We start from the raw sequence: 72,089 nt of genomic DNA, 5'->3' as shown, positions 1-72,089 counted from the left end.
CAAATTCTGCCCAGGACAGTGGGTTAAGAGGTCACAATACTTGCAGAAGTCAAGTGGCAAAGAGATAATGAGAGCTCATAGCACTGGCAGCAGGTTTTATATTTTAGAGTTTTGTTAGCTACAGAGAAATCTTTACAGGGTTAAAAATAAAAAAAAAAAAAAGGAAAAAACATAAACATCGAAAATGAAAGAAAAGATGTAAAAATTAAAAAGAAAAAAGGTAAAAAGAAAACAGAAAAAAAAAACAGTAAAAAAAAAGGAAACTAAAAAAGAAAGAAGAATATTTCAGTGGAAGAGTATGGTTGTTGTCTTGCACAGAGTTTGTAGAAATATGTGCATATAACATTACCACCATATCACTGTCCCATACAGAGGAAAACCAAATCTTCTATTAAAATAACAAAGAATAAATTTTTTTAATTGAAAAAAACCCTCTTCCTTGACAACATCAATGCCAAAATATTCCAACCTAAACATCTGTGGAGGTCACTGGCTCCAGCAGGTCTACAGACAGAAACAAGAGTAGGACTGATCATTCAGAAGAAAGATGATTGCAAAGTGTCCAAGAAGCCCAGATCTGCTAGAAATACAAAAGCTCTGTAAGCACCAATCTTTCTCCCTGGGAGATACTGCTACGTACATGAAAGAACTTACTTACAAATTCCCTTCAGTGTAGGACTGAGCGCTTCAGTGAATTACAGTTACTATGGAGAACACTCTCTTTGTTCAGGTTAGAGATAATTTTGTATTGACAAATTGTGCTGCTTTTGGCTGGGATAGAGTTAATTTTTTCCATATTAGCTTGCATGGGGCTGTGTTTTGATTTGGGCCGAAAACAGTGTTGATAACACCCTGGGATGTTTTCATTATTTTTGAGCAGGGCACAAGGAGCTGGAAGGGGACACAGCCAGGACAGCTGACCCCAGCTGACCAAAGGAACATTCCATTCCCTATGGCATCACGCTCAGCACATAAAGCTTGGAAAGAAGAAGGAAGCAGGAGTCTTCACAGTAATGGCGTTTGTCTTCCCAAGTCATCATTACCAGTGATGGGGCCCTGCTTTCCTGGGAAAGGCTGAACACCTGCCTGCCCATGGGAAGTGGGGAATGAACTCCTTGTTTTGCTTTGCTTGTATGTGCAGTTTTTGATTTACCTACTAAAGGTCTTTAACTCAACACATAAGTTTTCTCACTTCTACCCTTCCAATTCTTGATTTTAAATTTACTGTCTCAAACTAATGTGACAGAAGGACGAGTGATGCAGTCTCCCTGAACAGGGAGCTATGATCTTACATAAAAAAACTGAAAATAACTTTCAGGAGTTTTTACTTGGTGAAGACAGCACATGTGCAAGAAGAAACAGGACCAGGACAATGAATTCTTTTCTCGCTTCTGTCTCACACAGAACAGGAGGGAACCAAAAGAGTCTCTGTGATAACTTATGTGCTTGAAATACTTTTAGCCACAGGGGACCAGGTCGATTTTGCCTGAAATTTTCTCTGCTCATTTGGAAGCATTTCCTGTCATGGATGTGAGTATGTGATGGTGCATGAGAACAAAAACGGCTCCTGATTTCAGTCGACTCTCCATCCTCCTCCTTCCTGTTTAGCTGCCTATACCTCCATATCACTGTCTAGGAGTTACCATAACCTCCATGTCACAGGTCAAGAGCATGAAATGGTTTAACGAGAAAATAATTTTTGCTTTTTTGTCTTTTCTACTCAAGCAAGCTTTCTGTACTGTATAATTAGTACTTACCATCAAAATACCATGATAGAACCTTAACCCAGCCCTTCATAATGTTATTGCTGCAAGGCAGTGTTTCAGTCACTTCAATGCATAAGACATTAAAATAAATGCAATTGAATTTTTTATTTTCTCCCTTTCAGCCTGATCCAAAATGGGTTAAACTGATAGAAGAATGCCATGAATGATGCAATGGCTCAAGTTCAGTACATTGCATCTACAACCATAGCTCAGCTGAACTGCACCACAGCTGCACCACCACAGGAGAGTACACGAAGAAGCAGCCATCCTTTCTGCACATATTCAAGGCACAGATACTTGGGGGAACACAGGGCTGGAAAACTAGTATCTGATTAGAATCTGAAAAACTGCAAGTGAAATACTCTATGTGTACAACTCAACAGGACGTAGAACTCTGAATTCATTTTGCACCTCTGCCTCACACTTGAACTTAAGCTTTAGTTTCTCTTCCCATGAACTGGAATTCAACACCCAGGATGTGAAATTAATCATCATTCTGCTGTCAGCAGTAGAATCCAAAAGAGATGTTATTAAAAATGTTAGAAATATCTAGACAAGAGTCAAAAAACCAGCTCTCAAGTCTGTTGGATGTCAGCATACTGCTTCAGAGTCCAAAGCAGCATTACAAACATCCAACCCTGAACTTAGGGATGTCACTTTTAATACGTTAATTAAAGAAATAATAAAATTCCTATTCATAAAATCTTCCTTCTTCCAGAACGGACATTGATTAATGTTCTCAATAAATAAAAGATCAACTTTTATTCTATGATAAATCTTTCAGTTGACATGTGTTTGTACTTTCCTCTTCTACCCACTGCATCTCCTCCAGCTGCTATGAGCTATTACTAATATTTCCAGAATGAAAACATGGAACTGTTTCTGTTTCTTCCCAAATGCCAGAATTGACAAAAATGAAACAGAAAGTGACAATTCCAACAGTTTTTACCTGACCCATTATCTTTGCTGTGTCCAAATAATAATGCAAGGCATAACTATTCCTATTTGATTTATCCTAAATTTTCCTTTGACTGAAATGGGAGGAGATTCTTCATATGCTAGTCCACAATCCCTATCCAGAGCCAGTGTCTCTGTACTTCTCTTTTCTCATCTGTAGCTTCACTTGGGAGGGGGTCATGGGGGTGAGGAGGTGTGCGTGTATGGGATGGTGACATTACCAAAAAAAAAACCACCAAAAAAAAAAAAACAAACAAACAAACAAACAAACAAAGAATAGGTCATGAAACAAATGAAACAAACAAATCAAACAAACAAAAGTCCTGATCCGTACACCATAGTTTAGTGAATATCTGGCTATGATGAGCAGTGTACAGTTGTTCACAGGACCATATTAAAGAGCAGAAAGTTTAAGTTTGTTATTTCCACATAGCCACATGCGCACCATGTAAGTTGAGGCTGGCCATGATTCTCCCATGCAAAATGCTTGTGAAGCAGTAGTCTATCTTACCAAAACATTTGATTTTTCAAAATATTCTTCATCATTGTAGCCAGAGATTACTAAACTAAACAGCTTTACAGTCCTTCAGGAGAACCCAGTTAGACTAAGACAAAACCAAAGAAGCAGTGGTAAGTATAAATGTGATAAGGTAAAGCATTGATTTTCAGTCTGCTACATTGCTCCTTTCAAAGGCATAAACCTCCTTGCATTGGCTTCACAGGGAGGTTAAGTTCCAATGTTTTCCTTGCCTAAAAAGAGCTGATGCAGAAGTTATCTGTTCAGAGTTCCTTTTCTCCAACACACCCATCTTACCATAGTACTGATAAGAAGTCCTACCCAAAGTAGATTGCCTTAAATAGTTCATAATTAATTTCCTTTCCTATTTAACATACAACACATTTTGTGCTAGCAAAGCTTTAAGAGCTCGCTGGACTTTCATATTTCTGTCCCTGCAGTAAGGTTTCTGAGAATCCAGTCAAGACCTCGCCCCAGTAGAACCACAGTAATAGCAATGTATATATTATAACGTTATACAATGAATGACACGGTAATCTGCTTTAAACTCTTGTTTAAGGATAATTCTGACCATGCTGACATTTCCTATCGACAACTCCTTTACGCAAAGATGAGAAGGAGATACAAATGTGCATGTGGAGAGAGATGATGAACAGAGAAAGCTCCTTTCCCATTCATGAAACAATTGAAACAAGTAAACAGTATACCATCAGTAAGCAAACTCTGACAGCTTTCCCCCTAAAATCTTACTAACACAAAAACACGGAGGCAAGTAGGTTGTGAGGCCTAAGATGAATACAGCCAGTAAAGATCTCTTTGATCCATCAGTGGTGTCTCATCCAAACCAAATGGAGAGAAATGGGAACACGCTCCTCAGAAAATGAAAAGGAGATAGATATACTAATACGAATGGTATTAGTTATATTCTACTTACCTGTTCTATTGGTGTTTTCCCCCAAATTTAGGGCCATTCCCCTTCAAAGATCCCACTGTTTGAATGCAGCCTCTGAACACTCCAACTGGAAAGGTTGCCCCTTATATATTCCTAGACAGCCCAAAAGCACAGGCATTTCATTTTCCCTTGGTGAGAGAACAAGCTTAACAAGAGGGAACTCCCAACTACAGATGTAATCATTGTGACTTCCAACACCGTGTGACAGAAAGGTAAGAGAAGACAGCCTTATGCTGACCTCTGCAAAACAGGGTAAGACAAAGACATTGCAAAACGTGACTTCATGTTCTAACAAAAGTTTGCACCAGTTCAGTAGTTACCTTCATTTTGCAATGGGCTTAAAACCTTTGTTGCCATATGCCACCACTTTAGCATATCAGTTGAGATAGATGAAAAAAAAAAAAAATATTGGCTTTATAAGGCTGTGGTGAGGATGGACTCCACTCTACACAAGGTAGGAGCTGCCCCTCGATACACCACTATGCTTCTTGGTTGATTCCTTTGCCTCAGTCCCCTGAGAATCAGCAGGCACCTCCTGTATTTAAGACTGAAAGCATCATACAGTTTTCAGAATAAAACTACTGAAATAATTCATAAGCCAACAGAGGCAGTTTGAAACATTCAGCACTGCAGCCAGTGTGCCAAGCCTGACTACAGTCTACAAGGAGAAAGGCACATTTGAGAGACAGCACATAATTACGATACTACTGAGTTTTCATAAAGCCTTTTCAGTATTTAATCTCACTCTACATAGCTCCCTTTCAGGGGAATTTTTTAAATCTCAGCTCCTTCAGTGAGCTAAATTTTGATTATCAAAACAGGAGATTTGCTCATGGTCTGAGTTACATGAGATATAAAATCCACAAGCTAGGAGAAACTAAATTCAGTTTCAAAACTACATGAACTTTAACACTACTGAAATTAAGGCAGTAATTTCAGGTTCTGAACAACAGAGCACGGGTTAATGACTATTATGCAGGGAAGACTTCTATATGGGAACATTAGGAATATTTGGTTGCCGTTTATACCGCTCCAATAAAAACCAAAACATCACATATACATGTGATCTCTGCCACTTATGCTGAAAGCCTTACAATTTCCGCTGCAATTAGTGCATTTTTAATATATCCAGTGGTACTTCACAGAATAAGTTGGCACTGCACAGTAGTACTTAAACCTTCACATGTTATCCATCAAAGTTTTAGCAGCACTAGATCTTCAGTTATTGCTGCTCCTTCTGAAGCTTCAGAGGAACAGGGGGAAAAGGACTGAGTAAAACCTGAGTTTAATGTTTCTAGGAAAGAAGAGGTTGGAAATTGTAAGATGAAAGTGAGTAAAGGGCAGCATAAACAATTGCAGCTTGCAACTTACAATGAGTTTTCAGAATTCCAGACAAAAGAGAGAGTGCCCTTGGGAGTGCAACTTCCACCTCCACTTGCATTGCTGTCCAGCCCTGATATCTTACACATATCAAATAATACCACATGCTTTGAAATCTAAGCATATTCCTCTTTTTCCCCTCAAACAATCGAGTTATGCTCTGGCCTTTTTTTGTTTAATTTTATTGTACTGTTTAACCATTTCCTTGTCTCTCTTCTGCCACCCCCACTCCCCCTGCCCCCAGCTTAGCTACTGGGAATCATATTAATTTTATTGCTTCAAATAACAGGAATTTCAGGGCAAAACTTTCCTAGATTTACAAGAGGACATTTCAGAGGCTCAAAAGTTGTTTACTGCCTGTTCTTCCAGGTTAGCTTAAAGATGTTACCTCTGGAAGAGAATATCTGTGTTGAGGTGAATACATGTTGTGATTAAAAGCTTCATCTTCTCTGCTTCTTTCTTGTCCTGATATTACTAAGATATTACTAAGTATCTTTAACATAGATGGCTGAACTTGTAGTGCAAAAAAACCCAAAAAACCAGATGCACAGAAATATGTAAAAGATGTACTATAAAACTACTACTATGACACGAACAAGAAACTGTAGAGGATGCAAACTCAATTTTCTTCTCTTTGCAGTTCACTTTTAGTCATCTTACAGTCAGCCCATCACTTCTCCAAGCAACTGGTATTTGTTATTTGGTGCAGTTCCTGCCATAGGTTAGTGTGCCTTCCTCCAAGGAATTCATCATTACCACTTCAACTAGTTAAGCTTCCCTATTTGAAGTGACATCATCACACTAAAACTTGTAATCACAACCATCATAGACTTGTCAATAACAGGTCAAGCACTTTTTATAGACATTAGTTTACAAGACTAGAAATTGCTCATGAACATGGAAACAAAAAAAAGAGAAATATGAACTGATCAGCTTGGGAAGGGCCTGCAGCCCCTTCAGAACAGTAATGAACAGATATAACCAAACAACTGGGAGCCCAGAGGAGCATGTTCTGGCAGCAGATGCACTTGCTTTATAAAGAGGGTCAGAAAAAGAGAAGTCTTGGTTGAAAGGAATTTCTATATAGCTGATCCCAGAAAAGCTACAGGCTCCACATGGGACTGGAACAAAGAAACTTACAGACTCTCCTTCAGGAGATGATCATAAGTGTACTGCTTAACCCTAGACTAACCAACTTCCTACTTGTGTGCTGACAGCCACCACCTGGAAGTTGGGTAACAGTCCAGTTAGTGTACCTCACAAATAGAGTAAGACGTAATTGTTAACATTTGCAAAGCATAAAGTTCAGATGAAAAGGTTCACTACCACTCAGTACACACAGGAGGGAAGAGATAACACATTAACTGTATTTGTTGAGGTGGTGCAATATAATTCAATTCTACAAAGACAAGCAAGTATGGCTGTGCACACGTGCAGGCACACACATTCTCCTTCAGCCCATTTGCTACGAGCTGTATGTGTAACACAAAGATGTGATCTTGGAAACCCTGCTGCACTCACAGCTCAATTCCATCTTTGCAGCATCCATGAACATGGGCAGTGTGTCTTGTAAACATCTTAAAATACAGTGGGGAAAAAAGACTTAGATTCTGCATATTTTTCCCTTCTATTGCAATAAAGGCAGCATATAGAAGGCAGGATAAGCAAAAATATCTGTATGCGTGTATAAGGAAAACAAAGAACAGCTTTATGCTTAATACATCCTTTATATCTTTTTGTTTTATGCTAATGTATCAGCAGTTGCTCCCAGTGTTGTGTCACCGAATGGCACGAGCACAGTTCTCACCATGAAGTGCTGTGTTGCCATCTATGACATTTAGCAGAAGTGGCAGGGTCCCCTTCAGAAAAAAACCTGTAGCAGAAGATCAAAAATACTCATAGAAGCCCAGTCACGCTGAAGGCAGTCACAGCTGATGAATCAGGATGACTGGAGAGAGCTGAGCAGGAGCAGGAGCGAGTAGCTTGTATTCCCTGTGCAGCTTTCATGACCTCTTCACCTCCTGTATAGGGAGAGCAGTCAGGCTCATGGAGCAGGTACAGCTGCTGTGCTTAAAGCAAAGGGCACCTGGCACCCTCCCAATCACATAACCTATAGGACAGGTAACTATTTCCTTGTAGTCAGGGTTCAGTGCCTGACAAAAATACGTGACATATTCCTGCAGAATTACAGAACAGTGAAATGACTAGATGAAGAAGAAAGACTCATCTTTAATGGCATTTCAATCCGAGGAGACAGAGATCTGTAAACAGTTTTACTGTTGTGAGAAATTAGTTGAGAACCCAGACACAGGAGTTGCATTCTCCTTATCTTCCTGAATAAACTTCTAAAGAATATGGAAAGGGGTGGGGTAGGCAGGGGGAAAGAGAAGAAATCTTAAAAGTATTGAGAATGACATAAAAAACTTTTGGGTCCACATTCTCTGCTTACCTTCTAATTTGAAAATGATAAATGAAAATTATGATTTTTTTTTTTTTTAATTAGGAGAAGGGAGAGAACTGACTCAGCTTTCTCCCAGCTGTACATTATTACTTGAGAGAACATGCAGTGGATTTGTTTCAGTCTGCTCTAAGGTAAACTTGCCTTCTTTTTGTTTGTTTGTTTGCTTGCTTATCTGGTTCTCATGCATGCTATATCCTTTATGCAAATGAAATCAGAAAAAAGAACCACCCAGCAAAACATATGCAGGCTTTTAACAGTTTTACTCCCTTCATTATCTGAAAAGTTTATGCGTGATTTGGAAGAACTGACCCCAAACATTAGAAGAATGTATTTTAAAGCAATTCTAAAACTCAGGATCAAGGAGAGTGTGATTATCTGTTCCAAATCATCCCTTAAGTCAGACCTCGTGAACTTTCTGGATCAGTTTCTTCTCAAAAAAATGCAGTTGAATGAGAACATTGTTATCCCACTGTGAAATTATTAATCCTACAGAGGGTCCTGGTTTTGACTGGGTAATTCCAGTTAAAAGCATCCTCCAAGAAGAGCTACCCAAAGAAAATGCACTTGCACAAAGCCTCATGCTTTTGACAAACTCATGCTGCTCCTGTGAGAAGAGGAACCAAAGAATTCTTCTTCCTTGGAAAGGCTGAGACATACAAATTCAGGCACCTTCATGTGGTCTGAATGGAGCTGGAGAAGACCCATCCAAGGCAGGCACCAGAGGCTGGAGAGAACTCCACCGGGCAGTCCTCAGAAACCCACTCCAGGATCTTCACACTTTCTTGACTCAACTGCCGACCCCTTTATTGTCTGTGACAGCAGTCTAGTCACGTAACTCCTACCCCAAGGCCTGGTTTCAGGTTTCAGGCCCTAACTGACACATCACATCCCATTGGAACAGAAGACTGCTGGCATTTCAGTCACTCGAATCACAGGAAACACAATATGGTTTAAGCAACACTTTGATAAACTTGAGTACACTCTTCAAGCCTGACCTACGGAACAGAGCTTCAACTCTTATCAGTTTAATATATTAGTATTAGTTCCTGCCAAGCCTTATCTGAAGCCATTCCAAGTTTGTTCAATTTCTTTTCTCATTTTATTCAAGTGCTAAGAGAGAAACAAGGGGGAAAAAGGCCATGCTAAAGAAACAGCATTCTATATGAGAAATAAAAGCAAAACAAAAGGGGAGAACGAGAATAAAAGAGGAAAAGGAGGAAAGGGTGAATAAAAAAGGGAGGAAAGGAAGGAAAAGGGGGAAAGAAAGCAGAATTGCTGCTGGAACAATAAAGATAGCTCACCTCATCTTCATCTCCAGAAGATTCTTGTTTCTTTACATCCAACTCCCTTCCTCCAGAAAAGGCCTTCAAAGCTTCTGGTGCTGAAGCACTAGTGTAACATATGTCCATGTAGGTCTTATCCATCTGAAAGATGCTACAAAATTGTTTTGTTGGTTTTTTTTTGGTGCCATGACATACACCATAGTTCAGGAAACAGTTTCCTGAAAAGCAAAAACTTTCTAGGTAGAGGTTGTGTCAGATACAACATTCTCATCCAAGAAAAATCTCTACAAACAAACATTAGGGGAACTCCCTGAACTCAAAGAATACCTTTGCTGCACCATTGCTAAAAGCCTTTTTGTACATATATTGTATGTGTGTGAACTTGTTGGCCTTCTACAATTAATAAGGTCTTTCTCAAGGCTAGACACCTACAATACTACAAATACAGTCTCTTCCCTCTTGGCACTTATGAGGTCTGCCACAGCTAGATTCTTGACAGGAAGGATTTGCTTTTTGGATGCCTTAACATGTCACTTGACCAGGCTCCAGAACATCAGATGTTAAAGACAGAAAAACTTTCCCTTTGGTTTAACTAGCAGACTCTTTGGTGGAGTTTTACAAACTTTCCTTAGAGTAAAATTCATGGAATCTATTTTGAAATCTTTCAATACTTTAACTGACTAGTTCCTGTTACTGGAAAGGAACATTCTCTGATGACATCATGCAAGTCAAGGCTTAAGGGTTTAAGTTACTTTATTCCAGTGTAAATCTTTTACCTTTATATTTAGAGTAAGATGTAAGAATCCAGTGTTCTATTCTGACTTGCATGGTCTTTATAATAGAGCTAGCAATTCTTTGGGTAAGGAAGAGTTCAGATTGCAAAGGGGCTGCAAAATGTGATTGCAATAGCAGAACAGTCAATGAACTTCTTTCAACTTTGGAAGTTGAGCACTTTCAAAAGAGCTCAGAGTCTTTCTCTGTATTATTCACAAAAAAAAAGGAGGGATGGGAGGATGTGGGGACACAGATGGACACCAAAATCATTCAAAGTCCAAAGGATTTTAAAGAAGCTCAGTTCCTCAACTTGACTATTTTAGCAGAGCCTTTGTGCACGCTTTCATTTTAGAATATGTAGCGAAAAGGTCCTGTTGCCACCTGTAAATTACACTAATTACAGGGGGCAGGGAATGGGGAATTCAGTTAAAAACATATGGTAGGAAGGTATCATCAAGATTTATACAAGTTAAATTAAGAAACTTAGTAATTTTTTTGGCAATGCTCTTCTGTGAAAGATTGTATAATCAGTCCTTATATGGAGATTCCATTCAACGATACTGTACTGTCAGATTATTCACTAAAAAACAACCTCTCTTCTTGAGGAACAAAAGCAGTTAAGGCTCTATAATTGACTGAAGTTTCCTACTTTACCTACATTTTCATTTCAATATACAATGGGGAAAAGTTATACATTCCTCAAATGCCTGACACGACTATAATAGCACGTGCTGGAAGCACTGCAGTGCTATTAGAATTTTAGATGTACTGTTTTCTCCATTTTAATGTGAAAACATTTGCAAGTTTTACTTATCCTTCCATTTTTTTAAGAAGTGACTGAGACTGGGGGTAATGAACAATGAAGAAAAGAAAAAATGTTTACTGTTGCTCAAGAAACCTGTTTTGAGGGTTGGTTGGTTTGAGATATAACAAATATTTCACTAGAATCCTTTTGATAACATTGCATTTCTTACACTGTTTAGCCATAATACATCTCCTTGAAATTATATATCCATATGCTAAATATTGTTTTTTACTGCAAACTCTTGAGGTGTTGCTTTACATTTGTTAGAACCTGGGAATTCTACCCTGTTTTGGTGCAAGTTAAAGGAATTAATAAGCCCAGAAACAACAGGACGTTATTAGAGCTGAGTGAACAAAGATGTAATTCATGTTTAGCATTATGAGAAAGGTCACAAACGGGCACCTGAGCTAGAAAACGCCAGTCTTCTGTGTCACAGTTTAGCCTTAACTTGAAGCTATTCTACCACAACAGTTTAAAAACAATCTCAGCTCAAGAAGAGTGGCACACTGATCATTCCTCATTTTTGTTTTAGGAGTATTAATTATAAGTGATGATGCCTAAACAGACTGTGACAATAAACCCAGAACTTAAAGCAGTCAAGTTCCTTGGCAAAGTGAAAACATCAATCCTCTTACAATATCAGGAGAATGAGATTTTAAACAGCATATTTTGAAAAGGAAAAACCCCACAAATTAGGAACTTTACAGTAATTTTACATTTGATAACAAATTGGGTTCACACCTGGAAAGGTCCACTTCTTTTACAGCTATTTCTCACAGTACATAAGCTTTCTTTTAAATCAGAAGTATAGTTTCAGCAGGCCCTAAGGCTCTGCAGTGCACCAAGTAAAGCCCTTAATGCAAGCAGTGTCATCAGTAGAGTGCATGAATCATCAGTAGAATTTAAAACAGAATTAAAAGTTACGTCTTTCTTTGCCTGTGTAGCTTCAAAATGCCTACAGTTCTTGTTTCATACAGAAAAGAAGTACTTTTAGATCACTCTGCAGTTACCTAAACCATTGGTTATATATAAACAGCACATAGAAGTGTATTAACTTTGTGTAAATCAAGATTTTATGGTTTATTGCATTTGTTTACAATTTTTGTGGGGAATTTTTTTGGTGTAGCTTGACCTGAAATCATTAAGACATATCTACATAGGTTTTTTCAAGATTCTTTTATCACACAGTGATCAATTCTCTACATTCATTTTCTATAGCTCTCTCAATTCCAGTTTTCCAGAGTTTGCAAGTACTAACACTACTGAGAAAGTACAAGTTCAAACACACCTACACAAACAAGACAAACTAGACAAAATACTGCAGATAAGGCTAATTTTTTTTTTACTTTTTTTTTTCAATATACAAATTTGTTTCAATCAGGCACAGAGAACTTTGGAACACACTATTGAAAGCCATCTGTGATAATCTTTGAAGGTTAGGTGTTTGCAAATTCCCCAGTCAAAGCAGTCATCTCTATAGCTTTAATAATGCATGCTCAGATCTTTTATTTCCTTCAGCATTTCAAGTGAGTTGTTCCTCAAACACAGCAGTTCTAAAACTGCACCATATTTACCAGAACAAGACTACAGATGGGCTAATTAAGTGCCATCACCACGTTCTATACAACTGTGTGCTTTACTTCATGACAGAGCTCACTGCTCAAAGGCTGATCTCACAACAGTGGAAAACATACTTCAGTTGAGCCAGGAGCAGGCAAAGGGCGGGCACTTGGGAACAGCCTGGGGCACAACAGTGAAATGTACCGGCCACAGCAATCAGAGAACCAGTACTGGCACATGGAACTTAAGGAAAACTGTATCATCAAACTGTACCTTTACACAAAGTTCAAGCACAAGCTTTTTTCCGATATTCCCAATTGTCCAGAAAGCTCTAAAGGACATATTACTCCCCAAACTCTTCAAGTGTTTAATTCTGCACATTCGATTCCACATTAAATCACAAAATAAGCACTCACTTTCCAGCCACCTGTAAATTTAACAAAAAACCCTTACAATTTAAGATTAGCAAATGCATTCATAATCTACAGCTTCATGTAACATTACTAATAGTATGTCTTGTTAAAGAAATTCTCTCAAAACATACATACAATAGATACTGTGGGTAAAGGGCACAGTGAACACATTATTTCATTCTCTCTAACAAATACCTAGTGATTATGGGCAGTGTTTTAATGCTGATGTTAAAAGTTTCATGATTCTTATTCTTCCAGTCCATTTTACTTGTAACAAGAATTACAACTTCAAAAGTGCACATATAACTGTGAAGGCTGTGCAAGGGAGGACTTTGAAGAGTATGGATTAGTGCTTGTTCCACATAGGTGCAGCTATAGGTCCCTGTGGAGCCCTTTCAACAGTCACAAATTCATCAGGGTTGTCAAAAGCTTCATAGTGGATTAATAAATCTTGAATTGCGCACTCCTCAATCTGGAAGGAAAAAAAGAACACGTATGTCAGTGTCAGATCTACACTGGCATGGTTATGAACTGGCTTTACTGGTCCTGAATGCACGCCTGTTACAGACCTCCTAATCAGGAAGCAGTAGTAGGTGAGACATTCTTCAGACAACTTGAAGAAACCTCATGTTTTCAGGCCCTGCTCCTCATGGGAAACTCAACCACCATAGTATCTGCTGTAAAGGCAACACAGCAGGGCACAAGCAGTTCAGGACATTTGCATTGGTGAAAACCTCTGAGCACAGATGATCAAGCTGCTGATCAAGGGAGACACTCCACTGGATCTCACACTTACAAAAAAAAAGACCGGTCACGGATAAGAAGGTGGAGGACAGCCTTGGTTACAATGACAATGAGATGCTGGAGTTTGGGATCTTGAATGTTGGGAACAAGACAACTGGCAAATGACAACCTGGGATGTCAGAAGAGAAGACTATGATCTGAAGGGGTCTGCTCGGAAGAAATTCCAGAGTTATGGTCTCAGAAAGAAGAGGGGTCCAGGGCAGCTGGTTGATTTTAAGGATCAACTCCAAGCTCAGAAATGGTCCATGCCAATGAGCTTCTTAGCCAAGCAAGAGTGGCAGAAGAACCACATGGATGTAAAAAGAGCTCCTGACAAAACTCAAACAAAAAGGAAGCATACAAGAGGTGGAAGTGGAGAAAGGTGACACAAAAGGAAAACAGAGACACTGTAAGCACACAGGAACAGAATTAAGAAAGTCAATGCCCATCTGTAGCAGAATCTGTCGAAGGGCAACAAAAAAGGCTTCTACAGCACCAAAAAAAGATAACATGGGTCCACTGCTGAATGACAAAGGCATGGAAAAGGCTGGGGACCCAACTGTCATCTTAATCTTGGTCTTTAGTGGTAAGATCAGTCTTCAGTAATCCCAAGCACCTGAGATAAGAGCTGGCCAATATATCTGCAAGCCCTACCCTCAAAAACAAATCTTTCAAAGAGTGGTTCCTGAGAACTTGAAGGAATCAAATGTCATTCCTACATTCAAGAAGCGCAAGAGGGTGACTACTTATGAGTAATCCTCATCTTGATCCCTAGGAAATTGTTACAGCTTAAGTATGGGCTAAGATCTGAAGTGGACAAGCCTAAGAACAGACCAAGTAAATGGCATGTGAGAGACTGAAAACTGGCTGAACTTATGATCTCAAAGAGTTGTGACCAGTGGCACAAAGTCCAGCTAGATGCTAGGTACTAGCACCAATACTGAGACTGAGACTGTTTAACATCTTTATCAGTAACCCACATGACAGAACACAGAGCACCCTCATCAAGGCTGCAAGGCATGGTTGATATACCAGATGGCTGTGCTGCCACTCAGAGACCCAGACACACTGGAGAAATGAGTTGCAAGGAACCTCATGAAGTTCAAGAAAGGGAAACACCAAGTCCAACTCCTGGAAAGAATAATCCCAGGCACCAGTACACACTGGGAGTCGACAAGCTGGTAAGCAGCCTAGGATAAAAAGAACTGGGGTTCTCATGGACAAAGCTGACTTTTAGCCAGCACTGTGTGCATATTGCAAAGAAGTGTGACAGTACCTTCTGTGCTCTGTGAGGGACAGCACTGCCATCAAAATCAGATAGATGACCCTTCCCCTCTACTCAGCAGTGGCGAGACACATTTGGAGTGCTGGGTCCACTGCTCAGTACAAGAGACACACGGATATACAAGAGGCAAAAAATGATTAAGAGCCTAAGGAGATGCTGAGCACACTGCAGTTGTTAGCATGAAGAAAAGAAGACTTTGGGAGACCTTATCAAAGTGTATAAAAATCTGATAGGCAAGAATAAATACAACTGAGCCACGCTCTTCTCAGTGGTGACCAAGGACAGGAGAAGAGGCAAAGGGCACAGATTGAAAAACAGAAAATTGCATTTAAAAGTCTTTTATTGTGAGAGTGGTCCCTGGAATAGGTTTCCCAGAGAGGCTATTAGTCTCAATCCTTGCAGATATTCAAAAGCTGCCTGGATATGGCAGCTTTGAGAAACCTGATTTGACTGACCCTGCTTTGAGCAGGGGTTTGGACTAGACATTTCCAGAGGTTCCTTTCAACTTCAACCATTCTCTGATGCTGTGAATACATTTATCATGGACTCAGCAGTCAATCTGACTTTAATACAGGCCTACCTTATCAAAGAGCAATGTAAAGTTATTATTAAATGATAACATTATCATATAAATGGCATGTACTAATACATAATTAATAATAATAACTGATCTCTGAAACAGCCATTGGTAACTCCTTGTGTTACTTTACAGCAGCAGTAACGTAGCACTTTACCTGGATCAAAGCCAAAGGTTTTTCTCTGCTCCTAATAAGAGCAGCCTCTTGCTGGAGCTCTTCCTCTACAATAGCTGAAAACATGACAGGTGCCATCACAGGAGAGCTTGTTGGTGATGCTGCTGACCAAGGACTGCAAAAAACCCAAACAACATTAAGAGGCAACATCAAGAACAAGGTCAGCACAACGCATAGAAAACAAGCTCCAGAATCTAAGCCACTGTGAAACTTACTTATGATTCTCCAGCTGTGGAGAATCCACAACATGGTCTTCCAGACCTGGGCTACTTCTACTGGTGCACCTGGAAAAAGGTAGGAAAGGAGACTGAAAGTCACAAACAAAGTATTCTCCTACATCACATTATGAAGTACAAACTTCCAGTAGGCAATTTCAACAAATGTGTATGGTTTTTCCAGGAGAAAGGCATTACAATGCAATGGTGAATATGTTTTAAAGTGTGATACTGTGACTAAAGGAGACACTGATGCTCATTTCTAACTACCAGAACTTAATGGAATTTCAGTTTGGGCATTAATTCTGGCATTTCCTAATATTTGAGCATTGGAACAAAAGTGTGTCATTTTTGGTTTCGGTTGTTTATTAAGGAAAAAAAAGGCTTTTTTCCTTTTTTACATGTGAATTAGCCAACTGAGTTATGCACTAACAGCACTAACTATAAAAGTTTGCAATTAATATGAAAAGAATATGGCTTCAAGATAAAAAATTTAAACAACTGTTCTGCATTCAAATTAAGCATTTCATATAAAAGAACCAGTGCTACAACAGCACTAGAGGAAATTACTTCCTCAAGTGTAAATCCAAAAATTATGGACTTTCAGTACTTTTCCTGTAACCACCTCCCACATTCATAACAATAGCATAAAACTAGAATTACAGAATAGAAAAAAAAAATCTTGAAATTATATTTATAGAGTTCCCAACAGGAAGATATTTTATGCAGTTGCAAAATGTTAACCTCTCAGTAAAATAAGTCACATTTGGTATATTGCATTCCTTAAGAGACCAGTATATTTGTAAGAAAAATCCTACACCGCTAGCAAGAGAGGGCCCTATTCTCATGATTTAATACCTCTCTTTGACAACTTCTGCAATTTCCAGAACTCTAAAAAAGTGTTACAGCACACTATGAAACGCTGGCAGACTCTTTTGAATTATTCTGTGGCATTGCAAATAACTCTAAGGGTGTTGCTATTACAATAAATCAGTCTCAATTTTCTTTAAGGCTTTGGTTATCCTTTGTAAGTGACCACAAACTCTTGAAAACGACACAAAAAAACCCCTATAGAATGCTAAGAGAATTCCAGTAACGACTAAGTTCTCTGTATGGAATATTTTCCCCAGAACACAGTTCCAAAGACAACAAAACCCCTGATTCCTACCACTAAGCAATGAGGGCAAGATTTCAAAAAATCTGGAATTCAACATCCATCATCAAAAATGACATTTAAATGAACTGTGTTGACCTCTTTGTCACAAAATATAATTTGCCCACCAAACAAACAATGCACACTGCCAGGACATGTATCCTTGTACTCAGTCTGAAAAATATGGACTGAGTAAATGGACTACAAGATGGGTGTAAAATAGGCTGGAAATGGATTAGCTGTACAAAGTCCAAATGGACACCAAGTACTCGTGGTGGTCCTCAAGGACTGATACTGGAACCAACCCTTTCAAGTGTCTTTGGTAGAAGAGAACACACCCTCAGCAGGCCACAGATGGATGGGGAAAGGATGTGGACAGTGCACACTCTAGATGCCACAGTGCCACTCAGAAGTCCTCAAGAGGCCGGAGAAATGTGCAGCTGAGAACAAATGAATTTCAACAGCAAGTGCAAAGTCTGTATTTGGAAGAGAACAGCCCCACAAAGCAGTACAGGCCAGGGGCTGACTCGCTAGAAAGCAGCTCTGCAGAAAGAAAGCAGAACCTGCAGAGTCCTGGCTGGCAAGAAGTCAAAGATGTAATCAACCTGTGCCTTTGCAGCAAAGGTAGCCAACTGCATCCTGGGCTATAATACAAAGAACATAGCAAGGCAGGCAGAGGAACTGATTCTTCCCCTTTACCCTGTATCTGTTAGTCTACAAACAGAGTATCATTCTCACTTTTGTGCTCCTCAATACAAGAAGGATGCTGTCAGGTTGGAGCATGTCCAGTGGAGGGCCATCAAGATTAGGGGCTGGAGCATGACAGGAAGAACTGTGTTTTGTTAATCCCAAAGGAAGTCAGCAAAGGGGAGATCTCACTGCTGTCTTCAACAACCTCACTGGAGGATAGAGAAAAGATGCAGCAAGAATCTCCTTAGAGGGGCACAATGACAGAATAAGAAGTAACATATGCAAGAGGCCAAACAGGAAAATCCCATATATATATATAAGGAAAAATAAAAGTGCCATATGCAGATGATTATATATAGAAACATGCTGCCCAAAAAGTTTGGGGTATCTTCACACTTGGAAGTAGTCACAACTCAACCAGACCAGGTTCTGAGCAAACTGATCTAGTTTGACTTGAGTGGGAGGCTGAACTACAGAATCTAAATTATTCTATGATTTCAATAGTAGGGCACTACTTTTTATCTGCATCCAGTTCTGGGGTCCTCAGCACAAAAAAATATGGACCTAGGAGCAAGTCCAGAGAAGGTATACTAAGATGATCAGAGGAATGGAACACCTCTTGTACGAGGACAGGCTGAGAGAATTTGGTTTGTTCAGCCTGGAAAAGAGAAGGCTTCAGGGTGACCAAACTGCAGCCTTCCAGTACCTGAAGGAAGCGTACAGGAAAGACAGATAGAGACATTTTACAAGAGCATGTGTTACAGCAAACTATGAAACTCTGGTAGACTTTTTTGAATTATTCTGTGGCATTGCAAATAACTCTAAGGGTGTTACATATGGGTAAATGGTTTCAAGCTAAAAGACAGTAGGTTTAGATTAGATATTAAGAGGAACTTCTTTCCTGTGAGGGTGGTGAGGCACCGGAACAGGTTGCCCAGAGAAGCTGTGGATGCCCTATCCCAGGATATGTTCAAGGACAGGCTGGATGGAGCCCTAAGCAACCTCATCTAGGAAAAGGTATCCCTGCATATGCCAGAGGAGATGAAACCAGATGATCTTTAAGGTCCCTTCCAACCCAAACTGTTCTATGATTCTATAATAAATCAGCTTCCAGCTTCTACTGCACTTTCAGATAACAACATATTAAAAGTAGGAAAGAACCAAAGCAGGGAAGAAGAAGAGGAGATGAAGACAGCTTTTTGCGCCTTTATACTGGTGTTATCTCTCAACTTTATCTCTTTTTCCACCTGCTCTAATAATACTCACCTTCCTGCACGTTTGACAGGAACAAATTTGACAGCTACACTCTGCTTCCCACTCCCAAACCAAAGAACTCACAGTACTACTATAAATGACCCCAAGCAGAATGTTATACTTGACAAAGTCGTCTCAGTACAGACTAAAAGTTCTTTGCAGAGTAAGATTTCTGTACAAACAAACACCAACCAAAAAAACCACCTCAACAGGAATTTCCAAAAACTGGAATTACTAGTTCCAGCATCATAGCATACTCTAGTGATCAGTTAAAAGACCAGTAAATACCTGTGTCATCTCCCTCAATTTAAACGTGGCTTTAAAATGTAGGAAGCAGTCGAGGTATTTTGAAGCTGTTTGTGCATATGTACATCTGTGTTTCTTGCTAGCAAGACATTCAGTCCAGATATTAAATCAACTGCAGATATTTCAACATGCTAGATTAATTCCTCAGCTGGCATCAAAATAACTAGGAGAAATGAACAGACAGGAAACATGAAGCTAGCATATACAGGAAAATGGAAAAAAAGCGCCTCAAAAATACAGAACTTGGAAACCTGGAAGTCTTGGAAATTAAAGACTGATGCAAACATATAAGTGGTTCTGCATGGAAACAAACCAGCCAAATATCATCAGTACTGAACCAACTTGATTAACTCAGTTGGCTGAACTTGCCATGATTCCTGCACAGCCACCAAAATGTCCCAGCACTCAGCTCCCCAGTGTTCCTGGAGGATTTGTTCATTTGAAGCCAGGTCAGGTCCAGTGCCTCCCTGATCTAATAACTGCTCTCAGAAAAAGAACACAAAGCCTGGTCTCCTGCAGAACCTCTAGGGTTTTGCTGTACCATTTGAGTCATGTACTACTTATTAGCTCATTATTAGCCATGACAGAACTAGGCCGTTCCCACACGAAGCCACAAATACTTGTTTCCACTAAGACTCTTCACTGCTCCCTGGAGTAACACAGTGAAGACAACTCAGGCTGCCACAACAAAGTTAAGTCACGCCAGGCCTGTGTTTTTAGCTTGGACTATGAGCTACACAAGCACAGCTGCACAGCATAACTCCCAAGGCTGAGGTGCCCCTGGAAACAATGCAGCCACATCCACACACCCCAGCTTTTGGGATGATCTGCATCTGGACTAAATTCAGTCCACATCACCACAATAAATGACGTGGTTTACCTACAGAAAATTTCTGAGTTGCACAAATTGGAAGGTGGCATGGAAAGCGTTTATGCAACCATCCAAAATACCCTCATCCACAGACTTAACAAAACTGTCAGTTTAATTACCACACATTTTATCCAAAGAAAAAAGTAAAAGCAGGAACATTAGTCATGCAAGTATCCTCAGTGTTCCATCAGCAAATCTGACAACAGGTGAGGATTACTTATGCTCCACACATGTGTAATTTCCTTCCCTTATAAAGGAAGAGGTAAGGATATGGATAATTGATCTTCACAGAAATAGTCCCTGAATGCCACAGGCAAAAGTCAGAGCCTACTGTGACAGGAAAAGTCTGTAGAATCAAAGAAGAAAATTACCTCAAACTAGAAACTCAACTCATAAGTTTCAGATGGAGGAACAAGTCACTGAGGCTCTTTATACCTAATAGAGAGAAATAAGTATCTTAAGGCACAATTCAAAACCATCCTGAAATAGCTCTGGAAGTACCTTCTTTTCAAACTGATGACAGTCAATTTAGCCATCTACTAGGTTTCCACTGGCTTAATGTAACATTTTCAGACAGTTAACGTATTAGACCTGGATTCAGCTCAAATAATCCACTTTAAGAGCATGCAGACTGGCCAGACTACACAGACTAGACAGAGCAATGTGAAAGGAAAAGAAATGACTTTATGAAGATTACACAGCTGTTGTGACAAAGCTAATAATAGCATCCAGTGCACCAGCCCTTGCCATCTCCTATATGATGAAAAGTTTTATTATTGTGCTAGCGACAAAATGAATATCTGTTTTTGTGTGGATTTGTGTTTCATGTCCCTACATCTCCACTCACTACAGTTAACTTCAGCTTTATCCCTCTGTTCCTGAAGAATTTCTACTCATCACACACACTCTCCAAATCTCTCCTACATCTCTGCTCAGACACCATCCCATAGACAATGTTCTGATATTTCTATCCTCATTTTGTTCTTTATCTACCAACAAGACATGTACTACTTCTGTTCTAAGGAAACACCAGTTTCTATACAAGCTGAGCAAACAAAAATGAGGCCCCTTTTCCTTACAGAGGAGTCAGTTATTGGAGGAGAATGGAACAGGCGTTCATAAGAAAAACTAGGAGATAATGAGTGTCAGGGCTCTCTATGCACCATTGGGGTCTGCAAACTCTTCTACCTCATTGCAGTTGTATAAACTTGAGTCAGGCTGCTGTGAAGAGAGTTGGGTTGTTAAGGAAGAGTTGAAGGATTATAGAGGTTCCCGCTCTTTACACACAGGAGCTGCATTTAAACTCAGTCCTCTCAGTCTGAGGCCTTTCTTGAGCTGTGCTGCAGCTATTCCCAAGCCCAACCTTGCTGTTGCTGAGCATGACATGACTTGCAGGTTTGACCTCAACCCTGCATCATCACAATGGAATTCTCGTGGTTCATCCTGGTTTCTGTCATGGAGCCTGCCCTGCTCACCTCACTCTGGCACACTGGGGATGTGCCCTTGCCATGAAGGCCACCACCTAGCCAGTCTGTTGTCACCTCAGCTTCTGCACTACTGTGGGCCAGCTGACCTGCATTGCTTCCAGATAGGAGGTGGGAAACTCTAAGATTTTCAGGCTCTCTGTCTTGCGACTATATCTGAAATGCCTCGCATTGAAAGTTATTGATGATAGGGGGAAGAGATGTAGGTGGGTGGGCAGCTCAGAAGTACCTTAGAACTGTAGTCCTGTAGTAATTATAATACACAGACATAACCAATGCATCAATATTTCTGTAAGCCCTCCTAATCCGTGAAAAACTACTCCTAAATTAAGTCAGTTTATAAGAAAACTCAGATTAGGAAATGCCAGAACTGTGCTTGAATAAACTGATTTTATCCAGTCAGTGGCTACACAGAAATACTCCTAAGCAAACTGTTTCATGCATGCCAATCTGAATGCTAACTAATCCATAATTTCTACAGAAGTTAGAAAATATAGGATTATAATTTTATACATACATACATATACAAACAAACACATACACACGTATTTTGTTTGGAGGCTGAAGTGCTTGTGTGTATATATATAAATACATATATATATATGTATTCATCTATACAGACAGAAGCGCTTTGAACCTGAAACAAAGTATCAGTAGTGGCATTAAACTGCTTTAGTCTTTGTGCTTCCTATTCATAAGAGCATTGCATTCATAAAATCCTATTAATAGAATCATTAGAAGAAGGTTTACGGGATTCTTTTTTTAAATTACAATTTTATTATTTCTTTTTTCAACAGAATCTAAACAAGGTCCCTGTGATTCTTGCATGACTGATCAATTAGAAAATACTACATTCTTACCTTATGGTGTTTTGGACCGATGAATCCTCAGATCCTTTATTTCCACATCTTCTGACAGCAGTACCAGATGAACTATTCACACTCATACTTTTTTCTTCTTCCATTACAAGATCACGGAATGACTTGGGCAAGGTAGAATGTAATGAAGATGACCTTTTTAAAAAACAAAAACCAAACAAAACCAATTCACTTTATATTTGCACTTTCCAAAACCCCTGGGTCAAATATGTAAAGAACAGGAAAAAAAAATCTATGAGAACAGAAAAAGCCAGTAGTTTTGAAATTTCATTAGAATTAAAAATTAAAAAAATCAAACCAAAAACCCACCCTTCCTTCTATTCCCCCAACACATCCTCCTAAAAAGCAATTTTTTTTTGTCTTGTCTAAGACAAGCTGTCTAACAGTACTAGTCCATGAAAAGCATTTTCACAAATCACACAATGCCCTAGTACTGTAGACCTCATACTGGCAGTTTACCACCATGAAAGTCAAGTATAGCTGATCTTTTTTCCCTGAGGTGTTGAACGAGTTACTCATACCTTTTAGATGCTCTAAAAATCACTTAACCCACGGTAAAGCTCATCAAAACTGATATCCTTGATTTTCTTTAACTTGACCAAGCATAAGTTACTTAAATTAATAAGCATAAGTTACTAGAGCCTGTATATTATCTTTCAAAAATAAACCATTATGAAAATATAGCAATTTAACATCTTGGGTATTATGAACTCTTTCTGATTCCAAAGCCTTTTTGCTTACAGAATTCAAGGCAGTTACCATGAGTCCTTCCCTTACCCATCAAGGCCTTGGAATTAATTCTTCATACACTTGCTTAAGATTTAACTTTATTAATCATGGCAGTCCCATTCATTGTTAAATATACCAAAAACATTCTGGAAGAACAGCTCTGCTCATTATCTACTCAAAGAAAGAAGAGACTAACTATAAACACTACTGAAGTAAAAAACAAGTTCTTTATACAATGCCAATTGTTTGTGCAGCTGCCACAAGAAGGGAAGCATCTGAAGTCAAAGACTTTCAAACTACACCTAAGTGGTATTCCATTTAAGATAAGAAATACAAAGCAATTAAAACATTGCAACATTGTATCTGAAATCTTACAACAAAGGCATCTGAAAGCTATATATGATGTCTGATGTTAGACCACCCTTGCTTAAGTTTGGATCTTTTTCTTTTTTCTAGGTTTTTCTTTTTCTTTAAGTTAAATACTAGATGAGCAGCTCAGAAGACATAGAAATCAGAATGGGAACCTCCAGGGGCTCAGAGTCATTTGGCACATCCTCCATTCCTACCACTTGACGGCACACAGAGGTCAAGGCAAGTGTTTGAACTTCCCCATACCTATTACACCAAGTAGGCAGATGGTCCATATGATCTGCTGCCATAGAAGCTTCTTCTGCTACTAACATTTTAAGTAGCCTACCCATTTTCACGAAAATTCTGCACTGCAATCAAAAATGTATTGCAACAGAGAAAAAAAACCAAACAACACCCAAAACAACCTCCCCCCCAGAAAATCAACTGTGTCATTCCCAGTTTGTGAACGTACCCAAAACAATTACTCTTGGCTTAAAATCATTTGTCTTAAACTGGTACAAAATTTTTCAAACAGTAACAACTCCAAATTTCAGCCTGTCCTGTCTGATTCATTGTCATTTTGATCTAATTTGTAAAATTAGAAAAACTAATTTATGCAATTTTTTTTTAAAAAGTGGAATATGACTAAGTTTCCCTAAACTGTAAGTGCAAAACTTCAAAGCATTAAGTTCCAAAACAGCTGTTGATGTTTCGGTATAAGCTGGAATATTGTCAAACTGACAACCTAGACATTAAAATATACAATGGTTAATTCTCAAAAGAGACTTCAATTTTCTTTATGCCTCCAGTCTTGAAAAGCAAGAGGTTCTCCTGATCTTAAAAAAGCCCCAAAACAAAAAAGTAATACCCCGCCTCCCTCAATCAAAGTAGGTTTGGAGAACTAATAAAGTCAACACCTAGTTAACTTTGGAGATTCTTTCAAAGTATTTATTTTTTTTTTCCCTTCTAATTTTCACTTTTCTTCAAGGGAGGAAACATAGGTTCAGTTTCCACAAAAACTATGAAGCTGGAGGGTTTTTTTGTTGGAAAAGGTAGGCATTGTGTATGACAGATTCTGACTTTCAGTCAACCAAAAAAGAGCCAGAAGGTCCCCCACCCTTCTGGCAAGTGCACTCACTGCACATCCAAGATTATCTGATTTCACTGGAACACAGGTTCTATGGCTCTGACTATACTGCATGTGTAGAAAGCTCAGTCTATTGACAGATGCACTCTAATAGTCCACTGTGAATTTACAGGCTATAACTTGGCAAATATAATATTAGAGCAGATGAGTAACACATCATTCTACCTTACATACAAAAATACTTAAGAGAAACTATCAGGGGCAATCAAATACTTTACTGCTTGCCTAAAGCAGCTTAAAGTTTATTCCAGCAGCTAGAGCTAATTTTAAATATTCATCCAGCTCCCACTGTTCTTTGCTTGAACTCTTGAGCTATCAGCATTTTCCAGAACAGCAGCCAGAGCAACACAGGAGAAGAACGTACAGAATCATGCATGGAGACCACATGAGCATTAGATTGGATTCCATCCTCCCGAAATATACCCTAGCCTTTCCACTTAACATGGTTTGTGTAACACAGTAGAGCCCAGCTCTTCTCAAAAACTCTTTAATCAGAACCTTAAGAGCACAATATATTTTTTGGACACAGTTTTCTAAAGGTATTCCAAAATCAGTCCATATTTGCTTTTTAAATGCAAGGAACAGTTTATAGGCAGTTGGTAGTTTAAAATTAAATAACATAAAATATGTAAAGAATTATCTGTCAGAGAGTAGATGAGCAGAATGAATAAAGAGAAACTATTCAGGCAGGACCTGCCCTTCATTAACCAGGATGATCTGCTCCATGACCTTCCCTGGAGATGAACTCAGGCCGACAGGCCTGTAGTTTCCCACCTTCTCCTTCTGATTGTTCTTGTAGATGGGCGTCACACTGGCTAATCTCCAGTTGTCTGGGACCTCCCCGGTTAGCCAGGGTTGCTGGTAAACGATGGGAAGTGGCTCAGTGATCACCTCCACCAGCTCACTCAGTACCCCTGGGTGGATCCCATCCAGCCCCACGGACCCGTGTGTGTCTAAGTGGTGTTGCACGTCACTGACCATTTACCCTTGGGTTATGGGGGCTTCTTTCTGCTCCCCCCATGCCCATCTTCCAGCTCAAGGGGCTGGGCACATGGAGAATGACTGGTCTTACTATTAAAGAGTGAGGCAAAGAAGGCATTAAGTATCTCAGGCTCTTCTTCATCCTTTGCCACTGTGTTCCCATCCGCATCCGAGAAAGGATGGAGATTCTCCTTTGCTCTCCTTTTATTTCTAGAAACAATTTTACTGTATTTATTTTTTAGAACTTTTATATTTCATTGCCTTTATACATAATTACATTAGTAACAAGATTGAAAATGTAGATGGAGTATTACTTTTTTAATATAATAAAGGACTGAATAAGTCAGTGTTCCCTGTGCTCATCAAGATGTGATTCAATTGTCAGCCTCTCCAAGCACATTTTAAGCCTCAGAGCTGTAACTGCCCTGTGACACCTCCATTAGCTAAGGCAAATAACTAGGGTGCTGCTTGATCTGCGGAATCACTAGTGTAAAGCAGGCAGTATGTTCTTCAGAGCATTTGAGAGAACTAGTTTTAAGGACTAAAATTCCTCTGGCTCAATAGACTTCAGAAGACAAATCTTGCAAATCTCCTACTGTGAAGGTCTTCAATTACTGTTCAGAGGTCAGGAAGAGTCTGAATCATTACATGCAAAGCAACTCATTCTCTTTCTACTTTAAGACAAATTTGTGGGTTTTCACCAATATTATATCAGAATAACTTTTGGGGACTGAGGGAGCAAATGAGACCTTAAATTTTAAGTATTAGGCGTTCATGGATGAAAATAAATTGATAAGAGACAGATATCTAAGTCTTGCTTGTAAAAATCATAGAATCACAGAATCAACCAGGTTGAAAAAGACCTCTGAGATCATCAAGTCCAGTCCCTGATCCAACACTGCTGTGGTTACTAGACCATGGCACTCAGTGCCACGTTCAGTCTCATCTTAAAAACCTTCAGGGACGGTGAATCCACCACCTCCCTGGGCAGCCCATTCCAAAGTCTGATTATTCTCTCCGTAAAAAATTTCTTCCTAATATCCAACCTAAACTTCCCCTGGTACAGCTTAAGATTGTGCCCTCTTGTCCTACTGCTGCTTGCCTGGGAGAAATCAAAATAATTGAATTCAACCTTTTCCTAGAATCACTTGAAATATTGAGTGCAAGGTATTTTAAAACCAGGTCATCTTAGGCAATTTATTTTTGTAAATAGCTACTGTAGTAACATCCCTCTATAGCTTGTAAGCTGGACACTAGAAAAACATGGATGTAACTATTTTTTTTTAGTAATAATCAATCCATGAGATACAAATGCCTAGAGAAGACTCCTCATCCCTGTTTTCACTGACTCTTGGAGGAATCCCAGTCATCACTATCAGAATCACTACCTGAAGGACACATCATGCCACACTACCTTGAATTTACCAAACAGCTGTCCATTTCAGATCAGACTGACATGATCCTTGACAGACCCCATAAGATACTAAAGCCTTTTAACCGTAAGGCTGAATGTCCAGTAGAGAAGCAAATCTTGTTCTGGTGTCATAACTAGAACCATATTTTTCCCATACATTACTGACAAATATATTGAACACCAGTTCTATATTACCATTGTTGTGTTCCAGGATATTACTGTTATTACTATGGTCTTAAGATAATAGCATACCAACAAACCTCTGTGGAATCTCAAATAAATCTAAAGACACTTCAAACTCAAGGTGCTGATCAGATTAGCATCCATCCAAAATAGAGAAATGAGGTAACAGATACATGAAATCAAGCAGAGAAGCAAGCAGTTCTAGATATTGCCCTAAACTTTTTGACACAGAACACCTTTCAAGAAGGGATTATCACCAAGAAGCAGCCCACCTTTTCCTCAGCCAGCTAGCCATGTGATTTTTTTTTCCTCTTCATACTCTTCATCCTCTTCATTAAACAGCTAACAAGTTACTTGTCTGTTTTGAACTTGCAGGAGCATAGCAGAAAGGCAAAGATTCCAGCAGATGCTTACTACTGTTATTTCTAAAGGAGCACCCAATTCATATAAATGATCAAAGGAAAGAGAGCCAAAAGACACAAGAGGGAGATGACTGTGGAAACTAAACATACCCTTTGAAAGACAGAAAGCTATTTTACTTTGAAATCCATCCAACACAAAAGGCAAACTACTCCAATAGCATTTAAAACAGCTAAATTGTATAACAAAAAGGCTTCATTTAAAATAGTGACTGTGGTGGGTATGCAGCTACCTTTGTTCCCACTGAGGTACAAACAAGTAAGCTATAAAGAGAGGGGAATAACAGTTCTTCCAGAGTAACAGAAGTAACTTGCAATGAAAGTCTAGAGCTTCTTGAACAGGGAAAACTGGAGAACTGCCCAACATTTACTTCAAGCTAAGCGTGTGCAAATAGGTATTTTTCCTTTAAGAATTAAACACACTAAATTTACATACCTTGCAACTTTTATATTTTGCATTTATGCTTTTATCCAATAGCAACGAAGAACAAAACATGAGTTGGGCTAGCATCTCATCAGTTATAAACCTTGTTCATTGAACAGATGAAAAACTATTTTTCTATTCTTGATATTCCATGATATTAACTTGAACACTTTAATTGTGTGTAATCAACAAAAGTCACTTTAAACCCATTATGCATCCTTCCACCATAAAGATTTTTAGAAGCATCCAACACTCCCTCCAGCTGTAAGACACCTAGATAACTTTGTTATCTCTAATTTCAGTCCATTTTGCTCTACTTCAAAGTCACTGCAGACCTTTCCCCCAGGAAGGGTTAACATTTTTCTTCATGTTTTTGACAGAAAAAAACCCACCATTCATAATGTTTTTCAGTAAATCCTTCCTTCCTAAGTTTCAGAGTTTGTGCTCAGCCTTCTATGCTTTACTTGGATACCATCTGCAAATACCAAATCATACACAGGAAAGCACCAGATGGGATGCAGTCTTCTGACTCATATAGAAATATTTCAAAGAACTGTTAAACTGCAACCACTGCATTTCTCTATCCACTTAGAATTTCTAGATTACTACCAAATGTAGACACAAACAGTTCAGTCTGCTTTTAAGAGGCTATTTCAACATCAAAACCCTCCAAGGAAAAATAATTGATATTTGATTTATAACATACCATGCATTCCCTAGTTTTGCAACTTTTGTAGGTGGGGGTGGTGTAGTTACTAGAGTGGTAGGCTCCATGCTGCTACTGATTGATCCATTATCTTTTGCTGCCAGGGCAATCATTTTCCTTTGCTTCTGAGAAAGCTTGGTTCCATGGGACACCATTCTGCTGTGAATGGATATTGCAAGGAGAGAAGATGTAAGATCAAAGTCCTTTGAAATGACTCACCTTTAATCCTGTAAATTAAACTGAGAACTACTTCTTTCCTGGATCAAAATACTTTGTTTAGAGTGCCGAAAAGGCAAGGAAGGGAGGGCTCAGAAGGCTGGGAAGCAGAAAGAGGATCAATTAATATCAAGAGTGACAGAAAGAAAAGCATCATAAAACTACTCTTCACGTAGATGTCTGTAAATGAAAACATGCAGAGTAGGAATCAGGTCTCCAAAGAGATAGACTACCACTAGATGAAAACTATCATTTTCTAATTTTATGATTTTTTTAGAGACTGTTGTCTTAGCTCCCTTAAACAAAAAATATTCATGGATTAAAAAAAGGTATATAACAGCATATAGCCATTTCTCCTATTTGCAATAATTTTCTTTTCTAAGTTATTTGGATTCTTCAGCCTCGGCTGTTTTGTTTGCAGCTTCTGAATCCATTTAGCACACAACCCTTTATCAGGCTACTCCATTACTACTGTCCTAACTCTCCTTTACAAGAATGCCACATCTCAAAAGGACCCAAGAGTCATCTCCAGTTCTCTTCCATATGTTGCCAGTTAAAAACCACTAGGTTTAATACACTGCCTTGTGAAAAAAAAAAAAAAGTACATTTATCTCCCTGTGTCTTTGGGGATGCTTCTCCAAGCAGGAACTACCACTGTTTCTGCCTGAGGAAGAACTGTCAATATCAAGACATGAGCGCTGGAGGAGGTCACCAGATGCAAGACAAGAATTAACAATTATAGTACTCATCCACAAGTAATTTCCGAAGTCCTAGGGAGAAGAATTAATTCTTTTTGGTTAGAAATAGAAAGACTCAGCAGAGCAGGCCACTTATTTAAGATACTAGTTAATTAGCTCTTTTGCAGCAGCTGACAAAACAAGACTAGAGTAAAATAAAGGGATAAATTTCGCATGCCCACAGAAAAACAGTATAATGAACTGAAGTAAACAAAGCTGTTTAAAACCAAATAGGACAGCTTTTCTCCTGCTTTTTTTAAACTCTGAACTGCCTAAACCACTAAGTAAATTCATAATAACCCAGCCTATCACACTTTTTTTTTTATAGATTTTGGTTTTTTACCAACCCTGAATTTGCCTTTGGCATGGTTCCACATTTCTGCATACTTTCTTCAATTTCCATGATGGTTCTCAGATCCATAGCAGGAGGGCTGGCAGGGCTAAATGAAAAATAAAAAGTTACCTTACAAGGCACTGATTTTTACTTACATTCCACAGTTCCAACCTTCACTGAAATCCTCTAAATCATACATAAGACTGGTAACCAGTTGTATAATTTATGTCTGTTTCCTCAATTATGGCAAACCTCAAATAAAATGTTTCTGACAAAACTTTTATAAATATATACATATTTAAGAACACACTATAAAAATACTTTCAAGACTCATTATACTATGAAACAAAAAGATGTGAACTATGATTACTCTAAAAAAATTAGATGCCTAAATCCAAGATACTTATTTAGTAGTCAAATGCTCATGCTAAGTAATAGAGGGGCACTGGTCACAGCTCTTTCATGAAGGTTGAATTAGATCTTTCTTTGAAGAACAGGATTGAAACTATTTCACATGATAAACAGAACAGTCTTTGCAGTCAGAGCTCTGTACAAACATCAGTGACATTCTCAAACTTGAGGAATCAGTCTTTCTTTCATAAATGACCTAATTTTAAACTTCCAAAGGAATGAGTATGAATTAAACCTAGACATTTTCATGTTTTACATAAAACTATAAATTAAGACCTGTGTACTTAAAAGCATCTGTAAACTAAGATGTGTTACAACCACATCCAAGGACCTGCTTTGAAATGAAATATAAGCAGCAGTTCCTCCATCTCTCCCTACATAACCCAACTGCCACAGACTAACTCGTGAATTAACCCCTGTTACTTGCTTACTTGAAATACTGCTTCTCCACAGTATTTTAACAAAATACACTATAGCATGAACCCTTTAAACAATATACACAGCAGTGCTGCCTGCTTTTCTCTTGACATCATGCCAGCAATATTGGAAAAAGTTAAGAAATAGTACAAGAGAAATACATAAAGGCACAGTGACATTACAACAAAGTCTTATGGTTTGTTCCCCTTCCGTACAACCCTCTAGAAAATGATCACAAAGAACCCCAAGATAGAAGATGAGGGTCAAGCTTCTTCCAGTTAGTCTAAAGACCAAAGACTTGGTTGAGGGATGTGTTTTCCTCTCTGCATAGAGTAGAAATAGTGAGACAAACATAGATTCACTCTGCTCATGATACACTTCAGAGTTGCAACTTTAATTTCTACAGCTTTATCATCTGTATTAACAAAGCCCATCAGCCACAAACCCACGAAGCCTGGGAAAAGTGTCGGAAATTCGCATTTTAGGAAAGTAGCACTGCTTTTCTCAAATAATAATTAAAAAGTGTACCACTTTTATTAAACTACCAAAATCTTGAGTTCACATGTCAAGTAACATATGATTGCTTTGAAGAGCAGACAGCTTTTCAGTCTGAAGAGAATACTATTAGCATTCACTACCAAGTGTAGAACAGTGATTGTAAGTATTACTCCACCTGAAACTGGTTGCTACCCAATGGGGAGAGCCTGCAGAGTTGTGTCTGGCACTGGGAATGGACTGTGGAACAGACTGTTTCAATGCTGATGCTCCCTTGTATGACTTCATCTCCTTATTAGGTTGAGAGGGTTTCATTCCCTGAGCACATGCTTTGTCTTTCATCTAAAAACCAAGCAGAAAATTGTTGAATAAATGCTACAAACACTAATTTTTATTTGCTTAATCAAACAAACTACTTAAAGTTGTCTACTCCACTTTAAGTACAACAACTTTGCAGAAAGACTCCAAAATGCAAACTCTGGCTTTGATGAACTAGATAAACACAAACAAATACATTGCTAATCCAACCTCAGTCCTCTCTGGATGAAATCCTCTCATGAAGTCAGGCGACTGCAAGTCTCTGGGACTACCCACTCCTGCATAACTACCTTCAGAGTCAGATGTTAGGAGTTCTGGAAGCGATTCTACAGAGTTAGTTTTATCCAGTTTTACTGAGCCTAGAAATAAGAAAAGATAGTAGAATTACTAAGTCATAAGAGCCAGACTAAACAATGGTTAAAAAAACCCCAAAAATTATTCACTCTATATGATGAACACAAAATAACCAGAAGTTTACCTAGTCCAGAATACTAGGCTGTAATAAGTAGAAGTAAATTTTAGACTACCTTAAGTATTTTTTTCAGAATAATATTAGTCCCAGTTTTTTCTCTGTCTCACAATATACAGTTTTAAGAAGTAACATTGACACTTTTTCTTTGAAAATGAAGTTTTTACCATCTTTTCAATAAAAAGTGACTAATTTATCTTTTATATTCCAGAAAAAAACAAACAACCCACAACACACTAGTAGAAATGTTCCACTTACTAAAACCACATAAGGAAAAGTGTTCATCATCTTTATTTGATAAAATACGTGCTTGTATTTGAACTTTGGTACAAGATTAAAATGACAAATGTCCTTTCAAAAAACCCTTAATCTTAAGAATTCACTATTCACATTCAAGTATGTTGTTCACTACAATAGAAATAATCGAAGATTTCCTTACTAAAGTACAGAAATTGCACTGCATATTATACTTTATGTTCTGTTTTTATACCTGAAACGAATCTCTTTCCCACTGACCTGTAGAGGCTGGACTCTGAATAATATCTGAGAGATTATATCCTCCAGAGCTGTCAGATCGTTTTCGTGGCTTCTTTTTTGCCTTATTTTTTGCTTTTTTGAAAAGAGCTTCCCTATTAAAAACAAACAAACAAACAACCCCAAATGCGTTAAGCCACAGACACTGAGGCTCAGAACTACCTGTGTCAGTGTCAAGTTTTTCAGTCACCAACAGCCATTATACTTCAAGCAGTAGTACCCGGTCCCACCAGCTGGCAATAGCCCCTTGTTCCTGCTCTGCTTATGCACTGGCACAACTATTTCATAAATTATTTGGGGAGAGAAAAAGAATCCATGAGGAAAAGAAAAAATTCTTTTCAATCTAGATCTAGTCTCCGGACTATTACACTGTGCAAAGACTTCTGCTTGAGACAGTGGAAGATACAGCTGCTGCACAGACTGGCACTGCCACCTAGGTCAGATTAAACCTGCACAGCAATGGACATAAAGCAAATTACATACAAGTCTCCACTTTTTTCTCTCTTGATTTCTCCTGAATTAGTGAAGTTCAGTAAACTCCACAGTTGGTCTCATTTTTCGCCAACACAAACATTGCCAGCACAATAGTACTGATTTTACAATAAAGCAGGTATAGGGTCATGTTACCTAAATGTCATGTGTTCCATATATGCTATTAGGAAGAGTGGAATAAAACAAGAGTTATATGAATCACAGCTACAGTACGCTATTTCAAAAAGTTTATTTAAGAAGCTTTTTGTGGAACAACTGTACAGCTACTTATTCAATTCTGCATCACTAACTTCCAATGCCTGGGTTTGTTATTTTTCAGCTCTTGGACTGCCCAATTCCCTAAAGGCCATCTATCACCTAGCCCTTAAAAATCCTGAATGGCTTGAAGTTTAATACAAAATAGCCTCTCAGTTCCCTTGATCTACTAGTTCTATCTAATTCATTTAGCACAGTTTTTCCTGACACAAGTGCTCAGAACCATACGCAGTAATGTAGGTGAGGTTTCATCTGCACAGGTTGACATTGTATCTCACTATTTGGAAGCCTGCTACCAAGCAATCCTATCGCCTACAAAACTTCATATTTCACTTAACAATTCTGTAAATATTAAGAAACGCAGATTATCGCAAATTTCCAAAGAGATCTATACATTATGTTAAAGTCTGGTTTTTTCTCTTTTGATTTCTCCTAATTCAGTGAAGTTCAACAAACTCCAGATTTGGTCTCACACATACACAGATACTTTCCTCACATGTACAACTCCCAAACATTATTGTGAATGCTTGTTTTACAACCTTTACTCATACGCAACTTATAAATTGAAAGAAGTGCTCTGCTGCAGGTTTATTATATTTTTAAATACTGAAGGATTTTCTTTGAAATCTCCATTTCTTAATATTTCAATTCTGAACCTAAAGGGAGTCAGGCACCATGAAAATAGGTATTTAATACACACAGTTCATCTAGTTAAAAATACTGATGAAAAACAGATACTTACTGAGAATTTTGTTCTGTATTCATTTCTTCCCTCAAAAAGACAAAATTCTCTCCATCTTCAGGCTCAAAAGAACTTATGTCAGGCCCATCTGGATATGGGGTAATTACTCTCCTGACCATTGCCGGAATCTGTAGTTGTAAAAGCCATTACATTAAGTTTCTCTTAAGTTATATGCTGCCAAAATATATGATCTCTTGTAAAAAGACCAAAACTGACTGTCACTTAAAACGCTCTCACAGATCAAGTAATTAATTATTTAACAAGCTTATAAACTTAGGTTATATCTTTAAGCAAAACAGGAGAACTATTTTGATAGACTTGAAATGCCTGTTTCACCTGTCTATAACTCCTGACAAAATATGCTTCAAGGTTTTGAAAACATTTATCTTTTACAATTAAAAGATACTGGACTATAATGTGCCTTGGTTTTCACCTTTGCATTAAAGCTCAACTTTCACATTATTCTTCTTACTGATTTTAAGATCTATCAATCACCCTGAACTTTACACTAGAGAAGTATAATTTTCTTTTTTTCTCCTTTCTTCCAAGTAGCTGATGCTCCTTTCCATAGGTTTTGTTTATGCTTTTTCATGCAATAATTGTTAATTATAGAACATTAATACATTTAATGTGTATAATTCATTAATTCTAAAGACACAATACTGTTGCAGCAGTAGCTAGTGAGTAACAAAATATGAGCTTCTTAAGAGTGATAATTGCAGCAGCCAACCTCACCTTTTGAGTCAGATGTTTCACATTTAGCCTGTCATCCACAGACCCTGCAGGTATGTATTAATAACTCATCTATTCTCATTTTAAACCTAATCAGTTTACACTCAAGTTGTATAACTTACCATTTTCCTGTAATAAACAGAAAGATCCTTCACAACATCATCACTTAAGACATCCAGAGTCCTAAAAAAAAAAAAACCACCAAAAAAAAACCCAACTGTATCTTAGCAGTTTATTAAAAAAATAAAAATCACAATAGTGGAAAATTCAAACTAACATTTTGGATGAATGTCACCTACAGGCATTACCACCTATTCATGGTGGTCAGAGTCACAAGGAAGAAACTGAACACAAAATATAAACTAATCAATGCCTTTGTTGTAAGGTAGGATTAAACACACAACATTTCCACTCAGTTTTATTTAAGGTCAGAGCCAAAACAGACCTATATAGTTAAGTTGCCATGAACTGGTCATTACTTTCTCTATTTTTGCATATTTTCAAGTTTTCCTGATGTGTATCTAAACACTCCAAGTCTATGTAAATTCTCCTATAAAACTCAACCCAACACCCCTAAATTCAAGAGAGTTTTTCCACTTAATTCAGGCTCTTTGTGGCAGATGGTAACATACATAACGTATGGTTGTGTACTATAGAACTGCTACAGGATGTACAGATATTTAACTAGTTTTTCTCTCCCTCTGTGGCAAAAATAAACCTACCTTTAAACTTGTAGTATTCAGTTGCACTTTAACATTTAACTGCCAGTATTAGTTCTTCCAATCCTTTTGCCTTTTTGAGCCTTTTGTTTAAATTTAACAGCTAATACATGAATACATTGTCATTCCTACTAACCTTGCTTCAAGCAAAGCTGCCATATTGAGTCCTATGAACTGTAAGCAGGACAATTTTAGCTGTTCAGCATTATACATGGCTGAGAACTCCAACAGCTCGGCAGCATTCTTTAAGGTAACTGCAGAGAAGAAACAACAAACTAAATTAGATAATTTGCTGTATTATCAAGCAGCAGTTTTTTTAAGACTTATTGTCCAGCATGATCTAGTAATTGAAACATATATATTTCTTCATTCCTAGAAAAATGCTAATGTTCAAAATGGCCATAAACTATAGCAAGCCCCATGTAACTTTGTAGCAGTTTGAATGCAATGGCTAATTTACAGAAATATATTGAAACTCAGCAGTTCAAAATAAAGGGGAAAAAACCTAAAAATAGCAAGTTTCATATATAGCATAAATAGTTCTTAAAGTTCCAAACGTTCTAATTTGGTAGGGAGGAAGAAAAAATAAGAGGGGTGAAGGGATAATGAGTAGGAGAGGGGAGCAAGGCAGGGGGAGAGAGGCAGGGATCAGGGCCAGGGGAGAGGAGTGAAATGGAAGTCAGTAAAAAAGCCAAGCAAAAATATCAAGTTATGCAAAAACACAGTGTTTTCTAGAAGAGACATATAGAAACAGCACTGTATCAAACAAACAACAGAACTAGTAGAACTAAATACAAGGATAGAAACAGAAACATATAATTAATTTTGTATTTAAAGAGAAGATGTTTGAATTCAATGAAATAATGTTGGGGAGGCAGTTAGTTTTTGCCTTTTTTTTTACTTTCTTTTTTCTTTTATTAAAGAGCATGAGATGAAGACGATGCATAAGGAATGGAAGATCATGCTAACCTAGAACATTGCTCAGAGTAAAGATGCAACTGTTAGCTGTGCAATGAATAACAAAACGTAATCAGTGCAAAGGGATATAAGCAAATAATTCTGTGCTGAGAAAGGTAAGAACCTCTAAACTCCCTATTTTTTATTCTCTAACCCTTTATAATACAGGCTTAAGAACTCACGTTTTTCTGCAATGGCTACTTCACAGATTTCTTTGAGTCTGGATATAAGAAGTTGGTCTGCTACCACCAGAACGTTACATATGAATTCCACATTTTGAGAATCTGGAAAACAAAGCACCATGTAAACACTGTGGGTAAACCAAAGGCAACTATCACACAGACAGCTCCAACGAGATTTTACCAAGGGACAAATACAATGGCTTTGCAAATTTTGGTGGGATTTTCATAGCACAAGGAATAGCTTGGAAGAGAACTAACAGTCAATTTTTTTAAGCAACAGGAGGGAAGAGGAAAATTGCGAAAGAAAAGAAGCCTGGGGTACAGCTATAAACTCACACTCTTAAGCAGGAGTCACAAAAATTGGGAGTTTTTTTACATATAACTTCAGCACAAGCATGTTAAGTATTGAATTTCTATTTTAAAAATACAAAAATTGCAAGAGCTACAGTTGAAAATATGTTAATTGCACCTTTTATGGCAAGAGCTTCATCTGTATACAGGTAATCCACAATTATCTGTAGTATATCAGAATGGATTGGCATTTCCAGAGCTGAACAACAGGTAGCCTAAAAGTATTAAAAAAAAAAAAAGAAAAAAAAAAAAGGGTAAGAGAAGCTGAGTAGTTGGAATAAAATACAAAATTAAGACAGAGATTATGTTTAGCAAATGACTCAGACCGAGGGTCACATTTTCAAAGTTAAACAATCCTTTAAGCATTTGTACAAAATCTGTTTAAGTTTCTCAAGAATGGATTGTAGCAGAGCAACTAAAATCTGCCCAAATTTCTGACTACATGAAACAGTTCAGTGTTTCATCACTTTGATCATCTTCCCTAACAATCCTCTTTGATTATATTACTTTACACATAATTGTCTAAAAGCAGAACTACAGGAATCCCCTACGCAACTACTGAACTGCTCTCCTTTCAAGGTCAAAAGCTCTAGTGAAATCACAAGTTCCCAAGCAAGAACAGAATTAAACTTGTCATTACTGTTAATCCCTCTGAAAACAAGGTCCACATCAAACCCTCCATTTGAAGGACCATCCTAACCAGTAAGGTAAAGTTTTTCTATGAGCAAACACTAGCCAGTAAATCATGTGTCCCCATTCACTTTTATGCAGCATCACTGCTTAACAACTTTGGTTTATTTCAAGTGGCACTGAAGTAAAACTTCATACTAAAATACTTATTTTGCTTTAGAACAAGCTACTAGTAATGACATATTTTCCACCTAAATTTTAAAAACCTCTTACAGACATTAAGATTTTTATACAACATCTAGAGCACTTGATATTTACTTATTAATTTAGGTTGATTTATATTAATTTATGAAATAATAGGTAACTTACAAACTACATAAAATTGATATAGAAATCAATTATACAAATGGACATTCAACACTTCAAAAAAATGCCTTAAATCCATCATTTGTCTCACAGTGTTACAATTTGTTTCCTTGGGGCTGACTGAGGAAAAGGCAGCAAAGTAACTCAGAGGTGAGGTTCTGTTTCGCAGCAGAAGAGAACTGTCAGTACTTTACCAGGTTCTTAGATTTACATATTGCCATCAAGCTATGAAACTGCAAAAACTCCTGCACGCTGCTTTAGCTTTCAGCCTCAGAAAAATAATTCTCCACTTACACCTCTCCTCTCTTTCCATAAACATTGTCAATAGTATTCATATATTTAAACAGAGGTATTTAGTGAAATTACAATGTCCAGGAACAACCAGGGTATTGAGATACAGCCAGCAAATAGGAACCATAACAAGTAAAAGATCTACACCTTTTGAAGCAGCAGTTGATGACTAAATAGAATAGTCCTTGATATCCTCTATTTCATTAAACAGCTGAAGTCAACTGAAAGTTCTATACATTGACTCTTGATCCTGTTTTATCTTGCACTCACTACATGACATGCTATTCCAAACTGCATACTATTTAAAGATTTTTTACAGAAAGAAAATGAAAATTCATCCAAAGCAGTATCACGTAAGTCCAGTACTTCTTACAAATCCATGAAATAGCTCAAACTAAACCTCTAAAACAAAAGTAATACTTTAATTTCCCTTGATATACAGTATAACATTATTTATAATAATGGCCAGTCTTCGCGAGCGAAGATCCGGGGAAGGTCTTTCCACCTTCCAGCCTGCGCATTGGATTTTTTAGGTGAGACACAGTGTGCGCGGAACTGAGCCCACCCTTTAATCCTAAGGTTCATCTGCCGGGGCCAAGCGAGCTTGGACGGTGGCAGCGAGGTCCTTAGGACGTAGGTGGATTGCCTTTTAAGGGTTAACGAGCTCCACCTGCCCGGGAGTGGCCCTGACCGGGAATCGAACCCGGGTCTCCGCGGTGACAGCGCGGCGCCTTTACCACTGGACCACCAGGGGCTCCTCTCCATAACATTATTACTCTCATTTAATACACAGTGTCAATAGCATAAATGTAGAGTAACAAAAACTGTGATTTGTGGGTTTTTTTCTTGTAAACAAGATCCAAGAATCCAGCCTTTCCCTTTCCTTATTATTTAGGTTATGCTACTATGGGAAAAATCTGAAAAGCTCTCACTTATTTGATGCAAAAAAAAGCATACCACCACACATGTTTTTGGCAAGCTTACCTCAATCCATGAGCTGCTTAACATGCTGTGAAAATAATCTGTAAAGAAAGGCATTTCAGTTCAAGATGCAACAAAATGACAGTTAAAACAGACAATATGACTTATATTATATAAATATATATAAAAATACACACACATACCAAGTCTTGCACAAAGTACACACTTATGACACGGGAATTCCTTTCCATCTAAAGATTTCAGGGTCACATCGCAGAGGTATGAACTAGAAGATATTTAATAGGACCAAAACTGTGACTATTCAGAAGATCTACAAGTTGTAAACTCTACAAATAAATGCTAACTTTAGCAAGTTAGGATTTATTCTTTGAAATAAAACACACCTGAACTTTAATAATATCACAGAAAATGAACCCAAAAGTACAAGCACAATCGTTTTCAGAGAGAATTTTTTTTCCAAACTCAAGCTCTCAAAATTCTATCTGAAGTAATTCCTTCAAAACAACATCAGTTCCTGATATGACCAAATAAATTAATTACGGCTAACTTTAGTCAATCTTAAATGATCTACGTTAAGTTACAGATTTCTTTTATATCAGTAGTTACTATAGGCTTTCATGATGCATTTTAAGAGCTCAATAATCCAAATTCTGTTAAGAAGTTACTTTTATGCAATGTTGTTTTTACTGTAAATACTGTTGTTTTTATGTAAATAAGACTATTCAAGACTTTGGGTATAAATAACTCAATCACATCAATGAATTAAGAAACAAATATCACTTTGCTCAAAAGCAAATTAGAAAAAATATTATCCATTTGCTTATTTCCAATCTGTATAGTCTTAATGTCACAGCAAGCACATTTACAGATGTCAATTTGCTTTTGACTGAATTACCCACAACACTTCTCCTGACATTAGCATTCTATGACACAGTTAACCCACAGAACACACTGAGGTACAATAAAAAGAAACAAAAATATACCACACATAATCTATGCCAGATTACTAATTTAGAGATCAGTCTATAAGCATCTACAAAGCATCTATAAGCATTCCAAACACAAGATATTGTGAAAGAGACAAGTGTACACCCGAAGTTAAAATACTCCTGACCAACCCTAGCCTGCATTTAACAGAAAAAGAGACGGCGTAAGAGGAAGATGATGGGGGTAGGAGAAGCTTGATTTAAAAAAATTACCATTTCTTCTGATTTAATTTTGGTTTGTTCCCATTCTTCTTGTTGACAACAATAATTTTTCCATTTTCTAACCTGACTCCATCCAACCTGCAAATCATTAACATTAGTAATAAGCAATACAATTAGTATACAGTTCAAACCATTAAGAACAGTTTCACCAAGTAACACCTCATACTGTGAATAAGAAAACTAATCAAAATTATTCATCATAGAAAACTAGAAAGGGCCAGTTGTTATTTCAAAGTCTTCACTGTAGATGTAAAATATAACTGACACTCTTTCCAAATCTTAGCTATCTTATTTGTTATCTTAGGTGAAAGCTATATTGTATAGTTAAGGTCGAAGTCCCACACCGCAGGGTCAAAAATGCACAAATAATACATAATACTGCTACCAGTCAGTTATCTGAGCAAAAACAGCAGTTTAGAAGAGATGCACACTTCAGCACAGGTATTTTTAGCATCCTAATTCATCAGAGAGACTTATGAATGGGATGGTAAAGACACAGGAGTACTGCTGCTGCATTACAAAGTAACACACTTCCAAAGGCAAAGTGCTTTACCATGGAAATTTTACTCAGGAGCATAGTTCTAGCAGTAGTATCTCATCTTTGTTCTGTATGCAAAAATTACAGTGAAACTGTCCTGAAAAAGCTCATTCCGTCTTTTGAAAGGACAAATGCAGAAAAGAAACCCCAGACAACTGTGTAATAATGTCCTACAGAGAGACTTGGTCTCAACTTCATTTGTTTCACCATGTGACATAAAATTAACAACAGTTAAACAAGAATTCAGTTTTGCTTTGTGTTGTTTTTACACAAAATATGTTTGCTGTCTGTGGAAAAACTGCTAGACTATGGACCACAGTACAGAAGTTAATCAATCTAAAACTCAGTTGGATCAGCTGTCTCTAACAAAACAAGTACTGATGTTTTAAAACAGCCATTCTGGAAAGTCACATGATTTGTATCAGATATCAAATTCCATAGAGCTCATGCCTTAAAAGATACTGTCATGGTTTAACTTGGCTGGCAGGTAACTACAACACAGTTGCTCACTCACTCTCCTCCCCACCACCCACCAGTGGGACGGGGGAGAGAAACAGGGAAAAAATAGTAAAATTTGTGGGTTGAGATAGACAGTTTTAATAAGGCATAAAAGTAATGAAAAATATTAATAATAACGGTAAAAGAATTAGCAAACACAAAACAATTGATACACGATGCAATAGCTCACTACCTGCCAACCAATGCCCGCTTCCTAAGCAGCATCGCCTCACCATTTCCTCCCAATTTTTGCTCTAACATCAGTGTCTTAACTTGCATTATTGTCATAACTAAAGTTAAATCAGCTTACACAAAAACACTTCATGAAGTTTGCTATAATATAAAATTTATATATATATAATATAAATATATAATTTCCTTTCACCTACCTTACACTTAAATTGCTGAGTCCAAATTTCTTTGCTGCACTTTGCAACATTTTAATGAGGTTAGCTTCTTCACCAGCTCTGCCTTTTTTAGATTTGCTTTTCTGTTTTTCATTCATAACTTGCACTTGGTTATTTCTATAAATCTCAAATGCAGACTTTCCATTAACATTTTCATCAAAACTCATTTTGCTCAGATTAGAAATTAAAGTATCTTGATATTCGTCTGATTTTTCTTTATTTGGGATTTTTGGTTTATAACCATGAGTCAGAAGATCACAAGTATCAGTGTATATGAACTGCAGGAGGTACGCAAACAGATCTGGATGAACTTTCTCTATTACATAAAGATCACATCCAACAGCATCTTCATCTTTACGGTAGATGTCTGGAGTGTCTAGCTGGTTGTCACTGGAAACAAACAGTTTCCTGAAGAAGTCAGAGCGTACAGCCAAGATGTATTTGTGCACGGGGTACGTTCTTGTGCCAATCTGAAAAGTCACATCATGGATGCTGTCCATTTCATCCGTTTCATCTAACAGTTTGCCAAAATCCATTCCAAAACTTGATAATGACACACTTGGAATTTCATAGAGACTGGAATAAAATGAAATACATTTAAAAAACACAAAATCTACAAGTTTCATGAAATTTTACATAGTTTGTTTGATGAAGAGGAGGAGGTTGTTTCCATTTGGTTTGTTCAGGTTTTTTCTTACATTGCTGCACTACTCAACACTTCTTGTCCTATTCTTTGCAAAAATAACTAATAATATGGTATTTAGGCAATTAAACCACACATGTAAGACCTGCCTAGCTTTAGAATATCAAATATGGTATTTAGCCTTTACAATGTACCCAGTAAATATATATTATCAGAACTATCCTATCTTCATCTCATTTTTCCAACAAGAAAACAAAAAAAATGTTTGCGGTATTTCATATTACAAACCAAAGCAATATGGAAAAAAAAACCCTAACATTTAGCTATTTATCAGATATACTGGAAACTATTGTGAGAGTATAAGAAACATGGTTCAGTACTCTACTTATTTATTTTACTTTATACATTTTTCTTTGAACAAGTACAAATTCACTTTTCACTTTTATTTAGGAGGTGATTACTGATTACTGAAGGGGTGAATTTCTACAGTTATTTAGAAACCAGAGTGTATTAGGAAATGCAGGGCAAACGCTTGCCTTAAACATCTTAGATAAAAACAACCCTGTCTATACAAATTATGCAAATATGCAAGCTGAGGCTTTTGAGTAACTTCAACATAGCTACTAACAAGTGCTATCCTCTAATGGTATGGATAACCACATCTACTGTGACTTCTGTATGAGCCAAAAAATGGTTTGGAAAAGAATGATTCAATTGCAATCACACACACAAAAAAGCGAAACATTACCGTTGGTGTTTTAAATGTACCTGGTTTTAGGATCTGACTGTAACACAGCAAAATTGCAGCCACTAGGGTCAGTGGCAATACTGACAGCTCGGTGTACAAAAGTTAGCTTCTGAAGTCGAATTCTTTCATACACACTGTTTGCATCATGTTCACAAGACACATCATATGAAGAATTCTGAAGGCTTGAGACAAGTTCTGCTAAAAAAAAAAAATTGAATACAAATCATAGAAAGATCCTGAAAATTAAAATGCAACTAATACAACAAAAAGGCAAGACTGACTTTTGTATGTCCATTGATGGAGTCATTGAATAAGATTAGACATTAGGTTCAGATTAGACATTAGAAAAAAATTTTCACTGAGAGCGTGGTTAGGCATCAGAAGTTGCTCAGGGAGTTGGTGGAGTCATCCTCAGTGGAAATGTTCAAGAGGCACCTGAGAACATAGTTTAGAGGTGATTATGGTGGTGCCAGGTTGACGGTTGCACTAGATAATCTTGAAGGTCTCTTCCAACCTTGAGGATTCTGTGTATGTGTGATTGTGTGTGATTAACTTGGCATTCATTTTGTCAAAAGGTGTGGATTCTGAAGTTTTCTTGAAGACATTAAAAATTACAAAAAATAATAGCAATAAGCATAAAAAAGAGTGCCTACAGACACATATCAGCACCAGGACAAACAGTAAAAAGGAGATGCATTTGGTGCTTCTGTGCTATGTGCTACAAAAGAAAGTAGCAATTGAGTGTGCAACTCTGAATTAAGAAACAGAGGAAAGATTTTTACTGTGAAAGAATGTAAAAATGGACTGAAAACTAAAGACAGAATCTCAGTATCAAAGGAAGTAAAACTGCAACACACAGTCGTAAAGTTCAAATACATCTCTGAAAAAGAGCTGACAGTTTCAAATAAAATCTTGTCCCGCAGTAGACAGGTATCTTCCTTGCATCAAAACAAACCAACAGGACCTACTCTCAGCAATATGAGCCAAGTTAGTAAGGAGGAAATTGCTCTGGATCCTGCATACTGCCCAGGTAAGGGTCTGGGAAACACAATAAGGTTTCACAGACTTAGCGGTGCAATCAAGAACATGCTCCTTCTTTGGTTTGATGTCAATTCTCTTAGGACTCCTTATCTAATACGTGACAAGATCGTTGCACTAGAACCTTGTGCTCCTATTACTCTTCAGAAGTACTTTTCCTCCCAGAAATCTCCACCTAAGGTTTAACTGAAGGCTGCAAAATAAGTAAATCTTAGTATTACCAAGGAAAGTGTAGAGTAGCAGTCAATACTAACAACCATCAGTCACAGAGGAAAGAACAAACTCACCACATAATATGGTTAGACTGTAAAGATTCGATTAAATTTTTATATTGATTTAAAGCACTTAAAAGTCATTAAGAAATCATAGCTAACCTTTTTTTTCTGAGACTTTTTTCCCTTCTTCCAGCCACTTCCCTGTAAAGGCTTCACCATCCTGTGTGACAAACATTATTTCGTTCCCATTTAAAGCAACATCAGACATGAAGACTTGCCGGCCATACACCCAACGACACTGCTTCATGGAGTTGTTAGATGACTTCCAGCAGAACACCTACAATGTAAACGTTTTAGAGAAAGGAGAAATCTTTATATCCTATAAAAGCTGTTACATATTACACATTACTTTTTTAAACACAAGAACATACCATCTCAAAGTTGCATATAAAAGAAGAAAGACATTCTTCAAGATTTTAGAATAAAGTGTTATGAGCATCAAAGAACCCACAAGTAAAACAGGGAAAATTTATTGTGATATCAAGGGCTTTTGAAAAGTTTCTCTGAGTATTCAAATATCTTCATGGCAGTAACCTATAGTACAGGTTTTACTGACACATCAACAAGGACAGCAAAAGGCGTCATCAAGTCAAGAAACATGTTTTATCTAGTTCTTAATTTATAGATTTGCCTAACTGGTTTGCTTATAAATCAGACAAAATTCAAAGTTAGCACACCAAAAATTTAAGCCATTTCCTGTTAATTAAAATCTTAGATTTCTCCATACTAGTCAAGGTATTGTAATGAAGACCACAACCAAACACAAACTTCAAAATATTCGACAGGAATGTGAAACACTGCATGCACAGCAAGTCCCCAACAAGGTAAACTGAACATGTCAGGGAAGCAAACATAAAGAAATGGTTGCAAGCAAGGTAAAGCCCAGACATGGCATTAACAGCATTAAAGTCAGACTTTCATCCTCTCCCACTCAAGGGCTTGCACAGGTCTGTTAACACCTACAAAAGGAGAGGACAAAAGAACCCAAGTATCCTATTTCCTTTCCCATCCCTCGAGCCCTACAGAATCCCAGAATGGCTGAGGTTGAAAGGGATCTCTGGAGGTTGTCTAGTTCAAACAGAACCACCCAGAACCAGCTACTAGGGAACACGTGTAGACAGCTTTTGAATATTTCCAAGGATGGTGATTTCACAACCTTCATTGGCAACCTGTGATAATGATGGATCACCATCACAGTGAGAAAAGTGCTTCCTCATATTCAGACAGAGCCTCCTTTATTTCAGTTTGTGCCTACTCCCTCTGTTTGTGTCACTGGGCACCACTGAAAAGAGCCTGTCTCTATCTTCTTTACATCTTCCTTCAGGTATACAATGATAAGGTCCCCCTTGAGCCCTCTCTTTTCTAGGTTAAACAGTACTTCTGTAAAGAAAGTACAATCAAGCCAGACCAGGAAGCACTGATTAAAGGAAACAGAAGTATTAAGATCACAACTCTCTCCTTACTCAATAATTTATAATGCCTAGACGCACTAAAGATCCCAGCACTTCTCAGTATGAAATGTACATTGACATAGACCCACTGATGCAGGAAGATAAAGGAGTTTCTTACTGCTAAAGCAGTGTCCCAAAGATGTTAAAAGGGCACTACCAATACTATAGATGGTAGAGGCTAAACCTCACATGCACAAATACTATACTGACCTAATGAACAAATAAGGTCATCTCAAAATATTATTCAGTCAAAGGCAAGGAAAGAAAAGGAAATACTCACATAGTTCCCTTATTTTGAGATACAAGATCAGTTTTAAACATTCTTTAAGAAGGCATTTCAGTAAGAAAAATTTTCTGTAAACACCACTAGATGGCACTGAAGGCTTAACTCTCTCAAAGAGCAGAGATTCTGAAAAGTCCTGTAAACTGGTACTTCATTATGGGAAGAAAGTAATAAATCCACCACAGCATTCCAGTTTTAAGACAACACAGTGCCTACATTTAACTATAAATACTAAACTATTCACTAGGTTTAGGTGCAACATTTCAACAATAAAAGGGATATTTCATCTACTGAACAGCAGCATTTCAGCAAAAGCTCTAAAACTTCAAGTGCAGAGACTACTTCTTAAAATACTTCTGAAAGGTGTAAACACGCCTGGAGCAGGTGGGATGAGAGATGGCAGGAAAAGAACAAAACAGCAAAACATTAAAAACTAGAACACGTACGCTATGTAATCACTTATGCATGTAAAAGCAAAGGAGTTTACATCTTCACTGAAAAGCTGTCCATTAGATGTCCAATTAGATGTTCACAGATTTAAAAGTAAAGTACTGTACATTACTTGGGCAGTCTTCCTATAGCTCTTCACAAAAAAAAAAAATCACCAGCAGCTCTACAGAAATGAATTGGATATTTTCTAGCCATGATTTTGTCCTGTCTTATGTTTAAAGTTTGATTAATCAGTATGCTATATGATTTCCAGGGACACAACTTACTCTTCCAGCTTCATCCAGCGCCAGAACGCAAATCTTCTGACCCCCATTTTCTTTAAGATGCTGGGTATCTACCTTATATTCCAAATATCCCCCACTGACAAGAACTTTTTTAAGGTTCAGCTGTCTAAAAGAACACAAAAGGTTAAATTAGTATTTCTCTATTGTGTACTTATGTTATTTCTGTAACAGTTATTTTTTTTTGAGAAGCAGTAAAAAAATATAGTTGAGGCAGTGACACTGAAAAATTACTTATGTTTAGTTTTGCCCCATTGGTACTATTAACATAACTGCTAGAAGTATTCTATTACTACTATAATAGTATTCTACTACTACTACTGCTATTAGCAGACCATAATTTTTGTTTTGTTTTTAAGTAAGTCACATTGTATCTACAGGTCTTCACCAAATTCCATGAGTAAAAAATCTACTTAGCTGTTTGTATTAAAGCACCTATCTTATCCCAGCCAGTTATTTTTCAGGAGTTTGGTACATTTTGGCATTTAGTGCATCAAAACTATACTCCTTATCTCTTCTCAGTTTCTTAGTATAAGAGCATAGCATGTTGTAATAAGTTTCTACAAGTGCCAGCACCTTCACTTACAGCCATGTAGAAATGAATAACTATATAAATATAAACTAATCATTAAGCTATCATATGTCAGTAAATACTGTCAGCATTTGAAATGAAGCTGTGAACCTAGCTGGGAGTTAGCTGGGCAAAATCTAATATCAACAAATCTAATCAATTCTAGTCTGTTATTGCAAACTAAGTAAGAGAGAACAGGATCAAATAATTACCCAAATTTACGAGTCAAGGATCCAGTTTCTTCAACTGGTTTTACATGCAGGTTTTAGCATATGGACCAGATGGTGTCATAAGGGCCCTCTTACAACTGAAATTATTCTTCATAACATACTTTATCCACACATTAATTATGAAATTCAGACCCCAAATTACTGGTTCAAAATCATAACAACATATATAAATAGAATAGCAGATCTTCAATGCCCCTACCAAGATGCATTCATACAAAGCCAGGCTAACAGAGGAAATAAAAACACCAGTTTCAAAGTTTTTAAACTTACAGCACAAACTATTTCCTCTTAATTTTTTTTTTAAATACCTTAGGTAAACAGCAAGTGGCACCTAAGCCTCATGTCATAACACATACAAATAAAGAAACAAACAAAAATGATAGCCCTAGTTCATATAAAGGAACTGCAAATGAAGAAAACACAGGGGACCACTGTATTATCTGCACAAAAATCTTTAAAAATCTTTCAAGTATACAACTACGGTGTAATCTTCACCTGTTGTTTTTCACGACAAATTAAGAGAAGTAACACATACTTTGAAGCTATCTTCTTGCACTGATAGTCTGCAAGTAAATAAATATCTCCTCTTTCAGTAACACATACTGTAGCACCATCACTTGCAGAGACCAAGGACAGAGAGATGTCTTTATGGTGTAGAGCAGAAACTTGACGAGGTGCAGTTACAGATTTTTCTCCATTAGGATCCAGCAGATAACCTAAAAATACAAACACATCCCCAAAACATTAGTTACTATTCTACACATTGTACATTTAAAGGATACTTTCCTACACTACTTTAAATAAACCTTAAACTCTAAAATATTTTTTAGGTAGCCGGATAATTCATCTTCAAAATACTTCAAGCAGGTAAAAAACACACCACACATACTTGTTAGTTCACCACACCAGAAAACACTCAAGATTTGATACATAAAAATGAAGGCATATTCCACTAGGAAGCTATTTAATGCGGTTGTACTGCTTTGATTCCAAAAAAATAATATTTATGTGATCATATTACAGTTCAGTACAGTAGAAATACCGTAACACTGGCATAAACTACTGATTATTTCAGCCACTGGAAGATACCAAAAAAGTTTGTCAGAAAAATTACTCGAAGTGTACATAAGCATGAAGGCAGCAGTTACATGAAATAGACAAAGTTGCAGCTGTAATGCAAGATCTCTGGAAACATTAAAAAAAAAAAAAATAGGCCATTGTTGCTCTGCTGGGACAAGGAACCTAACAACAAGAATCTCATATATAACATAACCCTGCTTTGTGTGCAGGACATAATTGAAGGGCACTTAGGTCTGCATCACTGAACAGAGCAGGGTACAAATATCCAGGAACAAGCAGCAGAGTTACCTCTATAGCTGGAAGCAACACTACCTTATGACACTGTAGGGCTATGCTCAAACACCTTAAACAGGTAAGGTTTACCACCACAGGTCTATCAACGTGCCCAGCTGACACAACTATACCATTTACAATTCACTTATTGTCTCTGTGGTACTGCACTGGGATGTGTGTTAACCAGAATAATCCCAACAACACAAGCAACCACAAAAGCAACTTATATGATGGGTGTATATGAAAAAAAACCTGCAAAAACAAAGAGACATTCACTGTAAAATACTTCTCTGACAAAGACAAGTTTTTTCACATACCTCTTAAACCTTAAATAGAAACACAAAAGGTGTTGGAACCTGAGGCCAGAGGTGATGCAGATTAACTGTAAGCATCAGAGCTAGCTAAACAGTTTTGTTTGCACACAGATACAGGACTGCAAAAATGCAAATCCAAACCAATACTGCAATACCTGTTTATCAAAAAAGACAAAAGCAATTAAAATACTCCATTCATACAACAAACCAAGAAGTACACTAATTGGTAATACATTTTTAGTAGGTTCTTTCTTGACTTCAGAATAATACAGAGTTAAGTGAAGCTTCTGCTAATGGTGTTGAAAAAAATCTAGATATAGGCAAGTATCTAACTTTAAAAAGTTAGTATGGAAAAAGTTATCAGTATCGTGTTTACAGTCCATGATGAAAGAAGGACATAGGCAGGAGAGCTGAAGGTTGGTTTATAATTTATTAAGGGCAGTACCAGCCAGATTGTTGGAAGGAGAAAAGCATGCCTTGGGGTAATTTCCAACACAAACAGCAACATTCTGTTTCTTCAAAGAATTCAGCAGCAGGACCATACAAGAGACACGTTAAGGCAGAAGAATTATTAAGAGTTCAAATAAGAGTCTGACTAGCTCCTATCATCTCAAAATATGAAACTGATAGTAATGAAAAATATTCTTCAAAAGATGTGTGAAGGTATGATGTCATCAGACTGGTTAAAAAAAAAAAAAAAAAAAAGGAGAGAAAAGCAAAGTTTCAACCAGGCTTCTGTTCTAAGAAGCAAATGACAGGGTAAGCATGAACAACATCTTTAAATGGCTGGAGTTTAGGTTTTACTTTCAGAACACTTCTACCTTACCTAGTTGGCCGCCATTCAGCCCCATGGTATACACTGCTTCCTTAGTCCATAGCACTGTATGGAATCTGCCTGCAGCCACTCCAATCACCACTCTACCTTTCAGGTTTTTTGCCTGAACCTAAGCACAAATCCAAAGTACATCTTAATATTAGGTAGTAACAGGTGAATTTCACATGTACAAACTTCTGACAACATTTAACTCCTAAAGTCGTTACGAATGAAGCACTGACATTAATCCACACGCAGTCCAGTAAATCAGGATTATTTCAGAAGTTTGTCAGGTGGGGCACTATTGCAGTAGTGACAACAAGAACTAAATTTTTTCCATTATCTAATCAGAACTGGAATCAAGTCTCCTTAGGCTGTCTTCATACGTAAGATTTTGAACAAGACTACACAGGACATGTATAAGACAGCCAAAGAAGACTCAGGTGCTGCAAAATGTCAGCTGAAAGTTTCAACTTGTTAGTGCTAATGCCCTAAACATGCTGCAGAACACTATAATACTAATTCCACACTTCAAATTTAACTTGATTTTCCAGATTAAGATGAAAAAATCAAAACAAATACTCTGGATACAGAGCTGTCCTTACACTAATGAAGAGCATCCCATGGTAACCCAAAACACTATCCTGTTGCATTTTGGCCAATAATTCTTTTCTACTTTTATAACACTGGTAGTGCAGTGTTTCTCTACTTCAGATGAAGCTTCCTCTCAATGAAAGGTAATGTTACATTTCTTTACTTACAAAAAAATAAAATTCAAGAGATTAAGCACAGAAATATAGTTAAACTGTTGATGCCCATATCCTCTCTTGCCTGTCACAATTCTTCCCAAAGCACTGACTCCAGAATCAACAGTGCTTCCACCAAAGGACATAACAATCAAACCCTGAGAGCCATCATCCAGTTGCTCAAAAGGAGCAAAGAGCACAAATGTCAAATAATACACACCTATTAATTTTACATCACTTCAGCCACAGAACAATTTGAGGAAGAAAAGCGTTTTGGCAATTTTACCCTATATCATACTTCAGACTACAAACTTGAGTAGTGTTCAGGTTACAAACTAAGACATTTATCAGGACACAGTTAAGTATTTAAGATCTGAGATGTATGATAAGACAGAAACAAGATTTATCTGAACTCTCATTAAACTTGGTTTTCCTAAAAAAGTTTAAAAGTTACTTCCATAATCTTCACATTTTACTTTCTGGTAAAAACAAATTAAAAAAAAAAAAATCAAAAACCAAACAATTAAGCTTTGACTGATGTTACTTTTACCTGTCTAGGAACATTGCAGTTAGAAGGAGGAGGAAGAATACCCAATTGATGGAAAGTATTCAAACCAAACGTGTAAACATATCCATCTTCTGTTAAAACAACAGTATGATCCTTAGCTGCAGCTATCTGGGAGCACTGATGACCAGCTAAGCCTTCCACAAGTCTTGGAACCTGAATAAGAAAAGAAATACTGATATAAAAATATACTGGTTTGATATTAACCAGTGGTCATCTATGACACCAAAGTAACACCAATAGAAAATCATGACCAAATACTGACATACAGATAAATATGCATTTGAACACACGATACACTCATTAACATAATTACCACATCCAACGCGGTAAAATGAACTACTCTCATTTGAAATGCATCCTCTGCTATGAAGTGAGATGACTTTTAAACCACCTGTGCCAAAATTACATTGGAAACTATATCTTCAGAACAGCTGAACAGATACTAGCTATCACCTCTTTTGTCTTTCTTTTTAAATTACCATGAACGTTAAAGATTTCTCCCTCCAACGCAGGATAATTCTAAGAAAATTCCACAGAATAAGGAAGCAGTTCTGTACCCTTGACTCTTCATGCCCTCTAACATGAGTTCTCCTTTATTCAACTAGGTAAGATCCCAATTTTGAAACAGCAATTTGGAAAAAAATTCTAATCTCATAGAATTGCTTTAAAAAGCTCTCTTCTTCAAACATCTCCAGTCTTCACTATAGCATTCACCAACAGAATATCAAGTTCTACCAGATCCTGGATATTGGAAATTTTTAAAAATGACTACTACCAGGTAGTGTGCACAGGATAAGATGTTTAAGTGTAAGAATTGCATTGTCATCATATCTTAGTCTCCATATTGCAACGATGTACTATTCAAATGAAAATGATGGGTGAGTTTGCACTTGACAGCTGTGTAAGTCTAGTAACGAAGCAATCTTACCAGCACTCTTCATGCCACTACAACTCCACAGTACTGCTATTTCCTTTGTGACAGCCTTGGCAATCACCAGAAGGCATCACAAATCTACTTAAGAAGCGAGCCCAGACTAAAGGCATTTGCTTTCACTTATCTGGCATCAGCTAACCTTTAAAACAACTCAGCCATAACACAGAAAGTTTGACTGCTGTGTCTAGCTATCTTAAATTAAACTATATTTAAATGCACATTCCTTTACTCTCTGCCACCTCACTACTAGCACTGGAGAGGTTTTCGTTATTTGGTGGGCAGCAAGGGGGATGGTTTGAAATCAACAGCAAACTTGTTTTGAAAGTACATTGACAGAAACTCCAATTCACTTTTAAACTTGTTACTTGAAATAAAAGAAACATTATGCTGGACTGCATTAACATAAAGCAGCATACCAGGCATGTTTGTTCATCACCATGACCCAGGCGCCCTCCTTGTCCATGTCCACATGTATAAACTTGACCTTTGTGGGAAAGGAATACAGAGTGGAATTTGCAGAGTACCACCTGAAAAAAACAAGGGTAAAAAAGGGGAGGGGAGGAGGCAATATAGGACAAATTTATTTTCCTGGATAATCTGAGAACATCTACCAAAAGTACTTTGTGAAGAGCTTCTTCTTTATTAAACATATGTTCATGAAAATACAAGGAAGATACTAGTATTAAAGCACGACTGCCAAATCAAGGTACAAGGAACACAAAATATTTGCTTTAAGTATATTATATATTGCTTTAACCTACTTGAAGAGACTGACAGTTTCAGTTTATTAAAATAAGATCAAGCATGGCCCCCCAGGCTAACAGAAGCTCAAAGACTGAGTTTTAAGGGCCACAATACTGCCTCAGAAGAGCTGAAGAAAACACGTTAAGACTGCAGCAGATTTGCTGTCCCGAATGTTTGCTCAAGTTCTACTTTAAGCTTCCAAACATTCTCAAACTGAAGTCCCAGGAAGTTATTAGAGTTTTCAATAATTGATAACTTCTTTGATAGTTCTTCCCCCTCACGCACCCGTCCAAGTTCACCGAGAACGGTGCCCATGTCATACATCAAGAATACCTGTTTGATATACACGCCATTCCGAGGAAAAAGATCCACCAACTCAGGATGATGTTTACCCTGTTGACCACCATGACCCAAAGTGAAATTTATATTGTTTCCCCAGGTGTAGACTTCTGTGGGATCTGTAATGAAAAACATTCACTCTGTAGTTCGTAAATTTACCAGTCTTGTGCATACTGACTCCAAAAACCAACTTCTGTTGTTTCTATCTAAAATTTTAGGAGGAAAGCTGTTTATTACCTAAAACTAAACTTTAAGAACATTTAATCCTATGAGAAGTAAGGTGCTATGATAAAATATTTTAACAACATCGTACAAATGCTCAACATTAGCTATATTTGCAGAAAATGCAAACATTCTGCAGCAGCAGATTTACATATTGTTTTCAGAAGACAACTACTCACCACCTTAAGTTATATGTGCCTTGCTTCTATTGTTTCAATTCAGTAAAAAGCCTTTCCCCCCCCCACAAAAAAAAAAAAGTTACACTGTATGTGTAACTTTATGGGTAACTGTATGTGTTACATGTACGAAAACCAGTAACACTTTCAAATCAAAGAGGTGGACAAAAACGCCATTTTTATTTTTAAAATAACCTTTCAGTGATATCTGAACACCATTTTCTGATGAGTAAAACACTGAAATCAATGTGTATTTCATCAAGTGGCACCACTGTCCAGGGAGACCTTCGGGCAGCCTTCCAGTACCTGAAGGGGACCTATCAGGAAGGTTGGAAAGGGATTTTTTTGTAAGGGTATGTAGTGATAAGACAAGTGGGAATGGTTTCAGATGGAAAGAGGGTATGTTTAGGATTAGACAATAGGAAGAAAATATTTACAGTGAGGGTGGTGAGGCACTGGAAGAACAGGTTGCTCAGAGAAGTTGTGGATGTGTCATCCCTGGATGTGTTCAAGGTCAGGTTGGATGGCACTTTTATTGAGGTCAAAAATCACCTCTTGAGATCATCTAGTCCAACACCTGTTCTGAAGCTGGGTCACCTAGAGCAAGTTGCCCAGGACCATTTTCTCTCATGTTTTGAGTATCTCCGAGGATTAAATCTGCATAATCTCTCTGGTTTACCTATTACATCATTTGCCTTTTTTCTTTTTCTTTTTTTTTTTTTAATCTCTGAGCCAGCCATTATTCCTACGTTTTTTCTACACATGTGCATCCTGTGCCTATCACCAAGATCTTGTTTTCGCTTTCTTCTGATATCAGCAACCCCATACCTTCAGGTATCTCAAAATTTACAAAATCCTAATTAAACACATAAAATATTGTCTACATTGGTACATACATTAATGCATTGGGGACAGATATCTACTTAGAAAACATGAATTAAGCTATTTAATTTCCTACCAGTTTTCTTGAACACCACATGGATAGGCCTATCTTTCATCACAAGATCCAGGGCTGACAAGCCTTCTTTATCCTGGACATACAGACTAACACCATGCTGAAAGTGAAGGAGAGAAGAAGAACTGAAGTTCATTTCAACTGCACAGCTCAAAGTAAACCAGGTAAACGTTTAAGAAGATATACAAATTTTTAACTGAAATTTAATAGTGATAAAAGAAAATCTTCAGACTCTATAAATAAATTGTGAGCAAATCTAAAAAATAAACAGTGCAATTTTGTTCAGCCACATACACACCTATTAACTGGGATTTTATTGTCTGAACACTGACTGTGTAATAGGATGTAATCAGTGAAATACAAAGTAAACAGACTTGAAGACAAAGCACTGACATCTAAGAATCACAAGTATTCATCAAAAATGCATTTACCAGCTTCAAAGAATATATTTTCTTAACTGGCATGTTTATAGTATCAGTTTTGACAAGCCAGAGAAGTAAAAAGTAAAATACGACTTTGAAAACAACAAAGGAACAGTGGTTCACAGCTGCTGAGAAAAGGTAAGAGGACACAACCAGCCAGACAAGAGACAGTAGGGAAGGTTCAGAGGCAGAAAACATGAACAATTCATTCCTGTAGAACTCAAAGAGACACAGACAATCTCTGTAAATATCATTTTCTCAATACAAAAGTCTGTTACTACACCAGCACTGATTTTAAGCAAGTCAGGTGTCATCAACCACTTCCCTAAAGGGAAGAACTGCAGATGTACCCAGTAGAACCTAACGGATAAAACAGCTGTACCTATGTACCCCAGCATATGGCTAACACAAAGGAAAACCTTCTAGAACCTCACACTTAAGAGGTAAACACATGAAATACAAAAACAGAGGGAGCACAGTCCACAATTCCTTCAAGCATGACTGAAGGACAGGTAGCCATATCTGAAATAGGGATTTTAACCCATAATTTTCCTTGGAAAAACACTAGCCAGAAGAACAACAACATACATTCTCCAAATTATAAAGGCAACCCTATTAGCTACACTGCTGGTATTAACTCACTATATGACAGAAACACTGACCTATTTCTTTGACTTAACGGGTAGTTGGATATTCTTCACTCTGGAAGTCATTTAAGTCATTCACAAGCAGGCAGAGGCTGCAGTAATATTCATACAGCCTGAATTTGTGAAAACAAACCCCAAACCCTGAGTGGCAAATCTTGTAGTAAGATACAGTCTGAGAACAAGGCATGACTGCCTCCAGCCCACAGCAGAAGTCTGTCATCCACAACAGTTTAGGGCGCCAGGGGCTGATCCTGGGGCCAGTACAGGAAGCTGGTTAGAGCGTGTTAGGTGCTTGCTAATAATGCCAAGGCCACCAGTTCAATCCCCATACAGGCCATTCACTGAGGAGTTGGATTCAATGATCCTGGTGGGTCCCTTCAAACTCAAATATTCCGTGACTGAACTATACTGGTTGTTGTAAACAGTACGGCTTAATATCTTCAGTAATAGCCTGGGTAATGGGCCAGTGCTCCCTCAGCAAAGGTGATGATCCAGGAGGAGTGGCTGATAAGTCAGAGGATTGTGCTGACATTGAAAAGGAAGGACCTTGACAGGCTGGAGCAATGGTGCGAGAGGAATCTCATGAAGTTCAACAAATGGAAATGCAAATCCTGGCCTTGGAGAGGAACAACCCATTGTACCAATACAGCTGGAGGCCAAATGGCTTAAAAGCACCTTAGCAGAAAAGGACTTGGGGCTTCTCGCAGACAACCAGTTGACCACAAGCCAGCACTGTCCTCACAGCCAGGAATGGTGAAAGCACCCAGGGCTGCCTGTGGGACCAATGCCAGCAAGCATTACTCAGCACTGGCAAGCCACAGCTGGAGTGCTGGCTTCAGGTCTGGACTTCCAGACATGGATATACAGGACCAAGTCCAGCAAAAGAGCATGAAAATTATGACTGAGGCACCTGACATACAAAGAGAAGCTGAGAGAACTGGGATGCTTAGTCTAGAGAAGGTTTGGAGTGGGGGAGAAGGACAGCATGCTTAATCAATATGCATAATAAATAGCTGACTGGAGGTGAGATTTGTGATCATAGTAACACTCAGTGACAAAAAAAGTGACAACAGGCACAAATTGAAATATAAGAAATTCTGTTTAAATCTAAACCCCACTTTTACTGCACTGGTATTAAAACATTGGAACAGATATGTCTGATGCTCTGTTCAAAATCCATCCAGACACAGCCCTGGGCAATCTGGTCTAGTTGACCTTGCCTGAATACAGGGGTTGGACCAGACAGTCCAGAGATATCCTTCTAGCTCAGCTATTTCGTAATTCTATTCTATAATCTGTTCCTGCTGTTGTTATAATACCTTAAGAACATATCCTTTAAATAACACAGTACAGCAGAGACTTCAGTTAAGGAACTGGGAGACAGAACACTCTCCATGAGCTGGTTTTTTTCTGTTTCTTAGAAGAGTATCAGCAGAGCTGGCTATCACAAAAATCTCATTCACTTATGCAGCTGACAGAAAAGTAAAATACATCTGGGAAAGCCTGTACAGGCCTCCTGTAAGCAAATGCCAAAGATAGAGATATACACACATACACTAGAGGATTGAATACTTTTTCATATATCAAGCACAGAGTTACCAGTTTTCTGGAGAACAGAATCATGTACAATTCTTATAAAAACATCTACTTATGTAAAGTTTAATGAAAAACTCCTCACTACGTAAAGGTACAGCCCACAAAATATATATTTAACAATTATCAGACCTTTAAGAAATAAAAAACACTGGATCCACAATCTTTTTGCTTCAAGTCTTGTTGAAAGCAGAGAGTTCCATGTCTACAAATGGCTAGTCACTCTAATTTAAAAAGGCTGGAAAATTCTCTGTCTTAAAAGGTGTTTAAGCAACGCTGAACCACAACTTCCTTTTCTCACACTGTAAAGGGATATCGGAACATCTCAAACAAATGTAGCTCTTCCCTTTGCTGTACTTTGGACAGGAAGAACAGAAGGAAGATTAATCAGAAATATATACAACTTGATAAGTGGATGGGAAGAAACAGCAATTGTAAGAAAGGAATAAGGGGGACTGAGCAAAAGCCCCTTAATAAAATATTCCATATCTTGAAGAGCCAATCTCTCAAATTCATTTCTATATAATGTCCTTTAATCTTTCATTATTTTATGTTCTCTTATATGAATTGGTACAATTACTGAAGAGTCCATTTTTAGAGTATCTTTAGTCTGATCACTCTCCACTTTTAAGATCCTTACCCTGATATCACCCACATAAACAAGAGGAAATTGTGGACTTCAGGAAGTCTACAATTAATCAGGCATCCATACTCAGTGCTGATTTCTGCATGCTTAGACAGGCATTTTTCATGAACACAGAGACAACCTTCAAGTAAATCAGTGCTCTGTGATCTAAACACAACATTATTAAGACATATACTCAGACAACCCTGAAGAGGCTTTCAGTCAAATTTAAAAACACACTTTTACATAACCAATACAACTCCAAAAATTGTAGATGCTGAGGAAAACTAGTTGCAAATTACTCACCTTCAGTAATGATAGAACACAATCAATGTATCCATAAAATATACTTCTGTGCAAAGCTGTCCATCCAGACTCTTTGTCTTTCGCCAAGAGATCTACTCCTTTGGTCTCAGCCAACCAGTCTAGCACACCTTTTTTGCCACAAGACGAAGCAAGATGTATAACATTTCTGCCAAAGGCATCCTTTATAGTTGCAGCGTTGTAGCAGTAAGAAGAGAGAAAGGCCTTGATCTGGCCTTCACTTCCTCTGGTTACTACAGAAATAACATCCAAAGCATGCTGTAGAGATCGACACTTTGAAGTGCACTCTGGCATGTGAGAACTCATCTTCACCTCTAAAGCTGCTCCTCTCCTTAAGGGCAACAACCCTTAAGTGTATCAAGGCACTCTAATTCAGTACACAGCACAGTGCCTTAGAAAAATTGTAATTCCAAGGATGTAAATCCAGTTTTATTGAGCTGCCATTAGAAATCTTTGTTCTGTTATGTTTGGCACTTGATCCAAATAAATATTTATAAATATATATTTTTAGGAGTCTTATTTCACCATCTTATATAACAAATATTCTTGTCCATAGAAAATTCCAAAAGTGAACTACCGCTAGCGTGCAGAGGGGGATTCCCCCTCCACACAACCTTATTCTTCTAAAACTCCATAATTGCAAGGGAGACCTGAAAGAGAACAAACCAGAACAGATTAGTAGTCAAAAACTCTCTTCTCCAGCAACTGTACTCATTTAACTGCATACCAAACTAGCACTTTCAAGTACAGGACAAGACAATGTGCAAGGGTTAACTGACCTGCCCCATGCCATCTGAGCTTATACTCAGGCATTACCTCACTTTAAAAAAACATTACTCTCTTCCCCACCCCAATCTCCAAAGGCACCTCCTAACTTCCTTTGACATAAATCTTTTAGGCTACAAGGTGAACTGGATCCAAAAAAAGTCATCTGAAAAAAAAAAATTTCTTTCCCAACCTTAGGGTCCTCAGCACCCTGACTGTTTACTATGTAACTGTACTATTACTTTGTTATCAGAAAGCAAGAACTGAACTAGAAGACTGACAAGAGGAAAACAGAAAAAAAACAAACACAAAACAAAACAAAAACCAAACCAAACAAAAAAACCCAACCAAACAAAAACCACCAAAAAATCCCCCCAGCTGTTGAGCACTTTTTGGCTAACAGAAGACTTGTCAGTAACTCCCAGGGAGAAAGGGACCACCACAATTTCCATAGCCACTGCAAAAAATAGGATTATGCCCCACTTTCTCTTCCCTGCCCTGAATGCCTCCCCATGTCCCTACTAATTCTCCTCTGCAGAATCAAAAGGAAGGTTCCTCTCCACCACTCCCATAGTTGCTAACAAAGGTGGGAGAAAGGATGGCATCAGAGTAAATAAAAGAATAGAAGCAGCTTGTATAAGAGACATCCATTTAAGCAGGGCTAAAGGTCTAAAGCTCATGAAACAGGCAAGAAGAAGTGAAGGTCTAGGTTGGAAGAGGTAAGGGAGGAAAAAGAAATAAAAGGTAGCAAAGATACAAATTTTTCTTCATGAAAATATATTCACAATCTGGGGCATACAGCATTTTTGCTTAGCTTGGCATACTTACCTTTAGCACATCCACCTTTCTCTGGTATTCTCTTTCTCAAAACTAAAGGCCTGACAGAAGCACTCACCTTGCATATGAAACATGTGCAGTTCAAAGCAAAAGTGTCACAATTCACAAAGTGTAGACAGCAGTATAAAAATCACAGACAAACTCAGAGAACAGAGAAACTACATACATCACTGATACACTACCTAATTTAATGTGAACTGCAATTAAGACCCCAAAACCAAAGATGCTTCAATCTTCCAACCATAAGTTTAGTTTCAAACTGAGTGAAATAGGACAAGACGCAACACAGTAAACAACAACCTAACCCTAAAACACAACCCTAACCCCACACACTACTACTTCCAGCTCAGCAGTCATTATCACAGTTCAAGTACTACCCCTTGACCCCCACCCCGTCTGAAAAGCCTGTTTGAGCTTGGCTTCCATTGCTTTTCAGGCACTGAGTGTATAACCGTATTTTGTCAACAACTCTCTCTGCAAAGACACGTCACAAAAAAAATTATTTTGTTCAGTAAACAGAAATCCCAGTCCTCCTCCTGTTTCAAGAATTACCATCAAGATTTCCACAAAGCTGCAAGCAATCAGTTTAGAGCAAACACTAGTAATGGAAGTTATGGAGCTTTCAAGAAAAAAAAATTTTAATCCAAGAGTATTCATTCAAATATTTCAAGACAAAGCCTTCAACAATTAATTTTCCACCTCCTTCACTAGGGATTAAATACTCGGAATGTAAATCTACAGATTAGAAGTGGTTTCAGTGTGTACCTTCAAAACAATTTCAAAGAGAGGCAAATGAAGAAGGAAAAAAAAAAAAAAGTAGTCTTTATTTGCTACAATTTAGTCCCTTATCCCTGATCAGGAGTAACAATCACAAAGCTTTAAGAGACCAGAATTGACCAAAACTGTTCAGCTTGTATTTGTCAAAGCAAGCTTCAGTTCACTCTACAGGTCATTCTCCAAACAACTTACCAACTTCTGCCGTAACACAAGAAATTAAACATGGAGTTTTCTCCTCTGACCTTCTCAAGCCTTAGACTATAAAGAAAGGTGAATCACTGCCATAGGCTTGGAAAAAAAAAAAAGCCCTAATTTCAAAAACAGACCTTGACTTGCTGCTCCAAGGAATCAAAGTGTGATAGGTTTGACTATCAGCAAACTCAGATGGCCAGTGCATCAAACACCTTTCTAAACACTATATAGTTAAAAAAGTAAATATCTGGAGATCTACATCAGGAGAAACATCAGAAGTGCCATTCTCCTCAAGTCAATTTGCCACATTTAATCAATATGCCACTAGGCAAAAAAAATATGCTGTGGAAGAAGGATGAATTTTACATAAGCCTTTTAAAGAACATCTTAAATGTAGTTCATTGTTTAGACATTATTATTAGTGCTACAAAGAATAAAAACAACATCAAGAAAAACTACTCAAGGGAGTCACAAAACAAAGTAGACTAATCTCTTGGGTAAACTTGTATGAAATGACACCAACACCCAAGGAAGAAGTCCTGCTGTGCCCCATGCCATACCTTCCTTTGTGCAGATACACACCTATTTAAGACACTGAATTGCTAAAGAAAATGATTCAGAAGAAATCAAACCCTGGTTTCAAAGAAACTTGTGCCATTGCAAGAAAGGAAGGGAGAGGCCAAAGAAAAACTTATTTAAGGCACCTGAGCTCTAGCCACACCAAACACCAAAACATGAACAACAAATCAAACATTAAAAGAACAAAAAGTCTTCTCCTAGGTAGAAATACAAGCCTGCCTACATCACACTAACTCCATCATGGTGATATATACTGCAGCTATGTGAAACCTGACTCTGATGAATTATTTCTTTATAAGTCATTCCAACCCATCCCTCCTTTACTCTAAACGTTACAAAACTAGATACTATATTAGTATATTCATACATACACATTGAGTTTCAAGATAGAAGGATGCAGATCAAGATTTCACCTCTCCACAATAGATTGGCACACCAGTAACAGACATTATCATGTTATTACTACATCTGAAAAAGGTTAATAATTAGACCTGACTGTTACACCAAAGAAGTCCTTAAGTGAAACCTTAAAACTTTCAAAATTGTGAACTGAAGCTCAGGTCTGTGTAAAAGCCTTTCTACTGTTCAAAGCTTACTTCTAGTACAGTGAGTTCCAAATAAATGATCAGCACTTAAAATAAGCACAAAATAGGAAAAGCAACAGCATTTTTTAAACTTTGAATTGAAATGTCTAGAACACCGTGCCCTTTTGATTACTGTCTCTACTTTTTTTTGCAGATATTTCTGTAGGCTTCTCAGAACTAGTCATGTTTATGCTATAATACCACTGTCTTCCTAATGCTGTAATTATTAGGATACATAAATAAATAAGATCATAACCTTTTCAATAATTTTATGATAAAACAGGTATCACTTGGAATTCAAATTATTTTTAAAAACTAATTCCTAATTAACATTTTATTACATAAAAAAAGTCACCAAAAAATGGAGGAATTGGAGCAGCATTCAGAGTATAACAGAGATGTTTCGTTTCTGCAGCAAGTGGGTTTCTAAATTTTCCCCTAGAGACACGAGCTACTTATTATACATGTTCACAGCCCAGGAAAATTTTAAATATTACAACCAACTTGGAAGCAATTCCTTAGAAGCACGAAAGTGTTTGTAGTATGTTGCCTCCTGGAATGGAGTAAGTAGAGCTGTCTCAGCTCTCCCCCTCAGAGAAGGCAAAGCACTAAGGCCCCACAGATGTCAGACACTCTCCAAGAAGGAGTGTGTCAGATGTGTCATCTGATCTTATGGAGTCAGAACACTTGCAGTTCAAAAAGCAGCTCTCTACCTATTGTGGTTGTTTCTTTCAAGAAGACACTACAAAAATCACAGCTGTCACACCACTCTTGAGTATGAAATGAACAACGATTCTTCACATTTGTAGGACCAAGCTAACAAATACCTTCATGACTAAGGATGATGGTGGCAGATTTCATTTCCTGAAAACAGCAGACAGCGGACGTGGAATTGCAACATTTGAGAAAAATGAACAGAGTTGCAGAATCCTTCCACTGTGAAGTTGCAGAAATCTGCATATCATATTCTCTATCAACACATTCCCAATTTTCTCTTTTCCTAGAAAGTATTTCCACAGGGGTTGTGTGCTCTTGGCTCAAAGGCACAAGAGAACAACCAACCCTCACTTTATGGTTGGCAGCTTCAGTGTATGTTTCTGGCATCCAGTCTGGGAGGCACACATTTGCTACTGGAACTCATATCTGTGGTCCTTCCACTTCTTCCTGATGAAAGCCTATACTGAGGTATTAGATCTAGCAAAATGTGGCTAACATGAATGTGGATATCAGTACTAAGGCGGTGGCTAGTAGCTGTTGTAGCTTTTTTCATCTTAATACAGACAATGGTTTCACATGGAAGTGAAAGAGAATACAGAAGAGATTCAACTACTTAGAATTCAGTGCCACTTGAAGACAGATTGATGGGTTTGCATCTTCCATGTGCACTGCATTAAAGTGACTCAATTGTCAAATTAGGGACATGGCCTTGAAATTCATCCTCAGGCTGCTTTAGTAAGAAGATATTTCTCAAGACCTTAAAATTGGCATAACTTCATTCCATTCACTTTGCTATTTATTTCTTTTTCTTAAAAAAAAAAGTTACTTAATGTTACTAATTTTACTAAAAACAGTTGTACATAAAATGCACTTGGTGAAAAACTACCTAGCATTTGACTCTCCTAAAACAGAACTAAATAATGGTTTCTATTTTCCATATAAAAGAAGCCTAGAGCTTTCCTTATCAATCATAATACCCTTCCTTTAAAAAAATAGTGTAAATAATATGGCTTTTCTGAAGGTGCAAAATTCACTTGCTTTTCCTTTTGATAATAAGTTGCTAAATGAAGTAAGGGATGACTGGCAACGTCATGAACTTCAGGAAGGTTAAGTCCATCCTTATAAGGGTATTGCAAGATACTAAATATTTCCATTGTGGAATGGAAGGGGGCTTGTTTTTTAAACAAACATGCTGACATTTCATAATGTTCTCCAAGTTGGTCCACTTGCACTTGTTTCATAAGATTACAAAAGATCTGTAACCATAACAGCATGAAAATCCTGAAACTATTTGTTGCCAAAGCAAACTTCACCACACTGACTACTTGACTAATAAGCTAATCAAAGAATTACAGAATTAAAGCCATGAGAATTTGCTATCATGTTACCAATTTTCCAGGATTTTCTGTTGACTTTATTCTTACCTAAAGGCAACTTTCACTAATACATAATCAAAGTCATAGTTTAAGATCCAACAAAAGTGACTAGAAAATTGAAGCTGGGTAGTAACATAATGTAGTAATAGAATAAACTTATCACTGGCATTAAGAAACATATCCTTAAGAAAACACAGATGAATTCCTAGATAAACAAAGCAAACACACCTTTAGGGTATAGGCAGAACATTGTCCTAGGTCTAAAATAACAGACTAATAATTTCTACTCAAATTACATACCCACAGATAGTTTATCCTGCTCAGAAATCCTTAGTACACTTGTTGAAGTCTAGGAAAAAATCTAAGCTTTCCAACCCCTCGAATGGTATTATATGAATACAAAGTACATTTTATGGAGAGAAAAGTGATTGATTATACAAGGAAAACCAGGTAAATCTAAGCCATGCAGTAGCTCAGAGTAGTTTGGCAGCCTGAAATTCCCACAGAGACCTTTAAAAAAGTGTTCTGCTCTTCTCAATGCAAAAATCATCAGGTAGAGCCCTGCCTCTAGCTCAGCTATCAAGTCTTAAGAGAAGCAAGTAAGTAAAGGAAAACTTTGTAAAGAGCCTGGAAATCAGAATGTTTATGAAACAACCCGTGAGTACAGGCTGAGCAAATTGAATGTCTTTTCTCCTTCAGCAGTAGCTTCAGCAGAGCACTCAGCCTCTGAATATAGCATCTGTTACATAAAGAAGAAAAATCAAAACTCCAGTCTGTTTTACCCCTGATAGTGGGACAAGTAGTCATTTGTTCAAATTCCATGAAGGATTCAGACAGGAAGGATTCTCAAATGACAAACTGAATGAAAATGAAGCTCTCAAAACAGGCTAGACAACAAGCAAACTGCTCAGGTTATAAATAAATGTGACCTGCCTGCAAGTAAAGCTATGGAGGAAAACCCACTTGCTTTAAAGAACACCACATTCCACCATGCCCGCTGTGTCCCTTGGGCCATGGCAAATCCAAGCTGCTTCGTTTACTGGGCTGGGGCCTCCGTGCCACCGCTTGGCACAGGTACACCCTGGCACAAGTGACCTTTAGAGGCTCTCTCCAGACTTTCTATAACTTCCGCCTTCACAGTGACAGCAGCATAATCCTTATCAGAATTAGAACGTTCAGCAATCCAGCAACTCTCATTCAGCTGTTCTTAACCGAGCTAACGAGCACTACCAATTAAAGGCAGAAACGTCTGTCAAAAAAAGACCAAAGTACCACTGGTAGCTAATTTCAGCTACGACACGTCAGAGCACATCTATTAGTCAGGAATCATACTGCATAAACAGTAAACCGAAATATTGTGCTTCGCTTATCTAGAAATGGTCAGGACTACTTACATTTAATAACTTAATACTGTCCAACACGATTAAAACATATAGAAAGTGACACAGACAAAAGTACAGTGAGTGCAGCAATAGGCATTTCCACAATACACTGGAACCTTACTACAGATTTTTTATTGAAACAGGTAATGCTGAAGTGAAGTTAAGCCCAACAAACCACAAGTGTGCTCTAGAATTTCACCACGCTTAAAACCGTACCTGACAAACCCATCAAGGATTTTTTCCATTTTAGGAAAAGCTGACTTTTTTGAATGAACTTTGAACTTTTGATACAGTATTATTATAGACTACCCACACCAGCTGTTGTTGGGCGATTGCTGGTTTTTTGTAAACCACAAATTGTGATCAGTTTCCATGAAGACCGACAACTACACTGACCACGTCACCAAAAAAAAAAAAAAAAAAAAAAAAAAGTTGATTTTCCCTAAGAAGACTGGATGAAAGTAGCCTTTTAAGCTAACTACTAGACCTCAGCTCTCTACTGCTTACCCTGCTGCTCAAATGGAGCAGCAGTCCTGTGAGCTTCTACCAAAAGCCACAGACGAGGATCACGGCAGGTTTCCCGGGAATCTCCAGCTAAGGAAACCTGGCAAGAGGCTGCAGCCAGTGTCAAGAGGGGGAAAGTCTGAAATGTTTCAGAGTCCGAGAGAGGCCACGGGCAAGCAGGAGGACAGAGAGCCGTTCTGACTCCCACCACACACGTTCACATAGCCGGGGACCGACGAGGGACGCAGGAGACTCCTCCACACTGGCGGCCGAGCCACGAAGCTGCTCCCCTCCCATCCTACGTGGCCGGCTGCCCTTTACCCTCCCTGGCTCCCCTGCCCGGGGCTCTCCCCCTCCCCAGAGCCCCCCCACCCCCGCCGCGGCGACCCCCGGCCTGGCCCCCGCCCCTCACCAGTCGCTAGATGAATGGGCTCGGGCGGGCGGGGCGGGACGCGCGCCGGGCAGCGCGGGGGCTCATCCTCAGTGACTGCGGGGCAGGGCCAGGCTGTGGCTGCGTCTGCAGAGGCTACCGCGACACCTCAGCCGGCGACAGTGCCGGTGACACGGGCGGCGACACCGACGGCGACAGCGCCAGGCGAGGCCACGGCTCCCAGCGGGGCGCACCGACACACACCGGCGCACCCAACAACAAGCGAGCCGCCGATTGGCTGCGACTGCCGCCTCGGCTCCGCCCCTCCCGGGCGAGCCCGGATTGACTGACAGGTGGGGGCGGGAGGGGGCGAGGGGGCGGGACCGGCGGTGGGCGGGCAGTGGGCGGGGCCAGATACGAAGGTGGGCGGGGTCAGACCCGTGGGCGGGGTGTACGAGTGACGCAGGGGGATCAAAATGGCGGCGGCGGGTATGGAGGCGTGAGGGGATATGTGTGCGGTGTGGTGCCTCAGGGAAAGGGCTGAAATTAACAGGTAGATTAAGAAAGGGCAGAGAGCTGAGGTGCCTCCTGCTGGCGGACTTCACGGGAGAAGCGGCGTGTCTGCAAAGAGAGGAGATGGGTTTCTGGCGAGGCAACGTCTCTCTCCCTCCAGGAGGGCTCAAAAGCAAATAGTCAGCCTGCAGGTCTCCTCAAAATAGTAATCAGAAGGCTGTGCCGATTCAGGCCGCGTTATACCACTGCAATCTCTCTCTCTGACAGAGCAAGTGGTCTGATTTATGAGACACGGCTTGATTTTTTTATGAGGCTTTTGACACCAGCTGGGGGCAGTCTCACAATCAAACTTGGCGTGTGCGCCGGATTTGCAGAACTGCTCTTGTAAAGTAACAACTACCTGTGGTTCACTTCATGTGTGCTTCAAGTAAACTCAACCAGGACTCAGTTCAGGTCTTGATTAACATATCGGATGATGCAATAGGTGGTACAGATTACAGTTTAACCTGGAACAGGATTAGAGCGTAGCATTTTAGGGTGGGAAGCTGGAACCAAGACAAGTAGTACCTTATGTAAAATACAGAGTGAAATAAAAAAGCACACATCACTTTTTTTTTTTTTCAAAAAAATCTTTAATGATTTTTTTCCCAAGAAATACATTAATGATGGCTTAAAGCCAAAGTTTGTGCATGTTTCTTTAAAGCCACAGTATTATGCCATGTGGTGTGAGCATTAAGACCTTAGAAGAGCCTAGCTATTTTTTAAATGACAAAATAGTTGAAAGAGAAGTTATGCATGTTCTTCAACAGAAGTTCAGTTTGGGAAAGGTTGAGTAGAAGTTGTATATAGGTGAATCTCAAGCATTTTTATCTGTGCCATCTGACCCAGTTAACGTGAATAGTACAATCTGCTTTCTGATTTTCTCTGTATAAAAGTTTAGTTTGCCAGCAGTCATTCACCATTGTAACTAACGCTGCACGCTACATGAAATTTATTTATGCATTATTTTCCTGGTGATAGCTTCTTTGAGCTCCAGTCACAGACGTACTTAGGAGGTGGCCTCTCTCCGAGTATGCTGCCAGCTGGCCTAAGAACAGGGATGACCATCTGGGGAGATAAGGAAGTCCAAATGCAGCTGAAGTCAGTCATACACAATGCTTTATTGCACAATAACAAGTTCGAGTGAATAGCTTGGGCAGGCATCCTTTGGAGAGGTAAAGAGCTCGGTGGAAAGATGAAGAGGGTTTAAGTAGAATAAGGCCCAAGATTCTATATGAGAAACATAATTTCTAGAACCTGGATTGTCCCTCAAGTCTTTAAAAAAATACTAGTGTAAAGAACAGAAAACTACAGCAAGGAACAAAGAAAAATTGGAAAATAAGTCATGAATAGGACCTAATAGAGTTTGAGTCAGCCAAAACCATGACATAATAACCACAGGCTTTTAGCAATAGGTTTCTGTGCAAGATTTTTGTCTTCTTTGCAGGACTTTCAATATTTTCAGGGAAAATTATTTTCAGGGAATTATTTCAGGGAAAATAATTAACTACTTTGCCTGTTGTTTACTGTTCAGGTTTTTGTAATTGACTCCATCTTACAGGTCAGTAAGAGAAATTCCTGCTATCTTGTGCTGCCTCTGCATGAGGAGCAGCCACCTAATGAACACCTTTCACTGAATCAGGGTGTTGTAGTTTGATGTGCTAGTGCTATGCAGAGGTGATAAAGTAACATTGTAAAACAAAAGTAGCTCAAACAGATTAACCTGAGCCTCTGTTTAAACTACGTGTTTTAGTTTGGCCTTTTCTACTCCTGGAAAGCTATAACATTGTTACAGAAAAAATATCCTATTTTAAGACTTATCGATGGAAATTACAATCTGTGGAGGTGAAAAGCCAGGAACAAGTCTCTGAAGAGTCCTTTTCAAAGTTCAGCAACAAGATTTGTGAGTTCCTGAAGCATGTACTACTTGCGTGACAATAAGGAACTGTCCATCTGGCTTTTTTCAGTCTGTGGTGAAAAGGTCTGAATTATCACAAATATACATGTAATTATAAGAAAAAAATAAGTCTCTGACCACCATTGTTACTTTTTATATCACCTCTAGACTTAAAATTAAAGAACACATTAAAAAAAAAAATGGAAAGAGCAGCACTTAAAAAGGAAAACCAGTATACTTAGCCATCTTCAGAATTTGAGGAGGAACATCAATTTTGAGTGACTTAACTAGCGTACAGAGGGGATTTTTGTCTTAGTTTTGCATCTCACTTCATTGACTGTTGAAGGGTTATAGATTTTCTGTGCTCCAAATGTGTATATTCATTTAAGGTTAGGGGAGACAAATCTAGGCTATAGGGAGGACAGTACCCCAGTAGGCAGCTTTCTGGTGACCTATTAATCTTATCAATCCATCCAGTGTAGTCCAGACCAGACTTAGGCTACTTGGAGGAATTAAAGGAGAAGATGTAAATGACAGTAAGGAACAAATGAACTCTGCACTCTATGCTATCTGAAATTGACCCTGAATGTTGAAAAAAAAAAAAAAAAAAGTAATTATTTTTATCAGTAAATAACCAAAAAGTCCACTCAATATATCAAAAATTGAAATAATTAATTTTTTCTTTTCAGCTATGCTAAATGTCAAGTGACAGATTTCCCCCTTCACATATCTATTTATGGTCCATAGCTGGCCTGATTATTACCAATGTCCTCTGAAACCTTGAGTAATAATTCTTACTGGCAGCAATAATACTGTGATAAAGAAAAAATTAGTCAGCTCCAGGCTTAACTTCTGCTGATACTAAATAAGTTTCTCATGATCTTTCTCTTTTATGAAATTGGAAAAAATAATACTACAAAATACTGGAAAATTTGTATTACAGAACTAATAGAGGAATATCTAATATCACACATCTTAGCATGGAAGACTTGCAAAAAAGTATCTCCAAATTTATTAAAACTATGTGCATCTTGCTTTAAGAAAACTTATCCTCCTACTGAAACAGACAGGGTTTTAAATTATTAAATTATTAAATTCCATATGACAGTACTTTTTAAGAATAGTGTGGAGGAGAAGTCTGGGGATCAAACAGCATGGAAAGGAGGATGGTGATGGATGAGGACTCCCTGAATTCTGATCAATCTACTTGAGAGTTCCCCTGTGAGGGTAAAGTAGGAAATCAAGATGCAGTGAGCACCCAGGAGCTTTCACTCATCAAGCCATGGTGTCATAGTTCTGATTTTAGCAAAGAATTTTTTCTTTCCCTTCCCCCTGCCGTGTGTGTGTGTGCCCCAAGCTCTGTATATTGCCCATTAGGTGAACAAAAGAATTGGCCTGGCCCAGTAATAGCCGAGAGATTAGTCTCCTTGACAACGAAGGGGGAAGAGTTGAGGGGGAGCTGGTGTGTGGGGCTGGAAGGAGGTGGGGAAGGGAAGTGTGGCTGGTGTATGTGGGCCAGTGAGGCGAGGACCTGCTGTAAGCTGCAGAGCTGCCTAGTTTGCTTCTTTTCTTCCTGTCAGAGTGGAGTTTGTTGCTGTTCTCTTCTCAGCTGTTGCTGGCTGCATGCCCTGCTTGACACTAATCAGCTGAAGTTCGTGAGTTTTCTTCCATTGGGAGCATTTTCTGTTTTATTGCTGTTTTTTTTTCTTTTCCTTCCCCTTCCCCCCCCCCCCACAGTCCCTCTCTCTCTCTCCTTCCCCAATGTGGGAAGGGAAGGGGAACCGAGTTTTTTTTTTTGGTTTTTGGTTTGTACCTGGAGAGTACTGTTTTGGTTTTTTTTGCCCATCCCACGGGGCGGTGACTAGGGATTCCATAGTGCTGCCTGGTGATGGGCACTGGACATTACAAGTTCTGCTCCTCCAGTGACCCAACAGCGCCACCTGGTGAATGGTACAGGACATTACAAATTTTGCATCTCCCGTGACCCGACGGCGCCCCCTGCTGACTGTGGTTGGAACTGCATCAAAGGGTGCAAAAAAAAAATTGAACTGTTTGATTTTCTTCTTGCCAGTTTATCGGTTTTGTTCTTAAAGAGGATTATTGGTGGGTATAGGAGTATTGCTTAGTTATTTTACTTGTTTTTTTCATGTTCCTGTTAATACACACATACCTTTAATAAAGGGCTGTTATTTTCCCTTTTCCATAATTTGTTTTCCTTCAATCGAAGCCTCTTAATTTTGGATTTATAATTGCTTGGAAAGAGAAGTTTGGGTCTTTTCCTCCTAATCCATCCTCAGCAAAAGACCCTTGTCTCATTTAAACTGGGACACATGGTCAGCAGAACAGGGTCTTCATCTTGCATGACTGGGAGCATGCAGCTGTGTCATGGCAGATACTCTGACATCTCTTCTTTAACTCACAGGATTTCCAGCTCATGTCATTAGACCTTGGGAGCACCTCTGATGCTCTGATGCTGTTAATGTAGTAGTCCAGATACCCACAAAGGATAGGGGTTTTTACCAGTGATATGAGGTGTGTGCAATGAGAATGCATTGTCCCACATTTGTTCAGAATTTCCATACTTTAAAAAAAAAAAAAAATCTAAAAACCTGTGCTAAAGGGCCAAATATACATGAAACAAAAATTGCATTTACATACTCTAAGTAATAAAAGAAGC

The 72,089-nt window shown here is 38.2% G+C and overlaps 1 protein-coding gene and 1 long non-coding RNA gene across 4 annotated transcripts in view; both read right to left on the bottom strand.

Moving 5' to 3' along the window:
• LOC126639559 (uncharacterized) overlaps positions 1-4,310 on the bottom strand; it is a 12,143-nt gene extending 7,833 nt beyond the window's left edge. The window contains exon 1 of the long non-coding RNA XR_007628838.1: positions 4,175-4,310. This is a non-coding gene — a long non-coding RNA (uncharacterized LOC126639559). The remainder of the gene's footprint in view (positions 1-4,174) is intronic.
• A 7,635-nt stretch (positions 4,311-11,945) lies between these two features.
• IBTK (inhibitor of Bruton tyrosine kinase) lies at positions 11,946-67,219 on the bottom strand. Of its 3 annotated transcripts, none has more exons than XM_050314432.1 (29): positions 67,006-67,219; positions 58,863-59,530; positions 55,273-55,369; positions 53,911-54,035; positions 53,250-53,360; positions 51,882-52,052; positions 50,598-50,715; positions 48,640-48,820; positions 47,289-47,412; positions 44,938-45,115; positions 43,546-43,723; positions 42,117-42,710; positions 40,683-40,769; positions 39,666-39,748; positions 39,526-39,563; positions 37,373-37,469; positions 36,904-37,005; positions 35,901-36,018; positions 35,168-35,228; positions 34,314-34,441; positions 32,807-32,919; positions 32,032-32,180; positions 31,682-31,845; positions 30,194-30,286; positions 28,894-29,052; positions 22,522-22,674; positions 15,904-15,972; positions 15,671-15,803; positions 11,946-13,340 (listed from the first exon to the last, which is right to left on the bottom strand). In XM_050314432.1, exons 2-29 carry the CDS (start codon positions 59,184-59,186, stop codon positions 13,215-13,217), a joined length of 4,074 nt encoding a protein of 1,357 aa, XP_050170389.1. In that variant the 5' UTR covers positions 59,187-59,530; positions 67,006-67,219; the 3' UTR covers positions 11,946-13,214. The 3 variants fall into 3 exon arrangements, with proteins under 3 accessions (XP_050170389.1, XP_050170391.1, XP_050170390.1); XM_050314434.1 differs by having other exon boundaries at positions 28,894-29,049; XM_050314433.1 differs by having other exon boundaries at positions 43,546-43,720; positions 67,006-67,218.
• Positions 67,220-72,089: the final 4,870 nt, after the last annotated feature.

This window comes from Myiozetetes cayanensis, unplaced genomic scaffold (assembly GCF_022539395.1).
Source record: "Myiozetetes cayanensis isolate MyiCay16 unplaced genomic scaffold, myiCay2020 scf2-11, whole genome shotgun sequence".
Taxonomy (NCBI): domain Eukaryota; kingdom Metazoa; phylum Chordata; class Aves; order Passeriformes; family Tyrannidae; genus Myiozetetes; species Myiozetetes cayanensis.
This window is presented reverse-complemented; position numbering and strand designations above follow the sequence as displayed.

Coding starts and splice junctions, on each gene's coding strand:
- IBTK (XM_050314432.1), bottom strand. CDS start 59,186: ATGAGTTCTCACATGCCAGAGTGCACTTCAAAGTGTCGATCTCTACAG. Junction 53,361..53,910: donor ATGGCGTGTATATCAAACAG/GTATTCTTGATG, acceptor TGTTTTTTTCAG/GTGGTACTCTGCAAATTCCA. Junction 50,716..51,881: donor ACTGCAATGTTCCTAGACAG/GTAAAAGTAACA, acceptor ATTTGTGCTTAG/GTTCAGGCAAAAAACCTGAA.